This window comes from Boleophthalmus pectinirostris, unplaced genomic scaffold (genome assembly GCF_026225935.1).
Source record: "Boleophthalmus pectinirostris isolate CB_2022bp ecotype Guang Dong unplaced genomic scaffold, ASM2622593v1 HiC_scaffold_20, whole genome shotgun sequence".
NCBI classification, from domain to species: Eukaryota; Metazoa; Chordata; class Actinopteri; order Gobiiformes; family Gobiidae; genus Boleophthalmus; species Boleophthalmus pectinirostris.
In genome coordinates this window covers 21,873,610-21,945,698 of record NW_026571153.1, presented here as the reverse complement: position 1 = coordinate 21,945,698, position 72,089 = coordinate 21,873,610, and positions in this window count along the sequence as shown.

The following is a 72,089-nucleotide window of genomic DNA, read 5'->3' as shown; positions in this document are numbered from 1 at the left end:
TTGATTGAATCAAAAACATACCTGGAGTGGTGCTTTATTTCATTTGCACATTTGAGTTACCCTTTATTATTAGTCTGTCTACATCTCCAAACCTCAGAATGCTCCACTCCACCTTGTGATGTCATGATGCATTAGTTTTCAAGTTAACAGCTGCCTTTTACCTTTAATTCAGTAAATATTGGAAATTCCAGGTCTGAAATAATCCAAATTATTCTAGTGAAGGTGTATGGAGTTTAAAAACACAGTGGAACACGTCCTGTATTGCCACATGACATCACAAGGTGAAACAGAGTGGTTTCAGTTTGAGAGAAGAACTCGGCCTAAATATCAAGGCTGTGTGTTTTAAACATGTGAGACTGAAACAAAACACAGAACTTCACATATGTTTTTGATGATGCAACAACATTATAATGTAACTAAAAGCTCAAATAATACACAATTTTGCGTAATATAAACTTTTTAAATAGTAAAACCCAAACAAGGCAACCAAAGTTATTCCACTGAACAGACAGAGAGCTGTATTAAACCCATCCCCCGATCAGACAGACGGCAAAGCAGCGAAGCAATGATATGCTGATGTAGCACAGTACTACCAGTATACAAGTACATAGTATGTCCTTGAAACATGTGTCAAAGCCAAACGCAATAATTATCTCTGGTGGTACTGATAGCGCACATCTCACTGAGGGAGCTGAGTTGACGACTATGATTTATTTGCATGTCTCCCAGTCCTTTACCCAACATGACTCCTCTGCACGTCGGCCGTCTCTGTCACATCTGTCATGGGAACGCTACTTCAACGCCGTCTCGCAATTTCTCACGTCGTAATACCAGTGGCTGCGATGATGAAGTGCCAGTTTTAATGTGCAGCGTGGTATAAGACAGGAAACAGGACAACAAAGTCAGCGCGTGAATGAATGAAGGCTCGGTTCACTGGCGTACTTGAAGCTTGTAGGTCGAGAACTTGCTGGGTTTGCGCGTAATGATGCATGGAGTATGTATGGGTTTTCTCTGTCAAATATGGGAGAAATGGCGGTGTCCATTACACAGCTGATACTTCACGGCGTCTGTCATAATAGTGGATAGATGACATGTATGCAGTGTTATTGAGATGTCTTCTTTCAAGGTTCTACACTGTATATACTAGTATGTCATTTTCTGTCAAATGTAAAATCAACAAATAAGCAATATATTATGCAAATGGTTATATTGCTGTTATTCAAAAACATACTTGGAGTGGTGTTTTTGTACATTAGCACATGTTTAAGTAATCTTTTATTAGTCTGTCTGCATCTCTAAAGCTCAAAATGTTCTGTTTCCCCATTGTGATGTTATGAAGTTTTAGTTTTCAAGGTAACAACTACCTTTTACTTTTAATACAGATTGACAATTAGTAGGGGTGTAACGGTTCATGCCGAACTGTTTTGGTATGGGATTTTCGGTTTGGTGCAGGGCTGGGCATGAGTGAATTTGCGGAACTTGTTTGTGTTGTTGTTTACATTCCACCACTACATGTGCAGCTACACGAGGGTGACCAAATGTCAGTTTTCCCCCGGACATGTCCATTTCTTGCGTCCTGTCCTGGGCGTCCAGCTTTTTTTTTTTTAAGTGATGGAAATGTCCAGGTTTTCATTACCTTTCATTGGGCCATTAAATTGAGCGGCTCTCGTAGCTCGCTGTGACTCAGAAGGAGCGAGCAGACACAAACAGTTGGTCAGTCTGCAACATGCTGAAGCGCAAATGCACATTTAACAATGACTTGGACAAGAAATTCTCAGTTTTCCGTCCCGGTCGGGACAAGTAGGAGGCCATGTGCACAGGTTGAGAGGTGAAAGTAGCTCAATGTCGAGGCCCCACCCCCGGTAAGGTGTCTGGGTTTTCACAAATGAAAATATGGTCACCCTAAGCTACATGGAAGACTCGGCTCTTTAATATTCACGAGGGAACTGGTCTGTGATTGGGGTGGCAGTGTTTCCCGTAGTGCTTTATAGTTAGGGTGACCACCTTGACAACAATTGCTCCCTGCCTTGACTACGTCCCTCCGAACCATGTGAATCCTTGCAAAATTACGATCATTGTGCACCTGTCCTCACTTTCGCCTTGGGAACAAAATTCACAAAATTTGTTCCCATACTGTACTGAAAATGAACTGAACCATGACCTCAAAACTGAGGTACCAAACCATGATTTTTGTGTACCGTTACACCCCTAACTAATACAGGGCTGAAATTATCTAAATGATTCTAGTAAAGATATTTAAAAAGACATTGGAGCACTTCCTGTATTACCACATGACATCACACAGATCGGAAAATGGTGTAATATGGACCCTTTAAATGTTCACTATATAATAATCCTGGAAGTGGGTCCTCTTACCTCTTGTTGCCCTGAAGATCTTATTGCGTTGTTCCAGAGAATGCCAATTTGTATTTGCAGCTTGCATTTTTTTTAAAGGACCCATATTGCACTATTTTCTCCACTCCACTTTGTGATGTCATGTGGAAATACAGGAAGTGCTCCAGTGTGTTTTTAAACTCCATACACCTTCATTAGAATCATTTGGATCATTTCAGCCCTGGAATTGCCAATCTCTACTGAACTAAATGTAGCTGTTACTTTTGGAGATGGAGACTGACTAATAAAAAAGAGTCACTCAAACAAAATCTATTACTGTATTTTGTGAAGGCGACTGTGGGCTCTACGAAAATACATTGAACTAGATTGACTAATTTTGTCCCCATTCTCTGCATTTGACACATCCTTCAATGACTCTTGTTAGTCTGTAGAGGACACATTTCCCTTCAGGGACAATGTACCATTTGACTCAGCACAAACATTTACAGTTTAACATTTAGTCGCAGCATTGTAACATGGCTTAAAGCTCAAAAGATTCAATAGTGTGTAATAAAGGACCTCAAAGTAATTCATAAATACGCAGATGTTACATTACTGACGTAAATGGGAAGACTGCATACACTGCTATAAAATGAAGTTGAAGATTTTACAATGCAAAATGATGTTAACTTTGAGCCGCTGATTTTTTTTTCTCCCTTGCATCCTTTGATATACATAGTCTGCTTATCTCTGACCTTAAAATGACAAGAAAAAACAGGGAGCCGATTCAAACAAGTCTATAATGAAGCAATAACAAGCTGCTGACAGATGTTTTGTATGCACGTCGCCATGGGAACAGCAATTGGGAACTTGAAGCGGCACACAGCACATTACATTGCATTAACAAGAGGAGACGAAGCAGACAGTAAGATGGTGGGCACCCTGACTGGAGCGGTACACAATGTACTTTAAAGAGGCTGAACAAAGAGTGGCATGACACTGAAGCGCAGGCAGAGTGAGACCTCTGTCTGCTGTCACAATCTGTAATTCCACATAAAGCGTTCAGACAGCGCCGCAAAATGTGCTGACAGTAATTGTCTTTTTATCAACTTTATTGAATCATTTAGGCTCCTGAAGCAGTCTGCAGCTTTGGGTTTAAAAATGTTATTCTGAGATGTATCAAGGGTGCACTGTGTAACATTTCTGGTGGAGGGTCTGCTACTGCTGTTTTCTACATGGAGGTGTTATTGTTTTGCATTGAATTTTCCACAGTATGGCATTAAGCTTATGTATCGCCATGGACACAAGCAGATGGACACATTAAAGGGACCATAATATGCTATTTTCTAAACAATCATAATGTTTCCTCATCAAAAACATGCTTGGATTTGTGTTTCGTTTCATTCACACGTTTAACCCACAAACCCTGCATATTTAGGCTGAGCTCTTCTCTCAAACAGAAACACGGTTCCACCTTGTGATGTCATGAGGTAATACAGGAAGTGCTCTACTGTGCTTTTATACTCCATACACCTTCACTAGAATTATTTGGATCATTTCAACCCTAAAAGTAAAAGGTAGATGTTAACTTGGAAACTACCACTTCATGACATTACAAGGTGGAACAGAGCATTTTGAGCTTTGGAGACATAAACAGATTATTGTAATTTCCAGACTATAAGCCACTACTTTTTTCTCACATTTTGAACCCTGTGTCTGATACAACGATGCGGCTAATATATGGACAGATTCTTTGTTTGGCATGGTCAGTGGTTTGGCAACACAGTGGATGCAGTTATTGTGGGTAAAATGTGGGTTAACATGCAGGTACAGCATTTGCTATCAACGTTATCAGCGCACTCAAACAGTTTATAGCCGTGTGATAAAATAAGTTATGATGCTAAATTAACATTAGTGAGGGGGATACGTCTTACCCGTATGTGTTAAATGCAGGTGAGGGCGCAAATGACAAGAAGAAACATCTCAAGCTTCAGTAGCCAGACATCCACTCAAACGTGATGGACGCAACTAACCTAGCCCCCTTGAGAGCCAAAATCCTACAAGACACTGACATGATGCAGACAGAACAGCGGCTCCTTCTGTAGGAGACATGCGCAGTAGAGCTCGGGATACACGGGGGTGATGCGCGGAGAAAGATGCTCGTTTGATTGTGTTTTGAACTGTTCTTTTGAGCTTCGTACACACACCCTCCTCATGAAAAACACACAACAAAATGTAAATGATGCAGCTTTGAGTTAAAGGCAATTGATGTGGCTGTCCAAGAAGGAAATCGATCTACTGCATGTGAGCTTGGCATCAATGAGTCGATGGTGAGACGTTGGCAATGGCAGCGTGATGAACTGACTCAATGCAAAAAGAGGTGATAAAAGCAGACGGCCCAAACTTGAAAACGTTCTTGAACACGTGGACACCTGTGGCTTATATTCAGGTGCAGCTTTTATATGTACAGTTTTAAAATTTAGTTGATGCATCTTATATTCATGTGCTCTCATTAGTCCGGAAATTATGGTGATAATAAATGATTAATCCAATATGTGAAACAAAACACAACCAGGTATATTTTTGACGAGGTAACAACATTATAACATGTCTTAACGCTCACAAGAGTGAATATGACATACTTTAGGACCTTTAAAATCAGCTGTAATTAAACGCATGCAAGACAGATCATTGTTTAATGCCTTACTGTAGAACATTACTTCCTCATAACCCCTTAAAAACTGTCAAGAGGCCAAAATCGATAAATCTGAAGAGTCCTCAAAACCAAATTTCCTTTTTAGCATCGATAACAGTGAGCTAACTATTCACCACTGATTATTGCTTCTTGTTTATTGTCTTGTGGTTTCTCTTTACACACAAAATGGATGCAGCCAGCACAGCCCTAATTTTGGGCCATCTGCCAACAAGCTCGGATCTCCTCCGCGTTAGCCAATCTACGAAAGACATTTGCTCATTTTTATTCAGATTGTCGAGGTGCAATATTTGTGAGGTTGCAAGGTCTCTCATTAAGAACATTCAAACGTAATAACAACACAATTTGCTGGTCATAGGGCTCATCCCGGTACTGTAGATCTTTCTATAGGTCAGACAGGCTGTATTTCTGAGCAAATCGAATCAGCTCTACCAGCAGATGCGATTTCTATGCAAAATTTGAGACAGAGCAGGCATTATAGAAAGTTAGGAAGGAGTCTTAACTTTCTTGGCTTTTTGCAGTTGCGTGACGCCAGCTTTGGGCTCATTGGTATTCTCCCGTAGACCTCATTTCTTCTTCAGCTGTTAACATTTTACCTGCCTTTTGTTGCATTTCACAGCAAAACCACAATATGAGTACGCTATTTTCCAGAGCGTACATAGGCGCAGCTTCCTTAAGTTGTTTGTCCACTTGTTTTGTTCAGTGTTTTTCAGCATCTACTTCAGACCGTTTCACAAAGCAATGTCAAGTGGAAGTTTCAACATTTTCTTCTCTGGACCGCTGAGCTTGAATTCTATGGGGAGTAGAGGAAATTTAAAACACTTTCCTCAATATATAAAACTTTGTTTATGCATTAAAATACTACCTCAAGTACCTCTATATTCAACTACTATGGTATTGTAGTTTGTACGCTCCTAATTCAACTATTAATTGATTTAGATTATAATGATTATGAGGGACAACAGTGGCATGAGTGAGCTATCTGAAGATTATTATTATTATTTATATTTATAGGTAAATAGGCAGATTAAACTCACGATTAACAAAGTCTTTAGGGAGGTGTTATTGTTTCGCTTGGTATGTTCCAGAGTATTGCATTAAAATCTATTCAGCCTTTGTTTCATTGGAGGTGATTTTATTGTTCGAAAATACCTTTAAGAGCGTTTATTCTTGTAAGCGGGACTACCTTGACCAGCTTGTTTTAATGGCTTACTCTGAAACATTCCAGGCTGAATAGTTAAGTACATCAGCGAGTACGCTCCCCAAGAAAAGTTTGCCTTGTTGTTTGTGCATGAATTTGAGTGCAGTTTGGGTCAGATACATAAAGATCCCTAATAGTTTTGAGAGCTTTTGCCACGTCCCCTTTTGAGTCAATTCATCAACTGGCAGGACATGTTTCTAGTCAGCCAAGAATGAATGTTATTAGTTATTTTTTCGGACCAAGAGTTTTCATACCTAACAGTTTCGACTACTCACTCGCGGTCTTCCTCAGAGTGATCACGTGATGTTGCTGTGACGTGTCCGGTCAGATGATTTAAACAGGTTTTGGCGCAGTTTTCCTACCGGTGGAGGCAGAATTACAGCACCATCTGCAGTCCGACTTCCTCAGGACAGTATCCCAGCTGTGTGAGAGTAAAAAAGCCCCCTCGTCCCGGTTTATAGTCCCGTGGGCATGTTTCTGTACTTCGATTGCCTCTTTAATCCAGCGACAGTGTTTGTTTTTCTCTGTCTCAGTGATGTTTGCTCCGTCCCCAGTCAATAATGTGGTTCTCTCTTTTACAGTGGTCAGAGACGGCCGATTTAAGTTTGTCCTTTTCTGCTTAGTGTTTTGTTCCTCGTGTGCACGCCGTCGCTGTTTCCTTCTTGCATTCTGTCCTATGTTCTTTTTTTCATGTACTGAACGCCCTCCCTGTTTCCCTGTGTATGTTTTATTGCAAGACATGCAGAGTATATCCTATATGACATTACATTTATGCTCCAGTTCTATTTTGTCTTTTGGGTCATGAGTAAATGCTTGATTTTTCTGTTTTCGGTTTCACTAGTGTGTTGATATTTACCTAATAACATAAATTATCAGAAGACCAAATGAACCTCATTGGAAGAATTTATTTAGTCGACTACAGGCAATGAGGAATTTTTGCTAGAAATTGCTGAAAATGGCTAGAAAATAGACGCACAAAGGACCACTTCACTACTGACATATAATCCCAGAGTCTACATCTCACTGCTCTAGAAGGCAGACGCTTTGCTGTGGTGAACTTAAAAGTGAAATCATAGTTAAATCAGCACTTCTCCAACCGTGGACTTTCTCATCTTTTCACTTTTAACTTTAGCTTTGTTACTTTGCAGATGTACTTTATATAGACGCAGCGCTGTGGAGGGCGGGTACTGTACGGAGCAGCCTCGGATGACTTCAGTGGCCTTTTTCTGTTTGTCTCCTCTGTGTCTGCTGAGCTCTCCACTGCCTGTGTCTTTTTATATCTCCTCTCTTCATGTGGAAAATATTACATCCAGAACATTTAATGAGACAACAAAACCAATCTAATGCACAAAAAGGAGCACATTCTTTATTATTCTTTATATATTTGTTTATTTCCACCACTGGCTTTTGTCCATGAGTCATTTGTCCACAGTATGGCATTAATGCACTATTTTAAAGGTGCACTGTGTAACTTTTTGGTTAGGGCCTGGCCTTCAAATTCTTGTTTCTATGAATATGTCATTGCTCTGCCTAGAATGTTCCACAGTGTGACATTAATCAGCTCTACCTTACATTTAGTCAGTTACAGGTGGTTTTACAGCTCAAAAATACCTCAAAAAACAGACCTTCTGACTCTGAGCGGTGTTGCTTCTCCACAGATCTGACCTGTAACTTTGTCTGGCTTGGTCTCCATGAAGATAGAAAGGTTTAATGTCATACTGTGAAACATTTCAGACCCTCCACCAGAAAAGTTACACAATGCATTCTTGCACTTTTGCGCCATTTTATAATGTTGTTACCGCCTCAGAAACCCTTCAGTATTAGTCTGTTTTTACCTTTTTTCAGTATATATTAGTCTGTTTTTACCTTTTTTCAGTATAAATTGGCAACTTCAGAGCTGAAATCATCCAAATTATTCTAGTGAAGATATATGGACTTTAAAAAGCACATTGGAGTACTTCCTGTATTACCACATGACATCACAAGGTGGAACAGAGAAGAACGCAGCCTAAATTTGCAGGGTTTGTGTGTCAAACATGTGCGAATGTAACAAAACACAACTCCAGGTATGTTTGTGAGGAGGAAACAACATTATAACACAGAAAATAGCGCAATATTTTAACAGTAAGTTGCCATACCCCACACCACCGTGAGATTTTCCATTTTGTGAGAATTTGAGACCATTACCTAAGGCCTAATACGTACCACTTTTTAAGATTCAGCCTTGGACAATGATGAGATTTGCGTTGATTCCGGTTTTTGGTTGGATGCTGTTTCCGTGGAGATAGATACATAAATACCTCAAGGAGACCAATTTTTCTGCTCTGGCCCGAGCGTTTTGTTATTCTACAAAACAGCCCCCAAAAAGCACTGCAGTAAAATTTTAAAGAGGACTTCACCAATAGAAGCGCATGTGCATTCTTTTCTGCACGAGGCTCAGAACATACAAAACAATACTTGGAGTTGTGGAAGAGGATTTCTCTAATGCTCTGTGCTTATGAACAAGAACATTGAAAGCACTCTCGCACCAGCCATGGGGTACAAACAATGCATCTGAGCAATAAAGAAGTATGTGAGATTGTGGTAAAAACTCCACAGGGTCCAGTTACAGTGAAGAGCCGAGCGGAGACCTAAGACTCACCCCCAATACACCGAACTACAGGACAAATAATAATAGGCTTCTGTGATGTGTGCAATTGTCTGATTCAGGGCTATTACCACTAATATGCTCTGTGCTTTTTCCCTGAGACCATGGATTCATTTTGTACTGTACACATTCTCAAAAGGGAGGACACTTATTTATATAGGTTATATTGTACTCGGCTTAGGTAACGTAGCATGTTTTTTTTCCATGTGTCCATGTAATCTATGTTATAATGTGTTTTTCTTGACGCAAACATACCTGGAGTTGTGTTTTGTTTCATTTATGTTTAACAGACACATCCTGCAGTACTCTCTGTTCCAACTCCACTGCGTTTTTAATGTTTTAATTTCAGCCCTAGAGTTGCCAATCTCTACTGTACTAAAGGTAAACAGTAGCTTGAAAACTACCACTTCATGACATCACATGGTGGAACAGAGCATTTTGAGCTTTGCTGATGTAGACAGACTTATAATAAAGGATTACTCAAACATGTGTGAATGAATCAAAATACAGCTCTGGGTGTAACAGATCCCTCTGAATGAAGACATTTAAACTGGCAATTTTAAGATTTAATGGCAATACTTCCTCCAATCTGCTGTAAGAGCTAAAAGGAATACAAAATACAGAGTGTAAATACAAATACACAAAACTCAACGCAAGTTTAGCTTATCATTTACATTCATTTTGACAACACAAATCAACCAAGATAACAGCTAGAGACACAGTTATCCAAAACAAATTAAATCAATAAGATATTTTTGTGCCTCATCAGAGGGATAGTTAAACAAAGGCATAGAAAATATATGAAAAAATAAACCAGGGCTAAACCCAGACCTGAACCAAGACTATACAGTAGAGCATAGGATGAAAGGTATGTGCATTGTGGACTAAGCCGGGACTAAACCAGGACTAAACCCAGACCCAAACCAATACCAGTAGAGCATAGGATGAAAGGTGTGTGGCATAAGGCATAGAAAATATATGAAAAAATAAAACCTAAATATTTACTCCGTATAACGTCTTTTGCCGTTCTCGATGTTAAGCTAATTAACCATTTTGCACTAACCGGAAATATGCCCTTCAAAATAAAAGCGCTAAATGTATAAGCGGAAGTTAATAGTCAACAACAAAAAATACAGTGCAATATAAAAAATAAAAATGTCAAAAGAGGTTTTAACAAAGACAAATGATACTGTGGGTTATTTACAGTGAGTATGTTTTGGAGAAGGTAACAATATTCTAACATGACTTAAAGCTCCCAAGAGTCTATTTTTTAAATACATTTTTTTCATTATTTAGTCTTTTTGTATGATACTGACATATGATATATGTGATGTAACAGTGACTGTTTAGAACCTAAGAATCTTCATCTAATCAAATTATTTACTCATATTTGATTTCTTTTTATTTTCTATGGATATGCCATTGCTTTGCCTGGAATGTTCCACATTATGACATTAAACAGTAGGGATGTAATACTAACGAATATATCTTGATATCATATTGTCAGAAGTCTCACAATATTATCGTGGGCTGTCACAATATAACAAAATCATAAGTTCCTTTTCTTAAATACATGGATTTATAGTAGCAACAGTTTCTCGACATCGGGAACTACATATCCCATAATTCATTTCAGTGCAAACAACATGAAGAAATATGTTTTTTACTTGAATTCTTGGGATTATGATGGAAATAATTCACACCAAAATCTTATCAAGGTATTTTAAAAGTAAAAAATTGTCCCATCTACAATTATATTAGGCTCTACAAAATATCACAGTAAATATTGTACCATGACATGCATATGGTGATAATATTGTACCATGAGATTTGGATATTGTTACATCCCTATTAAACAGCTTTACCTTTATTTACATTTACATTTATTCAGTTATGTGTGGTTTCATAGCTCAAAAATACCGAGAAAACAGGGATTCTGACTGGGAGCGGGTTTGCCTCTCCACAGATCTGACCTGTAACTTTGTCTGGTTTGGTCTCCGTGAAGATAGAAACATTCCAGACAAAGCAATATCATCTCCATGGAGAAAAGCATTTGACAGACTCCCCGCCAAAAAGTTACACAGTGTACCTTCAATGTCATTTTTTTTTTTTTTTATCAATCTTTATTTTATTTTCAATACAAAACTTTCAAACGTTCTATCACTTTTTCAATTCTATTCATTTTTTTTTTTTTTTTGTGAGAACCAGCCTCGTATTTGACGCCCGGTGCCTCAGATTCGAAGTGTCACCTTATGTCATCATCCATTCCTTTCAACGCTCTTCAACCTCCAAACACACTGATAAGAGCGGCCAAGATCAGTGCAGTAATCTTGGGGCACATTTCTTTAAAAAAAAACACTTTTTTTTCTCTCTCTCTTTTTTTCTCCAGCCCACTGTGTATACATCTCTCAAACAGATCGCGTGTAATTGGACATTCAACTCTTGTGATAGTTTATGAAAATATTCCAACTGACTTGAGACAGCTCACCATAGGAGCAAAGACGCTACATCAAAACTAAATATTTCCGTGGCGATGGGAAAAAAAAAAAAAAAAAAAAAGAGAGAAATGTCTCACAGGGGAAAACAAGCTATTAGCTCTTTGAGAAATTCATCAAAAGGCTCGCTTCACAACCTACAGCGATGTGATTGTAAAGTTGAAGTAATCTGACAACGCGAGAGCTTTTGTGAACATGATTTGAGTCCTCAAGTGAGATATTACAAGAATTGGATTAATCTTTGTTGGGTAAGCAAGGGTTTCTGATGAAAGACTTTAAGGTCACGGTTTTCAAAAGAGCCAAGTACACCAGGAGTGCCACCTTCAATATATTTAGTTTTCACTGTAATAAACCAAATAAACCAAGGTTCAAATTAGGATTTGATATTGTATACGTGATATGCTATTTCTTATGCATTATTGCTATAAAGCAGGTATGTCCAAACTTTTTATTTTTTTTTTTTCCCAAGGGCTACATATCAAAACACAGATAAAGCAGAGGCTGATTGGGAGTCATAGACTGGTGCTCGATACAGTGAATCATTCAAATGTGCATTTATAACAGGTTAGAATGAGTCACCCGAGCTTTGATCACACCTAAATCCTCACTAGGACACACGAAATATTTGATACTGGCTTTTCAAAATCTTGGAATCAAACCAACCAGACTAAACCAGGACTAAACCAGGACTAAACCAAGAGTAAAACCTAATTAAACCCGAATTAATCTCGTATTAAACCCAGACTAAACCAGGACTAAACCAGGACTAAACCAGGACTAAACCAGGACTAAACCAGGACTAAACCAGGACTAAACCTGGACTAAACCTGGACTAAACCTGGACTAAACCTGGACTAAACCAGGACTAAACCTAGACTTGAACCAAGACTATACAGTAGAACATCGGATGAAAGGTGTGTATTGATATGTGGACCCTAAACCAGGACTAAACCTGGACTAAACCAGTACCAAACCTGGACTAAACCAGGAACTAAACCAAGACCAAACCTGGACTAAACCAGGACTAAACCAGGACCAAACCAAGGACCAAACCTGGACTAAACCAGGACTAAACCAGGACTAAACCAGGACTAAACCAGGACTAAACCAGGACTAAACCAGGACTAAACCTGGACTAAACCAGGACTAAACCAGGACTAAACCAGGACCAAACCAAGACCAAACCAGGACTAAACCAGGACTAAACCTGGACTAAACCAGGACTAAACCAGGACTAAACCTGGACTAAACCAGGACTAAGCCAGGACTAAACCAGGACCAAACCAAGACCAAACCAAGACTAAACCAGGACTAAACCTGGACTAAACCTGGACTAAACCAGGACTAAACCAGGACCAAACCAGGACTAAACCAGGACCAAACCAAGACCAAACCAGGACTAAACCAGGACTAAACCAGGACTAAACCAAGACCAAACCAGGACTAAACCAGGACTAAACCAAAACCTGGACTAAACCAGGACCAAACCAGGACTAAACCAGGACTAAACCAGGACTAAACCAGGACTAAACCAGGACTAAACCAGGACCAAACCAAGACCAAACCAGGACTAAACCAGGACTAAACCAGGACTAAACCAGGACTAAACCAAGACCAAACCAGGACTAAACCAGGACCAAACCAAGACCAAACCTGGACTAAATCTGGACTGGACTAAACCAGGACTAAACTGAGGACCTGGACCAAGACTATACAGTAGAGCATAGGATGAAAGATGTGTGCATTGATGTGTGGACCCTAAACCTGGACCAAACCTGGACTGAACCTGGACTAAACCTGGACTATATCTGGACCAAACCAGGACTAAACCGAAACCTGAACTAAGACTAAACAATAGAGCATATGATGAAAGGTATGTGCATTGATGTGTGGACCCTAAACCTGGCCCAAACCTGGCCCAAACCTGGACTAAACCTGGACTACATCTGGACTAAACCAGGACTAAACCCAGACCCACACCAAGACTATACAGTAGAGCATAGGATGAAAGACTTGCTCATTGATGTGTGGAGTTTTGCACGTTGCCCTCTTCTCTTTGTAGTTGAAGCAGCCTCTACAGACTGAACGCATGAGCTCAAGTGTTCTTAGAGGAGCCCCCCTGAATTGAAAAAAAACCTGATGGACACTGAAGATGCACGATCCAGCACAGAAATGGGCAAAAAGAAGTCGCTTTCAACTTTTATATTACACCTCATGTGCCTCAAAATAGCAGCTCTGGTAATTATTTTATGTGTGGCTTTAAATATGCATTTATTCATTATTCACTCTTCTGTTAATAGGGGCGACTCTCCATAGATCTGAATTGTAATGTAGCATAGTGCTGTAATCTGCTTGTCTCCCTTGTGATAGATAGGTTTAATCTATACTGTGGAACATTCTAGACAAAACAACATTTCCATGGAGACGAGCAGGTGGTGGACCCTCCACTAGAAATATTTTACCTTTTAGTCTACCCAAGGCCAACAGAGGAACACCTTTTCAGTATTTGTAAAACGGGCAAAAACGATCAGACTGTTTTTGTTGGAGCATTGTACCAGAGATCTGTTGAGAAAATAGAAGACATTTGAGCCATTTATCTGCAACAATGTACAATATTGCTCTAAAGTTTTCAATTTGCTCGCCTAATAAGAACTGCATAACAAGATTTTCGATTTCATGAATAGTGTCTGCAAAATTATTTTTGGGCTGCTCCCCAAATTAGTTTAAAAAAAGACTTACAGTGCCTGTGTCTGCTGTAGTTTTAATCTAGGACTCCCGTGGACCATTATGTTATGATGTCAGCATTTTAAATCTCTACATTGTTCACCAAACTTTTTTCTCAGGGGGCCACATTATTGCTCCTGACTGTGATGGGGGGCCGGGGTCAGGTATGCCGAAGAAAGAATACATGCAGTTGAGCAGCCAGTCCGCCTTTCATCCACTGAATCCTGTGTTCTCTTGTTTTCCCTCACAAGCTGCCATGGCTCTTTTTGGTGGGTTTCGTAGTGACGACACAGATTATATTCTTTGAAAACTTTCTTTACATATCAGACAAACTGCACAGTCATTACACTGAACAAAAATATAATCGTTCATCCACTGTTCTTTGAAAACTTGGCACTCTCTGTCAACTTTTCGTACTTCAACATGAGCCATTTTTCTGTCCTTAACTGCACTACAGAACTCTGCATGTGCGTTGATTGTCACTGTTTGATCTCGAACTTGTCAGGTGACAAAAATTCAGGCAAATTTGGCGACAAATGTAAATATGTCATATAATTATTTAAATATAAATACTTCATCTTAATATCATTTTTAATAATAAAAAACATCTCCAAAATACAGGGTGCACACATGTTATTATTTGCCAAAAAGTAATTTGAAAGAATAGGCCATGACAACTTTTGAGGACTGCCTCATAGGGCCAGTTCAAGTGGTGGGGGGCAGAGGGGCTGGGTGGTTGGTCAAAGGGACGTGGTGGGCCTTAGTTTGATGACCCCTGATCTAGAACAATGAAAACTGCAGTGCCCAATGTCGTCATCACAACAAAGAGCCATATCAGCACCTTCTGTGGATCGCTGCAGACCACACTAGTGAGTAGCTGATTTTTTTTTTTATTTTTTTTCAATTACTAGGCAACGCTGCCAAATCCTTCACGTAAAGCCCAGTTTGAGTTTCAAATAAATAGGAGTTCACTCAAATAAGGAGGAGCAAGGTCATTAAGAGCTTCAAAAACAAACAATAAAAAAAAGATAGGGATGAGATTCAAGTGTTCAGTTGTCCAGACTTACATCGCATTCACAAACCATGTCACAATTCACTCAACTGAACTTTTTGCACATTGTTAAATATCAGGTTATCTCTTAAGGGAAATAAAATAAAATGGGGTTTGAGGGACAAAAAAAGTATGGTAATTTCTTTCTAATCTGTACTTTTCAATCCTGTCCAACTCTGACTGAGCGTTTACTCCAGCTCCATAAAAATGTACCATAATAGCTTTGCCCTTGGGGTTCATTTCATGTTTTCCATTGATATTTCTGCTTTCAGACACATTTTCATCAGTGATTGTAAACAAGTAGTAACAGCATTTGAATACCATGGTTTATCCACAGTGTCCTTTTTCATAAACTGTACAAATAAACTTTCTTTGAACTTGGGTAAGGTAACAGATATATAGCAGAATCTTGTTTCCTTGCAAGTGGTGGGCGGTTTTGTCCCAGATGCCCTTACAGCTGAAACTTGTTTTAAAACGATTGGTTATGTAACTTTTCTGAAGGGAAGTCTGCCACCTTTTTATTTGTTTTTGCTTTCCCAAAAATGTTTCATAGTATAGTATGAAATAAATCATAAATCTATCTGGCCTAACTACAAGTTTCACACGGTCATGGAAATCCTGGAAAAGTCATGGAGATTGAAAATGTAATTTTCCAGGCCTGGAAAAGTCATGGAATTTTGTAAATTTAATGAAAGTTTTAGAAAAGTCATGGTATTTTAGTATATCTTTCACTCGGCTACAGAGTTCTGTTAACTTATCTGGGGCCATACGGGCTTGTCAAAGCCTGATCCCGTCAGATCTCAGAAGCTAAGCAGGGCCGGGCCTGGTTAATACTTGGATGGGAGACTTCTGAAAAAATCAGGTGTCACAGTGGGGCACCAGTCACACACACACACACACACACACGCACACAAAACAAAAAACAAAACTGCCATTGTGTCTTAGGCAAGACACTTCACCTACATTGCCTAGTATAAAAGTGGTGTGTGTGTGAGAGAGATGGTAGTGGTCAGGGGGAATGATGGCACCAATTGGCAGCCACGCTTCCGTCACTCTGGCCCAGGGCAGCTGTGGCTACAATAGTAGCTTACCACAACCAGGTATGGAGTGACTGAATAATGCTCTGTAAAGCACCTTTGTAAAGCGACATATGTTTGTGAAAAGTGCTACATAAATAAAAACTTACTTATCATGAGGCTATTATGATTATTTCCGAACGTATGCGCCATGTTTAAAAGAGACAACTATAAATGCACTTCCAGTATTTTGAATGTTAAAAACTATAATACCAAACCATAAAGGGTTAACATGTCATATTTAGCCCTAAATGTATGCTCAATTCTACACATGTAGGGCGCTGTAAAGTCATGTAAAATTCATTTTGGGTCATGAAAAAGTTATGAAAAACTTGACATTTTGTCAGTGAAAAAGAGTGAGAACCCTGTAACTAAATTGGTCAACTTTATCAAATTTAATTACGGAACTAACAAGTGATGGACCCAATACTAGAAAAGTTACAGCGTCAATATTTAAAGGTCTTATATTATGCAAAATTGACTCTGATTGAGATTTAAATCATGTTGTAATGCTGTTACCTCATCAAAAGTTGACAGGAGTTGTGTTTTGTTTCATTCACATATGTCTGAGTAATTCCTTATTATTAGTTTGTCTAAATATCCAAAGTTCAAAATGCTCCATGTTTCACCTTGTGTTACAGAGCATGTGGATACCTTTTACCTTTTACCAACTCCAGGTCTGTTTGTGATGAGGAAACTACATTATAAAGATCAGATCAGAAAATTGTGTATTGTGCGTACTTTAAGAGGAAGATCTTTACTTATAGGATTTCCACTGCCTTTGCCCAGTTCTGTTTGCATCGTGTCCATACAGCATAAGCTCCACATTCATAATTACATTCATAATTATGAGCCCTGCCCTCAAAACTTTCAAACAATTAAGCTTAGAGGCCATCTCCCTCCCACATCTTCGCATGAGAGGATTCGGAAATCGCCCAAAATTGTGTGCCAAACAGAACTATCTCCCTCTTGTTCCTATCAATTCATTCATTTGGAGATAATTAAAAAGTTGCCAAAAAGCAGTGCGTAAATGGTCCGCGGCCTGGGCTATTAAAATGCTGTGTGTCTCTCCGTAGGCCGGCTGCAGCTGCCAGTCGAGGTGGAGCTCCAAAATGGCCAGTTGTTATCAGCGTTCTCCACACCAGTTGGTCTCAATGCTTTGGAGAATTTGTTTAATAAGATTTTTACCCCCTTAAAATCCGTCATTTCATTCCCCTTAAACCCCTGCCAAATTTACAGCCACGCGGGAGAGCATGCGGACGAGGAAAAACCCAGGAATTTAAGAGCTTTGAAAACACCCCAAAATGTGAATTCTGATGAGCTGTCCGTGCCGTGTAGTACCGACGTTTAGGAGTAGTTGTGATGGAGCTGTGGTGAGACATTGAGCCTATCTTGCAAAGTGAAGAAATTAAGTTGTGGGGGAGGTTGTTGGTGGAGTAATGTGTGTTTGGTTCTGAAAATAAAATCATTCCTAAATTAAATTGAGGAAAACCTTTTAAAGAACATGCAAAAATCCACTGTTTTGAGCTTTTCCCCATGTTATGATATTCCTCGACTTCCAGAATTTATATTTTTGCTTCATTATGTTTTATTAAAGATCTTATATTGCAGAAACTTGACTATATTATTAGTCTACAGAGTTTAAAAACACAGTGGAGCTCTTCTGTATTACCACATGATATCACAAGGTGGAATAGATGTTGTTTAAGAATATGCAGGATTTATGTGTTAAATATGAAACAAAATACAACTTCAGGTATGTTTGTGGATATTAACTGCTAACACAGCATGTTCAGGTCTCCATGGTCACTTTTATTGTTTTGAAAATGCTATATACGCCGAAAACAATGCATGTTTTATAAGTTTCACTTCCATCTTTAGTGGTCTGAGTCCCCCCTCTCCCCCTTCAGAGCACAACACAATCAAGGTGCTTCCCACCAATGAAACTACTGCACTTCTCATCAGGTTTGTCAAGTCGCTGTGTACAGTTTTGTCTCACGCGTTTGTATATTTATAAAGAATTGTCATGTGGGAGCAGGGATGAAAACTATCGCTTCATGACATCACAAGGTGGTACAGAACATTTTGAGTTTTGGAGATGTAGACAAAGTAATAATAAAGGGTTACTCAAACATGTGTGAATGAAGCAAAACACAACTTCAGGTGAAGACTATCTTACTGGTCGAAACATCATCCCTCCATGTAATAAAGGACTTTTAATATATTCAGTGGGTGTGCCTCGGGTTTGCCTCGGGTTTGTACCTTTCCCACTTTTACATTTTTCAGTGAGGGCTACATTCTGTTAAAGGTTGTATGGAGGATTTTTTTTGTTTCAAATTGTCAATGATAGCATTATAGAGGTGCAGTAGCCTTGTAATTATGATGACCAAAAAAAAGAGAATAAAAATTCATCAACTCTGAACGTGGTGGGGCTAAACATTTGCCAATAGATAACGAGACTGCCTCGTTATCTGTTAGCTGACAGGCTGTCAATCAATCTCCCTACGTTTCTAGCGTAACTGACTTGCCTGCGCCGCCGTACGTGGTTTACGTACGCCTGTCACGCAGTCCACAGACGCAAGACGCACAGACGCTGTTTACTCCACCAACGCAACAGTTCTTAGCGGCTTTTTTTGACCTATATCTTCCTCGCAGTTCGCACAAAGTTTGTTGCAATGGCGACAAGAATCCAGGAGCAGTTAGCCGCAAAAGAAAGTCCGTTTTTGAGATTGCTGAAAGAAGAAGACAAGGGGAAAAGCAGCGAAGCCAAACTAAGGTGATTCTTGAAGATTCATTCCAGCGATGGCGCGACTGAAGCAGACGCAGGGTCTAAAGACTGACGCACTGGTCGCCAAATTACTCCTGGACAGGAAACTTCTGCTTATTATGAAAACGTACTTTATTTCCAAGAGCTAGACAAACGTTTTTCAGGACACGAAAGCGATATCCTATGTCTGAAAACGTCATTTTCAAGGCAAAGAAAGAGTCCGCTTGCTGCTGCGTGTTGTAGCAAGTGTTGTAGCTAGTAGGGGGGTGGTTTCACGCATGCGCAACATTTGAAAAAGGACAAACAGTCGTTGGATTTCTCGTTCCTTGGAAAATCCTCTATACAACCTTTAAGATTTCAAGTTCAGCCCTCGTAGAGCACTTGCACTGCTACTTTTGACTCTTTTACAGGGACAGACTGGGACCAAAAAACAGCCCTGGACTTTACCCCACAAATCGAATTACAGTGTGGGGTACTGCCCTCTGCTGTTAGTACGGCCGACAGTTGGTATACCAGAGGGCTGTTCTTGACTTTACCAGAACGCACAGATTGCCAGTCCGTCCCTGTTCTTTTATGGCCAGTGTTGGGAGTATGAAATTATTATTATTATGAAATTAACAAATTACTGTAATGCATTGCTTTTTGCTGTAACACAGTAATGTAAGGCATTAAAGGAAAAAACATGGTAATAATTTACTCGGTACAAATGTCAGTAGTGCATGTTACAATGCTTTTTTAATCTGGATTGTAGTGGTGGGTTTTTCTTCATACAAATTCGCTAAAATCACAGAGATATCAACAGCAGTGAAACGCCATAGTTACGGTTCCGAATGCCGGGATGGGCCTGAAGGTGAGCATGTAGATCATCAGGTAACCGTGGGCAAAAGAACCGACGCAGAGCCGCATAGTCCACGGGGCGAAGCGCAGCCGACACCCGATCGCGCTTTACAGACACCCTTCTCCACGGGCTCGGGGACAGTCCTAGAGTCCAAGTCCTCGTCAAAGATTAGTCTTGGTTTGGTCCTAGTTTAGACCTGGTTTAGACCTGGTTTAGTCTTGGTTCAGTTCTGGTTCAGTCCTGGTTCATCCATATACAGAGCAAAAGTTCGGAGTTTTCCCTCCCTTCCCCCTTTATTTTTGATGAGAGTAACGAAAAGTGCTGCAATAGTCGTGTAATGTCTTACATTGTAAATGCTGCAATACATTAATGTAGTAAATTACTTTATAAATTACAGTAACAAGTAATAAATAACACATTACAGTTTTGAAGTAACTTGCCCAACAGTGTTTATGATCCAGTGAAGTGCTCTACCTCTTCACTTCATACAACTTCAGGTATGCTTTTGATGAGGTAACTGCATTATAACATGGCTTTGTGTAATATAGGACCTTTAATATCATACAGTGAAACATTTTGAGCAAAGTAATAACACCACCATGGAGACAAGCAATTGGCGGAACCCCCACCTGAAATGTTACGCAGTGCTCCTTTAAATATAACTATATAGCTGCTTTGTTTGAACACATAAAGGTCATTTCATCACTTCCCACTAAGTAACAATTACGAGCCGGCACACCGCATTTCCAGTAGAACTCTGTGTACAACATGCTACCAGGCCTGCCAACTCAGTGATTCACCATTGTTTCCGATAAACATTTGAAGTTCTGTTTTGACATCTTTGTCCCTGAGAAGAAGGGGGCTGAATTTACAAAATGTGGCTCGCCAAGATAACAAGAATGACACAAAGCTCGAGAAAAAAAAAAAAAAAAGAAAAAAAAAAATCTTTAAAGATACAAGTTGAGAGCATTGGCTGTAAACAGTGGCACCATCTTTCTTCACCCACTGAGCTGTGACAGGGTCCAGTTGTTCTTTATTGAATGCCACTTAAAAGAATAATTCCTTCTGACATGTTTTTCGCAGAGAAGAGATGTGAAGATACGGGCGAGCAGCTGTTTATTGTACTTTCAGCAAATCCTAATCAAAAAACCTATATCAAAGGATTTCACTTCCAGCGAGTACAATTCAAAAAATGCTAAACCACAATTCGTATAGCTTCAGTGATTTAAGGGCCCATCTTGCGTTATTTTCTGATCTGTTAGAATGCTGTTTCCAAATCACAAACAGACCCACAGTTGTGTTTTGTTTCATTCACACATGTTTAACACACAAATCCTGCATATTTCGGCATTCTTTTCTTCTCTCAAACTCCAAACACTCTGTTCCATCTTGTTATTTCATGTGGTAATACAAGAAGTGCTCCACTGTGTTTTTAAACTCCATACGCCTTCATTAGTTATTATTATTTCAGCCCTACAATTGCACATCTCTCCTTAACTGAATGTAAAAAATAGCTGCTAACTTTGAAATCTACAGCTTCATGACATCACAAGGTGGAACAGAGCGTTTTGAGATTTATTGAATTGTCTTTAAAAAGAAGCCAAGAAGTTAATGTTCTGAGCTGTTGCGATGTAGACAGACTAATAATAAAAGACTGCCGTATTTTCTGCATTATAGGGCGCACTCTTAATTCTCCAACCCCATCAAAAAATGACTGCGTGCCACACAATCCTGAGCGCCCCATACACGAATCCACTCGGGTGTCCCAGCACGACTTCAGTAAACTACAAAGCCTGCAGCGCAAGCAAACACGCACAGAGCAGACAGCGACCGCACAGCGAAAAACACTCACAACCACACTCATTACTCCATGCGGACGAGGAATGGAACGGAGGAACAAACCGAAAAAGTGAGTGCAATGTGCCACTTCTAGCCACAACTGAACAACTGAGTCAGCGGTCCCAGACAGCACCCTCCCTACACGCCACAACTGAACAAAGCCCAGAGTCACCGTGAACGCGCCAAACAAAGTCCGGCTGACCCATCTAACTGTTGTGTTTCGTTTAAAGTCTGCTGCGATTTATTTGTGAAAAAAGTTCGAAAATAGACCATTCTATGACAGTGTGCCTTATAATCCAGAGTGCCCTATAGTGCGGAAAATACGGTACTCTGTAAAAAAAAGTTTGTAGAAATTATAGTAAAAAACTGTCAAATTGCAATAGTTGAAGGTTGTAAAATCTGAAATAGTATATCGCTGGAGTAAACACAGTAAATAACTGTAAACAAAGAAACATTACATAACTTTAATATTTACTGTTGTAGTATGTAGAAAACACAGAATGTTTCTGTGAAAAATTTAAAAAGAGTAAAATTAATGGGCAGATACCGTTAAAAGTAAAAAAAAAATAATAATAAATTATAAAAAAAAGTACTTATCCTAAAATTAGCATAAAATGCTTTTCAATTTACGTTCTACAAAATTATATCTTCATTTCAGGAACATACTCAAACATGTATGAATGAAACCAAACCCAACTCCAGGCATGTTTGTGAAGAGATAACAACATTTTAACATGATTTAAAGGTGCACTGTGACACTTTTCTGGTGGAGGGTCTGTCAGCAGCTTCTCACCATGGAGAAGTGGTCTTGAGTGTTCCACAGTATGATTTTACACTTATTTATCTCTTTGGAGACAGCAGGTGATACCACAAAGCCAAGTTGCATGTCAGATCGGTGGAGAGACAAGCACATTCACAATAAAAATGCAAGTTTATAGGTCAATAAAACCCATTAATCTGACATGTAGTACTAGAGGTTTTACTTTTTGAGTGCTTCAGCTTTTTCAACTTTGTATTTAAGACTGGTCCCTACACAATTTTGCTCAATCTCTGCACATCCAAGTTACACTCCTGTCCGCAAGTTTTTCAGAATAAAATCCATGATATTGAGTAAATACAAGATGTAAATGTTTAATGCCACACCGGGACATTCCACACAAAACAATAACATCACCCTGGAGACAAGCGAGTGAAGAATCCTCCACCACAGAAGTTACACAGTGTACCTTTAAATCTCACAAGAGTCAATTTTGTGTAATATAGGAACTTTAACAGATGCAAATGAGTGTATTAATGAGCAAACTCCATTTCCAATTTGTGAACTCATATGTCTCAAAATCTACTGCTAACTGGAATTAATTGTCTCTGTAACATGGCTTGCAGTCAAATGAGATGCAGAGTTTTAGTAATTGGTATGAGGGAAATGTGTGTATAGAAGTCAGGGGTGGAATAAGCGTGTGGTTTAAATGCATGAGACCCCAGGATATAGAGAGCTGTTTTCTTTATTGCTTTCCATCTGCATGTTAATGTTATTGTCACTGTAATGCTTATTTTTGGGATGGTTGCTTATTTAAGTTGAATGAAACTTTAACTAAGCAGAATTGTGCAAGAGTTTAGGTAATTGGAGGTAGAAACACACACGCTCCCATTTTAAGTCCAGTTGTGTGTGGTGAAAGATGGTCCTAAGAGATGGTCCCTAGAACCAGTCGTGTAGTCCATCCTTCTGTTTTCTTCTGCTTATCCAGGCCCGGGTCATGGAGGCATCGGTCTAAACAGGGACCCAACTCTTAAGGCATTCCCAGGCCAGCTGAGAGACAGAGTCCCTCCAGCGTGCCCTGGGTGTTCCCAGTGGGATATGAACACCTTCCCTAGGGATGCGTCCAGGTGGCCAATACAGCTGCTCCTCTCCACTTGGAAGAGCAGCAGCTCTTCTCCGAGTTCCTCCCATGTAAAGGGCGAAGTATAGTTCTGCCTCATCTCAACGCACACTGCCACTGCCGCAACCTTGTCACCGTTGTTTTTGATTCATGGATCTGTGCCGAGGTCTATGCACTGTGAAGTAATTCACTGCCACAACACTAGGAGGCTAGGATTTATACCTGGCCCTAAAACACAGCATATATATATATATATATATATATATATATATATATATATATATATATATATATATATATATATATTATATATATATTTTTTTTTTTACCTGTATGCTCTGTATAAAAGTCTATATTGTGTTGCTTTTATGAAATCCTTGAAATGCTACAGAGAATATATGTCCATTCATATGTACGGTTTGTGCGTATGACCTGCAGATATATAATCTCTGAAAAGTCTAACATGAACCATCTCCAACTCGATAAAAGCACAGAACAGACTCAGCATCAGCAGTACATCCTCTGTCACAGAAAGAACACTCATATTCCACTGAGTCATGTCCTTTAATCTATTAGAAACTGACTGCATCAGCAGCAAAAGGAGAAAGCAGTTGTTGTTTTTTTTGTTTTTTTGTTTTTCAGTGCTTACAGTTTATGCAAATTAACCATGTGCTTTTAAGTTTCATTTCTGTAAAATGTAAACAAATGTGCACAAAGCTGCATTAAACACATTATTACTCAATGTATATTGAAAGAAAGGAAAGCAGAGTACAGGACATGTATGTAGAGTGCTGGTAGAGCGGACCAATCATAGCCCTTATTGTGTGTCTCTTCCCCCTGCGGTCTGCAACGTTTTGACTCGTAGTTAGAACATTTCGGGGGTGCACGCTTAACTGAGCTCCTCACCCTATCTCTAAAGGCCACTCTGAGGAGGGGACTCATTTCGATCACTTTGTTTCACTCATTCCCCAAAGCTTATGACTAGATGAGGGTAGGAACATAGATTAAGCGGTAAATCGCGAGCATTGCCTTTCGACTCAGCTCCTTCTTCAACACAACAGGCCAATACAGGAACCGCATCACTCATCCGCCTGTCAATCACACGCTACATCCTCTCCTCTCTCGTGAACAAGGCTACGAGATACTTGACCTCTTCCACTTGAGGCCAGTCATTCTGATATAGTGTATTTTGCAGTAAGGATTTCTTATTTACACTCTATGCATCAGATGGTCACCAGTAACCATCTAGTTGAATAAATGTGAGATTGATAGATTTAATGCCATACTGTGGAAAATTTCAGACCAAGCATTAACATCTACATGGAGACAAGCTGCTGCTAGACCCCTACAAAGAGAGATATCTGACTCACACAAGCAGTGCACTACAAAAGCACCCAAAACAGCAGCTTGAAATGACTGGAATCTTACTGTATAATCTATGAATCTATACTGCGCTCTTCCGGTATAGATTTTTATTTTTTTTCTTTACAGTATGGCCTGAGCACAATGGTTGGAGCCAAAGGGGCGTGTAGTTATGAGCCAGTGCCTCTGATAGAACCATTCAGGTGTTCTCCCCCAGGCCCCCCCGGCATCATCAGTCATTATCCTCATCATTCATCAAACAGCGCAGGTGCACGTGACCCTCCACCCATACCCCCACCCACACACACACACACACGCACACGCACACACACACATATAGACATACATACATAGAGCACAGTTCTCCGGGCTGATCTCCTATGCTCCTCTCCTATGGGGCCTCTCCAAACACATAGTCCCAGGAGGAGATGCAAATGAGCCCCATCGCAGCAGTACAGTATGCGCATATAGAGCATAAAGAAATGAACAAAACAATGAGATGTACTGCACTACTCTGCCTCACTGCCTGGAAGCTCTAAAACACAAGTAAACAACAATATTAAAGTAACTGAAATGAAGGCAAATTAGGTTTAGCTCACATTCTGCAGTGGATAGTCTATTCAGGCTTAAGGCTTAAAATTGCCACGCTTTTAAAGAACACTTATTAAACCTTCTATATTACGCAGAATAGACTCTTGTGAGCTTTAAGCCATGTTAGGATGTTGTTATCTCGTCACATTGAGTTGCGTTTTGTTTCATTCACAGGTTTGAGTAGTCCTTTATTATGACAGCTCCAAAACTCAAAATGCTCTCCTCCACCTTGTGATGTTATGTTGTAGTAGTTTTCAAGTTAACAGCTACTTTTACCTTTTTGTTCAGAAGAGATTGGCAATTCAAGGACCAAAATGATCCAAATTATTCTAGTGAAGGGGTGCAAAGTGGAAGAGAGTGTTTTTGTCAGTTGAGAGAGGAACTTAACCTAAATGTGCAGGTGTGAATGAAATAAAATAACTCCAGGTGTATGTATGATGAGGAATCATTATGACATAAATCAGATCATAGTATAATATAGGCCGCTTTAAGTAAAAGTTATTTTTCTTTTAACCATGCTAAAACATTGTCTCCTCATCAAATACATACCTGGAATTATATTTAGCATTATTCACATTGGTCTCAATAATCCCATCTCAGAAAATATGGAGTTTATCTCATGATTGTTGCGTCACAGGTAAAGTTTTTAATTCCATAAAGCATTGTCAGACTTGTTTAAAGCATTTTTGTCATCAGTAATAATAATAATAATAATTACAAAATAGAAATAAATAAATAACAATGCATCAGTTTAATATAGCACTTTTCTGGACACTCAAAGACATTTTTCAGATCATTATTCATTCACTCCATACCTGGTAGCGATAAACTACTATTGTAGCCAGAGCTGCTCTGAGCACCCCAACATTCACGCACACACCACTTTCATACAAGGCAATGTGGGTAAAGTGCTTTGCCTAAGGACACAACAACAGTTTTGTTTTGTTTTTTTTTGCAACTGGCGTCCCAGTGTGGCACCTGACATTCCCAGCGGTCTTCCATCCAAGTACCAAGTAGTTGCTTATCTTCTGAGCTCTGATGGGATCAGGCTTTGTCATCTGGTTTCAAATCATTATATAATATAATCATTAAATATAATTCTCTCTTCTGACAGTAGATGGCATTTTATACCAAATACCACAGCAAAAATATGTTTTTAAGGTTGTTATAAATACAAATTATGCATCCAATTCTTTTTGGCTCTTTTACATTTCAGCAGCAAAAAACTAAATAAAGTCTTTGTTTATGGAAGTGGTATGGACGACTTTTTCCCCACATGGGATTTCTGTAAAGGATGAAAACTGTTTTAACCAGCCATATTATGACTGCAAGCTATGAGGAAGTTACTTGCTCAATGACACATCTACACCATGGGACTGAAGTGAGCTGGAAATGGACCACCACCTCTAATTTTATCCTCACTCCCAAATAATTGTTCTTTTTAACAAAAACAATCAAATATTCCATAGCCCTATTTTGTAAGACTTCATTGATTTTGCAGTTTTCAGTATTATCTGGGCAGGGCTGAGTTTTCCCTCATTGAACTGCAGAAGGATTGGCCGTGCACATTTATTTGGAGTGTTATGACTCCTAATTGACAACTCATTAATTCTCTGCAGTTTACAGTGCGGAAACAAATGCTTAATGTATCCCTGTTTACCATTTCATCGCCCAATTACCAGCGTGTTGACAGAAGGACATAAACCAAAGCAACCAAAGTCGAACAAAAATTCTATTATTATGATGGGATTTTCGTTTATCCTTTTGGTCCGGTTGGCATCCAGTGAACCATTTTTCTTTATCGCATAATTTTAATAGAGTGCCCCAGCGTAATTGTTTTCACGTGATTTATTAGCTCCAACCTTTTCCTGCTCGATCTTTCCTTGGCTACACCTCTGCTCCAGTTGTGTGCATTGGCTGATTGACATGTTTGATTAGTGTCTGCTTGGACTACGCCAAGTCGTGCTCATACCAGGTCCAAACTTGTTGGCGGATTTTGGCTGTCCGTTCGATTGCCACTGCAGTTTTGTGGTATGATTTTTGGCAGTTTTACTATGCGATACTGCTATGTTATTTTATAATGCATGTTTATCGTTGTACTTACTTATTTACTCTTGTATGTTTTCGCCAAATTGTGAGAGTGCAATCCCATTCACTGACAATGGCAATAAAGCTTTTCTGACTAAAGTTAATTTGCCTTGAGTAACACAAATACAACACTATGTAACAATTTAAAGGTCCTATATAACACAAAATTTACTCTTGTTATAATGTTACTTCCTCAAAAACATACTTGTAGATGTTTTTTGTTTCATTCACACATTCACACACGAGTTATCCTTTCTTATTAGTCTGTCTACATTTCCAAAGCTCAAAATGCTCTGTTCCAACGAGTGATGTTATGAAGCAGTAGTTTTCAAGCTAACATCTACCCTTTACCTTTTAGAGATTGGCAATTCCAGGGATGAAATTATCCAAATAATTCTCGTGCAGGCGTGTGGAGTTTTAAAAGCCAGCGGAGCCCTTCCTGTATTACAACCAAAATGTATTACTGGCATATTATACTTATCTCAGTGGGGTTAATGACAAGTTTAATCCCATGGAGACTCTGCACCAGAAAAGTTACATAGTGCACCTTTAATGTAGTAGTAATAGTATTAGTGGTAGTAGTAGTGGTAGTGGTAGTAGTAGTAGTTGTTGTAGGTAGATAGGCAGGTAAGTAGAAGTATACTGTATATTGTATACTAGTATATTAGTAAGTAGGTAGTAGTAGTAAGTAGGTAGTAAGTAGTAGTAGTAATAATAGCAGCAGTAGTAGTTCCAGTAGCTGTAGTTGTTGAGGTGGTAGTAGTAGTAGTGGTAGTGGTAGTAGTAGTGGTAGTAGTAGTAGTAGTGGTAGTAGTAGTAGTGGTAGTAGTGGTAGTAGTGAAGGTAGCAGTGGTGGTATAAGTAGTAGTAGTAGTAGTACTAAGTAGTTGTAGTAGTAGTAGTGGTAGTAGTGGTGGTATTAGTAGTAAGTAGTAGTAATAATAGCAGCAGTAGTGGTAGTGGTAGTAGTGAAGGTAGCAGTAGTGGTAGTAGTAGTAGTAGGTAGTTGTAGTAGTAGTAGTAGTAGTAGTAGTAGTAGTAGTAGTGGTAGTAGTAGTAGTAGTAGTAGTTGTTGTTGTAGTAGTAGTAGTTGTAGTAGTAGTGGTAGTAGTGAAGGTAGCAGTGATGGTATTAGTATTACTAGTAATAGTAGTAGTAGTAGTAGTAGTGATGGTATTAGTAGTAGTGGTAGCAGTAGTAGTAGTGATGGTAGTGGTAGTAGTAGTGGTAGTAGTTGTAGTAGTGATGGCATTGTAGTAGCAGTAGTAGCAGTAGTTGTAATTGTAGGAGTAGTAGTAGCAGTAGTAGTGATGGTATTAGTAATAATAGGAGTAGTTGTAGTAGTGGTGGTAATAGTGGTGGTATTTGTAGCAAGTAGTAGTAGTAAGTAGTAATAGTAGCAGTAGTAGCAGTAGTAGCAGTAGTAGCAGTAGTAGTATGTGAGTTTTTCTATTTCTGGAAGCACAGGTAAAGAGGGAAGCGAGTTCTTCTGGAGCCAACCATAACAATGTAACATGTGAACAGAGATTAGAATCATGGTCGATTCTATCACCCCACAATGAGCCCAGCTGTTCTCACTAACTTTACGCTTTTACTTTGAAGAGGCTTTTTAATGGGCCACTTCAGTCTAGTGGTCTTTAAAAGTTTAATTTGACATCTGCGTCATGATTGAAAACCAAATTTATTTTTACACATGGAGCAATCACATATGTCACGGGCAATACATGAACACAGCCCCATCCTTCCCTTTTTTTTTTTTTTTTTTTTTTTTTTGCCCAGATGGTGACCAGCGCGATTGTTCTCTCCAAAACAAATTAAGGACAAGAGCAAACGTACAGATGGAGGTTGTAAATTAATTTCTTGCAAATGACATTTCATATGTAGATTACCGTGGCGATGAGCGCTTGGTTAATGCCTCGGCAAACGGGAATAAAAGAAGGGAGCGCAAATGAGAGCACCATACACAGGAAATGAAACGCACTCAAGTCAACAAGGAACTGAGCTGTGTGCCTGTTTATTTAGTGTGCGTGTCTTAGGCTATTGTTTTACTCTGCATTTTAGCTCTTGATCCTTTTAAACTAAACACACATAGATTTATTTATTTGCTACTTAACATTAATTTTAGGGCAAGTCAGATAAATCTGCAGCTTTCTGGTCAAAAACTGATTGTGTGCTGTATCTAGAGATGTTATGAACAAACCCACAGCAGGTTTCCAGTGAAGCACCTCCAACCCCCACTTTCTCTTTCTATTTAAAGTGAAAATAACCATGCTTCACGACAATAATTTAGATCATTTCAGCCTTGGAATTTCTAATCTCTGCAGGACTAATGGTAAAAGATAGCTGTTAACTTGAAAACTATCAGTTCATAATATCACATTGTGGAACAGAGCATTTTTTCAACTTTGAAGATGTAGACAATTGGGGTGTAACGTTACATGTATTTGTGCCGAACCGTTTTGGTACGGGCTGTTTGGTTCAGTGCAGGGCTGTGCGTGAGTTTGTGCAATTTGTGTGTGTTCTGCCCCTACATGTGCAGCTACACGGAAGGCTCGGCTCTTTAATATTTACAAGGGAACTTGTCCATGATTGGGGGGGCAGTGTTTCCCGCAGCGCTTTATAGTTAGGGTGGCCGCCTTGACAGCAATTGCCCCCTGCGCTGACTATGTCCCTCCGAAACACGTGAATCCTTGTAAAACTACGGTTGTCGCATCCTAGTCGTCATTTTCACCTTTTGGATTCTCCGCTCCCCCCCCACCCCCCATACGCACGACTTCTGTCCTAAGCGGAAAGGTATTTTCAACCACTGGAGACATTGTAACTGCCAGGAGATCTCCTCTTACTGCAGACAATGTGGAAAAGTTGTTTTTTTCTGACCAAAAATCTGAAGATTGAGTAAAAATTCATGTTGTAAATGTTAGGGCTGCGCTTTACTTTTTGAAATGTTTTGTTTTTTGATAATATTTCACACATTTGTTGCTGAGGTGAGAATATTTTATTTAACTTATTAGTATTACAAGCAGCACTTTGCATTTATTTTATTTTCACAATTGTGTAATGTTAAAAATAATAATAATAATAACAATTTTGGTTTAATAAACACACAAAACAACAACAAGGAAATGGTTTTGCATTTTGTTTCCATACTGTAGAGAAAATGAACCTGACCCTGACCTCAAAACCAAGGTATGTACTGAATAGTGATTTTTGTGTACCGTTACACCCCTCGTACACAAACTAATAATAAAAAATTACCCAAACATGTGTGAATGAAACAAAACACAACCCCAGATATATTTCTGATGAGGAAACAACATTATAACATAGATCAGAAGACATTTAATTAGGTAAAAATGTTACTTGGTCCTGCTTTAGTCTGGATCTTGCAATATTCCCTGTACCTGCAATCCTGCTTGACATGACCACAACACTGACTAAATATTTTCCCAACCAATACCTCCTGAATCAATGGCTTGTGTAAAGTCGCAGTATGGTTTAAGCTCGTGGTGCAGGGGAAGACAGCAGCGTGTGTGTGTGTGTCTATATAAAAGTGTGTATTAGGAGCTGCTGACGGGGCTGCAGTAGCACAGGGAGCTCTTCCATACTGACAGTGCACCTGGCCCTCCTCCTGTGCCTCTCTCCCACATAAACACAAGTCAAGAGCATTTACCACTCCACCTTTCAGACACATACCCCCGCAATGTGGACACTAATTACCATTTTCTGTCTAAGTAGTACTGCATAAAATGTTCTGTAAATGGGTTATGCTGTCTGTTGTTAAAATATGTCTACAACAACTTGGTCACTTGAAATCTTGCTGTTTTATTCTGCAGTTCTTCAGTTTAGAGAAGCCAGAGTTGACTACAATATACATAAGAATAAAAATGCAAACCCATGTTCGCAGACGCAGTACCTAAGTTTTTGTTCTTATTCTTGTTCTTGTGCTTCTTCTTCATCTTTGTCTTCTAAAATCAAAGTACAGATATATTGTAAAAGTAGCTCTTAAGCTCATGTCATAATGAGGCCACTGTGCACTGAATTTTAAAGTGCACAGTGGTTTTAAACACCTAAACTCCATCCATAACCACATTTCAAATAAAGCGGTTAAACGGAGCAATACCTGAAGGACTAAAGAAGAGAAGAAGAGAGAGGTGAAAGAAGGGACGGCATCTGGAGGTATAAGGAATGCACAGGGCAGTCTTTTGTGACGTCACCAACTAATTGAAATTGTAGATGCAAATGAAGGCAAAAAACTCTTCGATTTAGTAATTTTTTTTTTTACCATAGAGATACAAATATTCCTATTTTGCACAAAAGTTGCCAAAAATACAATATTTTTCAGACTATAAATCGCTCTGGAGTATAAGTCGCACCAACCCAAAAAAATGCGTAATGAAGAAGAAAAAAAAAAAACATATTGAAGTCGCACTTTTTGGGGGAATTTTATTTTATAAAATCAGAGACCAGGAACCGACATTTCATCTTGAAAGGCAAGTTATAGTGATAACACTAGAACAGAGAACAACAGGCTGTTAACATCACATGTGAACAGTTCTTCAGATAAACTATAGCATAAACAACAGAACAGAACAAGTTTATCACACTTTCGATCTCACTCCAAATCACTAAATCCATTGAATTCTTCATCCTCCTTTTGAGCAACTCTTCGACCTCCAGAGGTAAACAAAGTGCCGCTTCCTCTTCTGTGTAGCTGTCGTCAGATTCAGCATCAGTTCCATTTAAAATTATTCTGGCCTTTCTGAATCTCGACAGGATGGTTTCAGTTGTCACTCAAGTCCAGGCTTTGTCGATCCATCCAATGACTTCCAGGAAAGTTGCATGGTGCATGCGTATTTCGCTACTTGCAGCTTGTAATCTGCAAAATATTATTTTATTTTGGGGGGCAATTGTTTTCAGTCTTCTCAGTTGTCTTTATAAGTTTGTTTAATGCTCAGTAGAGCGAAGTGACAGTAGTACAGGAGTAATAGTAGCAAATAATGACACACAAGCCTAGAGCGCCTTCTCGCTGCTGTCAGTGTGAAAATTTTCACACCGGAGTGTAAAAGTGCAAATTACAGTCTAAAATATACAGTAACTAAGAAACAGTAGAAAATGCTATTCAAACACCATATACAGTTTAGCTACAGTTTACTAGCAAAAAATGCTTGGATTTAGTGTTTAGTTCCACTTTAAAGCCATTTAACCTGTCTGCTGCAAACTGTTTCAAATGAAGCACCAAAGCACTGTTTTTCACACGGGAACAGCTCTGGTTTTAACAGAAGCTAAAAAACAGTTTTCTGAGTAAAATTTTCCATCAACTCAAAAACTCAGAAACATGCACCATAGATCCTAACTTCTTCTAACTAAAGTAGTCCTGACCAAGCCCTAGAAATAAGATGACGGAGATGGGTCCCCTGCTCCTGGTGAGGTGCCCCGGCAGTATTGAAGGATGTGGACAATAAAATGTACCTTAATCTTAAAAGTGCACTGCGTAACTTCTCAGCAGGGTCCACCAGCTGCTTGTTTCTATGAACATTGCCCTGAATGTTCCACAGTGTGGCATTAATCTCCCAGGAGAAAGCATGTGGTGACGCTAGGCCAATATACTGGTCAGATCTGTGGAGAGGCAAACTCACTCAACGTTTTTCAAGGTATTTTTGAGCTGTAATAGCACACCTAATGAAATAAATACAAGGATACATTTAATGCCATACTGTGGGGCATTCCAAGCAAAACAACAACATCTCCATATGAGCAAGAATGTCGCGGACCCCCACCGGAAAATTACACAATGCACCTTTAACCTTAACAAAGAAAGCTTGAATTTGCATTGTTTGGAGAATTCACAGAAAGAGTGCACTTTAAGAAGCATGGCTGAATCAAAATTCTGACCCTGAAACACAAAATAATTAACAGCAAAAAAAAAAAACAAAAAACGATTTATATAAGATTATTTACGTCGAACATGGCAACAAAACAAACCCTCCAAAAAGTGTGTTTTCTTTGTGCGTCTCCTCGGCTCTTAGGGCTGGAGCCGTGCAAATCCTGGAACACATATCGTCTAAGAGCTAGAGTGCTATGTAATTATCAAGGCCTCTAATGGTGTCCGCTCTCATGTACGGCCTCAAAAGCAGCACTATTTTCTGTTCTGCGTCATGGGAAGGAGGAGGCGGAGGAGGAGAAAAAACAAGATGGATCCTGACCACTTGAGATGAGAGCAGAAGTACACGCGCAAATGGAGATAAAATCAGTGGGGGGGAAGAGCTATGTTTCTACCAGAGTTTCAGAAATGTTATCAACAAAGTAGTGGCTATTACAGTGCATTTAGGCTATGTTTAGAAAGCCCAAATCATTACAATGGACAAGAGTTTGATGGATGGGTGAACAGTGCAAATACAATGTCCCTAGCTCTTACAAATTCAAATAAATGTGCACTCTGTAATCCTTTTTTGTGTCTCTGTGGATCCATGTCTGTACTCGGAATGTTACAGAAGGGCATTAAACATTTATATCTCCATGGAGGAAATCGAGTGACTTCACCGGGCCAAGTTACCAGTCAGATCTGTGGAAAGTGGAGAGGCATTGTCATTACTAAACATATTTCTCATTGGTTTTCTATGATTTCTTAGTCCACAGTTTGAAAAGTGTCACCTGGTGAATATTCATGCAGTTCTCTCAGATATAGTTTGTTTACTGAATAACTTTAGGCTTTAATAAAATCATGGCCACAGCTTTGTTGAATCTAAGCTTTATTCGGAGTCAACATGTCAATCTCCTCCCACCTGTGGTCCTTGGGTTCAGAACCACCTCCACTGCCCCCTAGCACTCACCTGAAAACACTGCAGCCTGAACTGTGAGCTCGGAGCCTCAGCCTTCAGCCTTTGACATGAGTGGTCATAAACATGTAGATGAATATACAGGTGTTTAGGAAAGAATGAGATGTTCTTTGTGAACACCACTAGTACTGGCACCTGTAAGAAAAAGCGATTATACTAACATATCCATAAACTGAAGACTTTGTGAAAGCCCAAATTAGTCCAGATTAAGCACGAACAAAACGGTTATTAGTAACTTAAAGGGACAACCTGGAATTTTGGACATAGGACTGCATTTCCTAGTGAGCCACAGTGTTGGAGACGTGTGGAGACACTTTTTTAAATATTCCATCCAGCCCTTGTTTTTGCAGAGGTCGCTGGTGCTAGGCTAGTGCATGTCAATGGCCATAGTTAGCCTGCCACTAAAAACAGTCTTACCCACTCCACAAAACACCCGAAGCAAATCTATTATTACGCCAGACTGTCCATGTAAATGTCTGTGTTGATAGAATAATTTAAGTAAAACCAACCTTGCATTTGAAGGACTTATGTCTGAGCAGCAGCAGCGAGTTCTACTTCCTGATGGAAAGCTTGGCGGCAGGGGACTGATATCACCTAGCACCTATCTTAATGGCAAAGTAAAATTCTGCTGCTGCTGAGAAAATAGTCCCTTAACATGCAACGACTCATGTGATGCAAGGTTAGTTTTATTTCAGACATTATTCTATCAACACAGACATTTACATCGACAGTCTGGTGCAATAATAGATTTACTTCGGGTGTTTTGTGGAGTGGGTAAGACTGTTTTTAGTGTCAGACTAACTATGGTCATTGACATGCACTAGTCTAGCACCAGCGACCTCTGCACTACAAGGACTGGATGGAATATTTAAAAAAAAGTGTCTCCACACGTCTCCAACACTCTGGCTCACTAGGAAAAGAGGTCCTATGTCCAAAATTCTAGACTTCCCTTTAACCCTTACTCCTAACAAACCTCTTCATTAAAGGTACAGAGGTGGCATCTATATACTGCTATACTGGGATATTATAGCTAAAGGAAATACATTTTTATACATTTTCATGGACACAAAAAGGAGGAGGCCCTCTTCCAGGCCAGATAAGAGTCAGGTCTGTGGAGCAAATACAAATATTTTCATTGCATTATACATCCCCCCCAAAAACATGCTTTTATGTTGGTCTACTTTTGGCTAAAAAGTGTTAAAAGTTGTGGCTTTAAGTAGTTACTAATCCTGAATCTTTATTATCAACTGTCTGTTCATTATGAATGAATGAACAAATGGTCAAATTAAGGCCAATTAAAGTGTAGTTATACTATATCACACTATATCATGCTACCATTTTGTCTGATAAATAGTTCCCACTCTTGATTGTATTTGTTACATTTTGTTGACTTTGTGAAATAACATCTTCTGACTCATATATGATTACCACCCCCATGGTCCAGCACTGGGCTTTCCTTGACTGCTCGGGTCAAGACCTTTCCAAACCTCAACTCAAACTCATGCCGCTTTTGTTTACACTTATGGGGCTTTCTCTCCAAGGTTTCTTCTTCTAGTTTACAGTATATGTGAATGTACAAGCCGATGACCTAGTCCTAGCTTGGATCATTGATGTTTTTTTCTTTTTTCAACCTCCAACTGTCTGCTATCACTTCAAAGGTGGATGAGAAGGAGACAGCTGAGAAGTGGGCTGCCTCTCCTCAAAGAACCTTGACCTTGTTATGTGAAGTGCAGTGGAATAGAGTCGGTGAGGATGGTGGAGATGTCACAGAGTGGTGGTGGCCATGTCAAATAGATGATCTTTGAAAGTGTCAGTTTAGCCTCCACACCTGACCCTTTGTGCAGAGATGAGAGGAAGACAAGAGCTAAGTGCCCCCAAGTGAGTCATGCTATATTACATTCAATCTGAGCCAGAACATACAGTGAATCATGTGTATTCAGAAGACTATGGGGCAAAATGGTGACATATTGTGAGAATTCAGTACTGCAGGTCTTTCAGAATCTATTGCGTAATTTTGCTTCGGACGCTCAAATTTACTAAAAAGGACAATCTTTTCATGTTTTCATTGAAGTAAACTAATGAAAGGAAGACACTATAAAGCCTGAACTCTTACTGCTTTTAAACAGGTACTACAATCGTAACTCAATCTGGATTTTCAGTGCTTTAAAGGGACAGTTTGGAATTTTGGACATAGGACCTCATTTCCTAGTTAGCCTGCCACTAAAAACACACACATTTTAGAAGTCAAAGCTTCCTGATAGAAAGCTTGGCAGCGGAGGACTGATATCACCTAGCACCTGTCTTACCGGCAAATTAAAATTTCGCTGCTGCTGAGAAAATAGTCCCTCAACATGCGGCGATTCATGCAATGCAAGGTTAGTTTTATTTCAAACATTATTCTATCAACACAGACATTTACATCGACAGTCTGGTGTAATAATAGTTTTGCTTCGGGTGCTTTGTGGAGTGGGTAAGTCTGTTTTTAGTGACAGGTTAACTATGACCATTGACATGCCTCTGTAAATACAAGAACTGGAGGGAATATTTAAAAAAAGTGTCTCCACACGTCTCCAACACTCTGGCTCACTAGACTAACATTTAAGTTTTTCACATTCTCAGTTTATGGACATGCCATGCCTCATGTAAAAGCTCCGAATCTCCAGAATTCCCTCACTGAGCTGCAGAGGCTGCACTAGCTCTAGGTTAATGATTGGCTGGAGGTGCTGGGGTTTAGGGAGGACTCGTATTAAAGAGTATCCTTTAGGTTCAAACCAAGTGGATTTATGCACTGACATTGGCAACCCAAATGAGAGACTCATGTTTGACTCATTCTGGTTGCTGATTGGATTAAGAACCAAAACACCAAATGATAACATAAACAAGTATGCCATCATGCCCAATATTTTTTGTACTTCAGACTAAATCAACATTAGAATTGCTATAAGTAAGAACTACATTTGATTTGAACAGTTCTACCTCGTATCTGTGGACAAATTATATTGTGGTTCCTTTAAAAGAGCAATGTGTAACTTTTCTGGTGGAGGATCTGCCATCTGCTCGTCTCTGTGGAGATATTTATTGACTTAAACTTGCATTCTTACACAGTGGATGCGCCTCTTCGCTAGGACTGGATATCATTAAGAAGTTTGCTGATACGATACATACCTCGATACATCGGCCATGATACGATACAGTGAGCTTTCCATTCCTTACGATATATTTAAATCAATTCGATATGGTTCAACAAAAATAAAGGCTAAATCATGGCTGTGATACTAAAAGTAAACCATTTCTTGTGCAAAGTTCCCATGAAACACACCCATTTTAATCCTCAAAACAGTGAAAATGTCAAATGTGTTGCATAAACGAGTTTCCTTCCTGTAAACAAGCAACAAAACTGTAGCACTGTAACAAAATAATTGAGTAAAATATACCAAAAAATACTCTTGGTGTTATATTGATACAGCAGCCAATGATATCTATACAGTGGAACATTCCAGGCAACATCTCCATGGAGAGAAGTTGCAGATGGTCCCCCTACAAGAAAAGTTACTCAGTGCACCTTTAAGTTTTAAACATAATATGAATTGTACAGCTCCATATACTGTAGTAAGGTATATAGAGAATCAAAGGAAATCAAATCAATGGGTGCAGCCTGTATAAAGTCTTTCAACTGAACTCAAGTGAACTCCAGCAGCAATAAAAACCCAGTATTACAAAATCCATACTCACTATAATAAAACAAATGCATGGCCATACAATGAACCCTCCTCTATATTTATCAAGCAATCCTTCAATAATTTCCATGATAACAGTGCATTTGCAGATGGGACCTTTTATGTGATGTTTTGTCATGGCAACAGCTTAAACCAAAATGATGGTTAATTGTAGTAATTATCACAAAACACAAATTTACCAAGAAAGCAATCCACACAGAAAGAAAACATAATGGACAGCAGCTGTAATTACTCAATGTTCCAAATGAGGATCTAAAAAGTACCAGCCTTTTGGCCATCGTTGTAATTATAGAAGAGGGGGGGAAAATGCTTTGACAATTGAGGTTAAATAAGAACAAATCTAAAAACATACCAAAAACAGATTGTGAGAATTACACAAATTGTTGTTGCCATGTAATTAGTCAACTGTGCAATTCACTACCAAACTGGAAGAGAGATTTCAAAGTGTTGGGACAATTTTAGGTCATGTACTTTTTGGTAATGGCAACACAGCTCAAAAGCTTGGGACTAGAATAATAAAATGCAATGTTTTTATTTTCATACTACACTTCTTTGCAGTGACATAGCATTGGGAGTGTTTTACATGTACTCTGTGGTGGAATGTTTAAGAGTTTCCATGGTGACACATAGCCTGTTTCATCAGCCGGTTTCACTTCATGGAAATCGTCTGACCTCGCAGCATTAGGATTTGTTCGCTCGACAATAGGCGGGTACTTTTTTTTTATTTAACCAGCTGCTATTTGGTCGTGACATATGTAATGCGCCTCTAACGGGGGTAACTGGTATATTAAGCTTTTCCCAGATCCCGTAGAAAGAAGGGCAATAACGTCTTTCCCCTTGATAAAATTCGCCAAACGTTCTCTTTGATCTGGCTTTAAATCCTCGATCTTGGGAATCGTTGCCAACAGGGAATATATGGCTCTTCGCTGATTGGCTGGTGCCCGGACTCGCACGTTCAGGGTTTTTGCAAACTGTCTAGTGTATTCCTATTTCTGACCTAGTTGCAGGAGAGAAATGAAATTGAGTAGAGGCGCTAGGTGACACAATTTGCAAACTGTCAAAAAAAACTAAAAAATTAACTAACTGAAAAACTGTTGTAGAAGAAATACAAAAAACTTTAAAATAGCCCAAATGGATTTAAAAAAAAAAAAAAAAAAAAAAAGGTACACAGTAACTTGGTAAAGTTATAAAGGTGCACTATACAACTTTTAGGTTGGGGGTTTGTCACCTGCTTGTTTCTATGTTTCTATGTCACTGCTGTGTCTGGAATGTTCCATAGTATGACATTAAACAACTTTACCTTACATTTACCCAATTACAGGTGGTTTTACAGCTCAAAAATATCTATAAAAACAGGCATTCTGGTGTGAGCGGGGTCACCTCTCCACAGATCTGACCTGTAACTTGGTCTGGTTTGGTCTCCCTGAAGATAAAAAAGGTTTAAACCATCCTGTGAAACATTCCAGACAAAGCAGGAACATCTCCATCTCCAAAAGCATTTGACGGAATCTTTTGATACCAATAAAGTAACCTGAGCAAAGACTTATTAAAGGCTACATCGGTTTAACTATAGAAAACCTTTCATTTAGTCACTGTGAGCCTGAGAGCTGCTTATTTTTCACTCTTGACATGTCAGGCAATAAATTGTATACGGACCCTCTTTAAGAAGCTCCCTCCATAATTCAAAATGTACACTATAATGTGCTCAGGCATGAAATGTGGTAAGGTCTGTAAATACTGAAGGAGACCTGCTTATTCAATCCAGCGTATGTCAGATATTTACTCTGTGTGTGCTGGGGCCCTATGGGAAATTCATCTCCACTGGACTGACCACTGTCTCCTGTGTAAATACATCGAGAGAAGGACAGAGCACATGAGGTCAGCACGGTTTATTACTGTCATGGTAGAAGAGCATGGAGCACAGAGAAGTCATAGAAGGTTTGAAGACTGTAGCTAATGTGCTGAAACATCATTTTGTTCCTTAAAGGTGCACTGCGTAACTTTTCTGGTGGAGGGTCTGTCAAATGCTTTTCTCCATAGAGATTTTATTGCTTTGTCTAAAATGTTTCACTGTATGGTATTAAAACTTTTTGTCTTCATGGAGACCAAATCTGTGGAGAGGCAATACCGCTCACAGTCAGGTTGCTTGTTTTTCTAGGTATTTTTGAGCTAAAAAAAAAAAAAAAAAGTAAGGTGGAGCTGTTTAATGTCACACTGTGGAACATTCCAGGCAGAGCAATGACATATCCATAGAAACAAGCAGGCGAACGGACCCCCAACCATAAAGTTACAGTGCACCTTTAAAGGGCCTATCTCACACTAAATTAATTCTTGTGAGCTTTTAGCCATGTTATAATGTTGTTACTGCATTATTGTTTCATACACACATTTGAGTAATCCTGTATTTTTAGTCTGTCTACACCTCAAAAGCTCAAACTGCTCTGTTCCACCTTGTGATGTCATGTAGTAGTTTTCAATTTAATAGCTCCTTTTATCTTTAGTTCAGTAGAGGTTCCAGGGCTGCCCAATTCCAGGGCTGAAATCATCCAAATGATTCTAGTGAAAGTGTGTGGAGTTTAAAAACATAGTGGAGCACTTCTGTATAAGCACATGACATCACAAGGAGGAACAGAGGAACTTTTAAAAGAAGTCAGTCTAAGTGTGGTTTAAACATGTGTATGAAACACAACTCCAGGTATGTTTCTGATGAAGAAACAACATTAGAACAAACAATATTCATAATTTAATATAGTAATTAAATAGCATTAAGGTGTTATAGGCGTGAGGGCAAATAAATGTATGTAAATGTAATGTAATGTAAACCTCAAGAATAAAAATAAAGTGAAGAGTGAGTGACTGTTTAATGGCAGCATTGTTGTCTGAAAACACAGTTACACAGTGAAATGTGTAACAGACAGACGGCTCAATCAAATAATGCTATATTTTGCGGAAACTATATCTCCTCTTCTTGGAAATATGAAATATGGCATTGTTTTATTATTTGTATCCCAAAATGTTGTTACTTCCATTGTGTGGGTCAAAGCCTGCTCCAGTATGGTGAAAAATGCATGTGTATTGGCAAAGTGTCAGTGAGCGTAACTATGTATTCTGTGTAAAATATTCCATTCTGTCTTTTGGCCAGTGCCTTACCTCTGGCTCCTAACAATGCTATTAAGAGCTCCCATCTCCTGCACAACACCTGCCACTTTATGTGATGACGTGCTCCATACCTTCCCCGCTCCCATCTGGCAGCTGCCAACATTATAACTGTTGGCTAACATGGGGGTTAATGAAACCCCTGTGTTAGCTAGCGCACCTCGCCGTTCAGGGCTCAAGCTGCTTAGAGATCCACGTGCGGCCCTGAAGGATTGCCTCCATTATGGATGCCAGCACGCGGCTACACTCACTTCCTGAATAAAATAATGCTCACACCTGCTACCTGCTATCTGCAATGTGGCTCCGCTTCACTAAGATGATGTATTCTGAGGGGTACAAGCACACGCTGAGTGCTCCACAACAACAATTACAATGCCATTAGTGGAGATACAACTTCTCTTAACATGTTTTGTGACTCTCAGATGTGTTTTTGAATGGGGTCAGAAGGTCACGGATTATAGTTTTCAGTCCCGAGCCCTCATGAATGAATGAGTTTTAGAAAGACATACAGTAGAGTTATAGGGCACATCCTTTAGAAACCTGAAAAATAAACCTCTCTTTCACTTAAAGGTCAACTATGGAACTTTTCTGATGAAAGTTGCTGCTTAGGTGCTTTGCCTAGAATATTCCACACTATGGCATTTAACTTATCTCTATAGAGACGAGAAGATGAAGCCACCAGTCCAGTAAATTACTGGTCAGTTCTGAGACCCCGCTCAAAGAAAGAATGCATGTTTTGACAGGTGTTGTTCAGTAATCTGAAAATGCAAGAAATATAAGTGTGATGTCATTCTGTGAAACCTGCAAGCCAAAACAATAAGACCTCAGGTTACAAAGTGCCTCAGTCTGTACAGTGCGATGTTGAAAACCAGACTCAGAACATCAAAAAATGATAGTGAAACATATAAAACATGTTAATATGAGGAACTATTTTCATCTAATATAGCATTTAAGCACAATAAAAGATAACATTATGATCTAAATATGTTATGTGTTAGCAGTTGCTCCCCCATAGAAATGAAATACCCTTTAATAGGATTTTTACAGATCATAATGATGATTTTGTTTATATTAAATTCGAAGTTTGATTTGTAAAACCTGATAAACCTGAAATTTAGGCAGAATTTCTTATGTCAAATTCGAGTTAGAATGTTTCCGTGGCAATCGGTTCATTTATTTTTTAGATGGTGTGTAGCCAGCGCCCTAACTACCCTCTCTGCTGTCGATATCATGACCTCATCTAGCACACCTTTTTTATTCTTTGTACACTTGGTTGATGCCACATAAAAGATCCAGACCTTTCCTCTTTGACTTTTTAAAATGCTTTGAGGATGCAACCCTGGCATTTATCACAAGCAGTGTCTTTGTACATGAAAAGGGCCACATTCCCAATACGCTGGTAGGATCATTTATGGATACTCAAAAGGCTGGTAAGAGTAGGCTTTCAGGGCCACACCAATGCATCAAATGGAACTTTAACTACCACTGTGTCACACGCTCTATGGTTCATGACAATGACCACATGTTTGCGATGGGATTTTAGAGTTGCTTTTAGAGAAATGGCTCAAAGTTTTTCATTTGGTTTTTCAGAAGGTTTATTTATTTTATTTTGGTGCAATGAAATATCCATTTATTTTGAGTTACAGAAATATTTCATTCTTTCAGTCTTGTTGTATATACCACTCTGACCTATTTGTATGACATTCAAACAATGTAGGAAGTCAAAGAAACTAGTGCTGTCATGCGATTAAAAAAATTGAGAGATTAATTAATTATGATCTGTAATTAATTAATCTAATTAATCTCATTTTAATCTCACCTAAAAATTGCTGAGAAAAGCCTTCAATTTGAGGTATTTTCATTTAAATTCATTATTACATTATTGTGGCAGATCAAAAGACTGATATAGAACAAAAAAAGTGACTTTATAAAGTCATTTATTGTTTAACAAATCTCTCCAAATTGGTTGTTGAGCCCAAGTCTCCATGAATAAGAAACTGTTTGTTGTAAAGTAGCAAAGACGAGGAAATCTGAACATAATAACTTTTGTCTACTTAAAGACAATAAAAAGTCCAGTCTTTCCTTAACCATATTAAAAATATTATTGATAGAGAAATGCTTTATATATGAGATCACTGGTTTTAGTCCTTGTTTTAGTCCTGGTTTAGACCTGCTTTAGTCCTAGTTTAGTCCTAGTTTAGTCCTGGAATGGATTAATCCTGGTTTTAGTCCTGGTGTTAGTTCTGGTTTAGTCCTGGTTTAGTTTAGTCCTGGTTTAGTCCTGGTTTAGACCTGGTTTAGACCTGGTTTAGACCTGGTTTAGACCTGGTTTAGTCCTGGTTTAGTAGTCCTGGTTTTAGTCCTGGTTTTAGTCTTGGTGTTAGTTCTGGTTTAGAGGCGCACAGGAGGAAGCGCGGTTTACGCCGCGTACGCGAGAAAAACACGATCCACACGCGGCGCACGGGAGAGCACGTCGGTGTCCGCGCAGTGTCTACGGAAGGAAACGTGGTCCGCGCGTTCTCAGGTTAATGACGATGATGAAGGTGTGTGTTTGTTTGTGTGTGTTTGTGTGTGTTTGTGTGTGTTTGTGTGTTTGTGTGTGTTTGTGTGCGTGTCCCCTCATGTGGCAGGTCACTATAGGACAGTAGTGCAGACATCATGAGCCTATGCAGGTTGTTTTCAGGCAATATTATATTTGTTATTTTCTTTTATATTTCACGTCGGGAGAATAATTTCCAAGACACGAATGTGTTTTTACCTGTGCACTGCTGCCTCTGTTCTACTGGCTCTTCCACCTCGTCCATTGTGCGACTGATGCCGCCAACGTTAACATGACGTTTACATCGCTGTTACTGCGCGTGTTTTGTGTGGGTTTCCGGCAATGAGTGGAATTACCGAAATAAAAAAATTTATAAATGTGTTTTGTGTGTGTGTGTGTGTGTGTGTTGTTGTCCCAACAACACATAAAAACAGGTTTTATAATAAAGAATTTCACATACAGAAACACTAAAGTTAGAGATTAAAAATTAGATTAACGCGATTAAAAAACATAACGCGCTAAATATGACTGTAATTAATTAATCGCAATTAACGCGATAATTTGACACCCCTAAAAGAAACCATAAACAATATTTAGGTTGGTGATTTTCTTTCACTTTAACTTATCTAAAATTTGGAACATTATAAGATATATGTCTGCAGAACTTAAACATTAGTGTAACAAAATATCTATGTAAATCTATATGTAAAGAATGACCATCAGTGAAACACCCTCTTTAATGTGTGTGTGTGTGAAAATGTGAAAATATATATTGGTAATGTTAAAAGTGACCTGCCATTGTTGACAAAATAAAATTGAAAAGAAATTATATAGTAATTATTTGCCTATATTTCAAAATAGTATGGGATAACGGGATTTCATATTTGTCATTTCATTACATGCTCGGATGAATTTGCAACTGGACAAACGCTTTATTATTGTGTTTGTTTTTTAAGAGTGAATATGTTTTGCCATGCATTCAGTTCAGATCAAAACTTAAAAGTCCTATATTATGAGAAATTGGCTTGTGAGTAGGGTTGTGCAAAAATATTGACATATCGATATATCGTATTGTTTAATGTGATGATACAGACTGTGATGATTTTACTAAAATTATTTTGTTACACGCTACAGTTTTGTTGCTTGTTTAGAGGAAGGAAACTCCTTTACGCAACACATTTAACATTTTCACTGTTTTGATGAGTAAAATGTTTGAACTTTGCACAAGACATGGTTTAACAAAGACTTATAGTATCACAGCCATGATTTAGCGTTTATTTTTATTGAACCATATCGAATCGATTTGAAATATATTGTATTGAACCAAAAGTATGTGTATCATATTGTGGCCTATGTATCGAGGTATGTATTGTATCAGCAGTTTAATGATACCCAGGTTATTCCAAGTCCCAAATTTTAGCTCCCAACTCTTTATAGTTTTGTCATAAAAAAAATATTTTGTCAACTCCCCCCTGACCTGTTTTCAGCAGAGTTTTCCAAGGAGCCACTTTCAGATTGCTGTGTCTAAAAAACTATTTAAGGTCGGTCTTTCAAATTTTCAAGGGTTAAAATCTAGCAAATATACTTGTAAAATATGGACTTCTACACATGTGCTTTTGGTTTATCAAATAATTCTGGAGGCTTGAATTTGCTTGAAAATTCTACTCTTCAGACATGAGGGCATCTTTGAAGGACTGTGGAAAGTGCAATTTCAGTTTGATATTGAACATACTCCTTCCCACACATGCTGTGTACTTTGTGTTTTAAAGTACAAGATTCTAGAAAATGTTTGAGTAATATCACAGTTTATAAAGTTTCAGAAACAATTTTAAATGAAATGATTGAGCTTGTGGTCATTATGTACCATGTAGATGATTATCCTAGAACAAGCTTTTTAAGAGAGAAAAAGACATCAAAGAAAGAGAATAACAATATTTGGGGGGAGGGTAAATGTTTATTTATTTTTTGAATGCTTTTGAATAAAGGCGTTGTGTCCTTTTTTTTTTGACTCTTAAACGTCTCAAGGTACTTCAGAAGTGTCCAGTGACCTTTGACCCCTCTCTGCCAAAGAAGTGCCTCTTAAAAGACACAAGGGACACTGTCTACCAGGCCCTCTTATTGGGCTTGTCCCACTTTGGAAACAGCCGAGCCAGAAGAGTTCTTGGCCGGTTCCTGAAGGCACTGAGACGGATGTTCAAGTGTTTCACAGCGTCCTTCTGGAAATCTGTGGGATCTGGTCCCAAAGCCATCAACAGGAGTTTAGACGCAGAACCATATTCATGGATCAGATCTCTGGCTGCAGCTTTGCCCAGCTTGTTGATGTTCTTGTGTTTGATTTGAGCTTCAGCTGGGACTTTGAACTGGTCCTGGACTCTGGCCGTCTCCAGAGTCTGCACTACTGCATCATGGTGGTTCTTCATTTTGGACGGCAGCTTTTGGAGCAGTTTCTTGACCAGCGCATGGATCACAAGGCTCTCGACAGAGTTCAAGGTCTGTGAGGCCTGCGGAGCTGCCTCCATGAAGATCCACGGCATTCTAATGCAACATTCTAATGCAACATTCTAGAACGCAGCATTGGAATAGAAAACATTTTACTGTAAATCAAAACAAATATTTAATTTGAAAATATATTAAATATATTACATTTATAAATGAAATATACAGTAATTACAATTAAAAAACAAAACAATTTGTCAGCATAATGTTCTCTTTTGGTGAGTGAATTTACATATATCAGCTGTACCACCTGATCTTGTCTGATGTCTGAAGCCAAACAGGGATGAGCCTGGCTCATCATTGTTCATTGTTCATTGCTGCTATATTCTCATTATTTTTTCTTTCTAAAACAAATAACAATGTCTTTCATTTTCACTTTCCTGAACATAATGAATACAGACTTTCAATCATTGCTATCTAATACACACATATGCCTCATGTTTTCCTTTGAACTCTGCTCCAAACCAATGTTTCTTTTAGTCTTTAAGTCTTTTCCTGACAGAGGATTGGCTGCAGACCTCTGCTGTTTTACTCTGTTGTTTTGTGTTTTCATGACACTGTCTGGTTTCCAGTGGGTCCTGTGTAAACGGCTGTAGTTCTGTCTCATCACATCATTTCGAGAAGTCTTCCAAAACGTTGACTTTACAGGTCTCTGGGCTGCGCTAAAGATGTGTACTTTGAGTCTGTATATTTCGATCGCCATGAGGGAGGTTTTGTTATTAGAGCTCATATATATGACTCCATTTTCTGATCTGTTCTAATGTGGTTTCCTCATCACAAACAGACCTGGGCTTGAGTTTTCTTTCATTTTACACATGTTTAACACACAAACCCTGCAGATTTAGGCTGAGTTCACTCAGTAGAAAAGACTCTGTTTCACCTTGTGATGTCATGTGGTAATATAAGAAGTGCTCCACTGTGTTTTTAATCTCCACACACCTTCACTAGAATCATTTGGATCATTTCAGTCCTAAAATTGCCAATCTTGACTGAAGTAAAAGTAATGGTACATATTAACTTGAAAACTACCACTTCATGACATCACAAGATGGAACAGAGCGTTTCGAGCTTTGCAGATGTAGACAGACTAATAATAAAGAGTTACTCAAACATGTGTGAATGAAACAAAACACAACTCCAGGTCTGTTTGAGAGGAAGTGACAACATTATAACATGGCTAAAAGCTCACAAGAGTCAAATTTTTGTGTGTAACTTTTCCACCACTTTCTTGTCTCCATGGAGATAATGGGCCTCATCCATTAATCTTTTCATTAAAAAGTTTGTAAGAGATTAGACTCAGATTCACAAAGTGTTCTTATGTATCCAAATTCCTTCTTAAATGACAGTTGTGCCGGATTTCACCAACATCCAGCTACGAACATCTCCACACTTATTTACGTTTTATTTACATAGAAAATGAATCTGTATTTGGTTAGAAACGCCCTCTGAACTTCCAAATATGGTGAAAATGGGTTTTAGTATTGTGAAGTGCGAGGGAGAGAGGGAGAACGAAGTCAGGTGGAGCGTCTACAGACTGCGGCTGTTTTACAGCTTCAGCTGCGATTTCAAATGTCCAGAACTCAGGGAGGAAGATGTAAGTCATAAACTTATGAAATAAACAGGCGCTTTTGCGAAAAGTTCAAATATTAACAGTTCCAAGGCATTGTGGATTCTTGTTTAAAGTCCAATAAGCCCATTTAAAACTGACCCTCTGTGATGAACGGTCTAGAAGATATTAAGTTTTAAAAATGGAAAAAAATTAATTTGGTGCCATCTTTACCATGTTATACGAAAAAAAAAAAAAAAAAAAAAAACGACAGCACCCACTAACACAAAATGGGCCATGCTAGAATGTTGTTACCTCCTCAAAACATACCTAAATCTGTGTTTTGTTTCATCCATACATGTTTGAGTAACTTTGTATTATTAGACTGTCATATCTGCGAAGCTCAAAATGCTTTGTCCCACCTTGTGATGTTATGGTATTTTTTTTTACATTTACCTTTTGTTCAGTCGAGATTGGCAATTCCATGACTGAAATTATCCAACTTTTTTTTCAGCTGGAAGAATTTTGTATTTTTGTTTTTGCAAAAGAGTCTCTCTGGACAATTATAGAAAGCTTACACAAAAATCTGTGTAACTGGTTTCAAACATGTATAAATGGTCAAAAAAAGGCCCCAAAGTAAAATCACTACACTTTTCATACCTGCCAAATCCTACCCAGTTCATTAGTGTAACTTTTTTAAATATTAGGCCCTTGTCACTCATTAGCTCCCACCCCTCTCCTTTGGCAATGACGAAGTGTTTGATTTGCTAATTTGCCTTTGAATTGCAAATGGGGGTCTCCTTGGAGCTTTCCCTGTGCCACTGCTCAATTTAGTTTCTTTTTGTGTGACTTTTTGGGGAGGTCAGTACCAACAATGCCCCCATCCCTCTGCGGAATCGTCTTTTCCGATAACACGCGAAACATAAAACCCCCAAAGAAAACTATCTAGAGCGGGCATGCGTGCTGAAAGAGTGCATAAAAACGCTGCTATGAAAGGATAAGCTGGGAAGGGAGCTGTGGGGCTGGTTCGAAGTCCCTTAGATGAAGCTGGCGTGATTCGTTTGCATATGTGACAATCAGGAAATATTGTACAGTACAATGGGGGGAATTAAGTCGGGCCAAGTGGACTTTTGAGGCTAGTCTACTGTAGTCTCTGTAGGGGGAGTTTCAATTGGACTAAGTGTGACGAATTATAATATTTGGCAAGCGTTATTTTTTACTATTAGCAAATCATAAAGCATTTTAGGGCGCGGTTTTGGCTCCCATACTACTCAGCTTTTCACTGTGAAATTTGGTCTGTGCATTGTGTAACTTTTCGGTTGGGGGTCCGTCACCTTCTTGTTTCTATGGATATGTCATTGCTCTGTTTTGAATGTTCCACAATATGACATTAAATAGATCTACCATACATTTATTCAATAGATGCATCAAGAATTTCGGACAGTCATTGCGCAGTGCATACTGGGAAGGATTTTCCGAAAAAATGAGCATCAAACCACCATGTTTGTTTTCCCAGTGCGATGCGTCTATTGACAAAGCCAGTCTTTTCTAGTGTTTTGAACCAATCACTTTTGTTTCTGGTTCTGATATTGTCATATTTTAGTTTTGTGATTCAGATGTGTATGACTGCAACCCTCTGTTCAAACTGTTTCCCTTCCCAACAGAATTGAAAAATAGTGAAAGGCAAAGGCGATGGGCAGTGTTGATCCACAAGAGGCACCATCAAAGCAAAATCCTGATCTCTCGCTCCTCCTTGGTTACGAATTTAAAAAATCAATGCCAAAGCGAAAGTCACCAGCTGTTTGCCAAGAAACACCTTCTACTGCAAAGCGACCAAGACATGATGTTGCTGTAAAACTACAAGAACAAGAAAGTGCGAGCTCAGCCTGTTTGTCTTCTGCACTGCTCTCTCAAACAAAACGCTCCACATACAAAATGTTCACTGCAAACTCAGGATGATTTAGGCAGCCAAAGGTTACCTTATTTGTCCTTCCTGTGGATCAATACTGCCCATCGCCTTCACCTTTCACTATTTTTCAATTCCATTGGAAAGGGAAACAGTTTGAACAGAGGTTTGCAGTCACACACATCTGATTCCCTTTTGCAGTTATGGAGTTCACAAACAAATTTCTCGAGCCGTTTTCCACTATTAAGGACATCCAACAACCACACAATTACAATGTCTGAATTCCAAAACTAAAATATGACAATATCAGAACCAGAAACAAAAGTGATATGTTTCAAAAGACTAGAAAAGATCAGCTTTGTCAATAGACGCATCCCACTGGGAAAATAGACATGGCGGTTTGATGCTCACTTTTTTGGAAAATCCTTCCCAGTATGCATTGACATGAAGACTGGAAGTCTAAAATTCTTGATGCATCTATTACTGCTCGGTTACCTTGTTGAGCTTCATTTCATTGGAGCCGAATTCTGTGGGTGATGTCACACTCCCTTAGTAAACTTCTTTATACAGTCTATGCTCTAAACCAGGGATCTCCAACATTTTACCACCAGTGAATTACTTTTACAAAATGAAAATGCCAGAGAGCTGCAAGTTTTAGTGGTCACAAGAAATTTTGCATATATAAGAGCCACTGCAAGCCTTAAATGTGGTACAGTTAGACGCTTATAAAACATAAACCATTTGTGAGTTATACATCAAAGTGATACATGTACAATGGTAAAAGGCATTCAATTAATCCAATTTTACTTATTCAGCACAATACATGTAAATCCAAAATCCCTTGGCGGGCCACTGTATTTTCCGCACTATAGGGGGCTCTGAATTATAAGGCGAACTGTCATTAAATGGTCTATTTTCAAACTTTTTTCACATATAAACTGCACCGGACGATACAGTGCATTAAATGAAACACAACAGTTAGATGGCTCAGTCGGACTTTGTTCGGAGCGTTCACGGTGACTCTCGACTTTGTTCAATTGTGGCATGTAGGGAGGGTGCTGTCTGGGACCACTGGAATGTCGGCGTGTTCACAGTGACTCAGTTGTTCAGTTGTGGGTACAAGTGGCACATTGCACTCGCTTTTTCGGTTCATTCCTCCGTTCCATTCCTCGTCCGCGTGGAGTGATGATTGTGCGCGGTTGCTGTCTGTTCCGTGAGTGCTTGCGTGCGCTGTGGGTGGTGCGGCTTTGTAGTTTACTGAAATCCTGCTGGGATTCATGGATTCATGTATAGGGCACTCTGGATTGTGGGGCGTGCAGTCGTTTTTTGGTTGGGGTTGGAGGCTTATGAGTGTGCCTTATAGTATGGCAAATACGGTACTTGGAAGAGGGTGGAGAGCTACCGGTAGCTCCTGTGCTACAGGTTGAAGACCCCTGACCTAAACATATAAGAACTGACTGCAGCATACGCTCAGTTTTAGAAAGACTTCAAAGATAATTTACTCAATTTGTCATATTTTTACACAACATTTTAACAGGCTCCTACAGCTCTGCTCAAACAGTGAGAGATACAGGACTGCATCCATACTCCATATAACTGTACAACAACTCACCCTTATGTAACAGATAATACTCTGTCATTATTTCATCTTTGCACTGTTTTTCTCCAAATGCCCTTTTGCACATATCTGAGAGACATTTGTACTACTATATGTTCTCATTTTTACTTGTACACATACATTTATATATAATTATACCTTATTTGACAGCACTCTCCATCTCCGTCATTTTTGCTACTTATTTTTGAATGGATTTTTCACCATTTACATATTTGCTCTTTTTTAATTTGATTATATATGTGACGTGTGAGCTAATGCATCCAAATCATTTCTCTTGTGGATTAATACAATTTATCTAAGTCTAAATATTAATTAATTCCACTTTTTATTCACAATCTCTCTTGCAGCTCCTCAGTGCCCTCTCCACGTAACGTCACATAAACAAACATAACACCAGAGCCCTCATTACCTCCACTGTTTAGCTCAACCCGTGGACAGCATAGCGTCTATTGTCTTTCCCCGTACATCAAAAATCAATTTCATCAAGGTGCCGATGACCATTACCTGGCTCTGAATGCGGTGATTACAGCATCAATTACCGCCAGTGTTTACCGTGCCCTTGGTCATATTGACAGTCTTAAATTGAGCCGTGTAGCGGGGAGAGGACTTTGAATGTATTCCGAGCCTGTATAAGCGAGCTGGACAAAAAAGTACAGCTCTGGCAGTGCGTTCAGCTGGGATGTGAGACTCATAATGGGCCATCATTACTTCAGTAGCCTCATTACAAGGTCCTCTACCGCTGGAGCTCGGCGGCCATGTTAATTATTTCAAACGGGGGAAGACGGAAATGTGCTCTTTCTTTCTCTGGTCACAATAAAGAGTATATAGCAAGCAGTGTTATTGGTTTGTTTATTGGTGCGTGGTGCTGGCAGTGAATACATCCTTTTTTTTTTTTTTTTTTTCTGCATGTATTATTTATATTTTTGTATTAAACAGACAATAAGGAAGACAATGGACATAACAATAACATAACACTAATTTAGGAGAGAGAAAAAAAGAAGAAGTAGTGAATACATCCTAGTTTGGATCTTGCCCTGGGTGGCTTTTTAAATTGTTCATCCGATATGCCTCTTCTGAGTTATTGTGTGTGTCTATTGTCTTGTGCAGTGATGGAATATAGTAGTGTAAAAGTAGTAAAGTACTGTATTTATAAGCGGATTGTGTAACTTTTCGTTAAATGCTTTTCTCCGTGGAGATGTTATTATTGTTGTTATTGTTTCACCATATGGTATTAAACCTTTCTATTATCATGGAGACCAAACCAGACCAAGTTACAGGTCAGATCTGTGGAGAGGCAACCCTGCTTACAGTAAGAATGGTAAAATGTTAAATAGTCACATTTTTATATTGCGTTTTTTCACCTTCAAGGCACTCAAAGCACTTTACAGTGAGTAACAAGTTTATGCAGACACTGGGGGTTGTGTACACTGGTTAAGTGTCTTGCCCAAGGATGCAACAACAACATTCATCTGCAGGTCAGTCGATTTGACCTCTCAGCCAATGATGTTAAAGGGATAGTTCAGGATTTTTGACATGAATCTGTATGGCATCCCCGTCATCAGTGTTGTGCATCAACACTGACTTACCCCCGAAAGCGTCCGGTGAGCCGAGATACTGGCCCGTTTTGGTGCTGAGGAAAGTAGTTCGGCAAGTTGTGTGGGGACTGTATACTAAAGCGTTTTTCTTCTCAAAGCAATATGTGTTCAAAAGAGTGATACATTTGCATCACAAAACCATCGTCGCCAAAAAAGTCAGATCTCATAATCGCTTGGCGCTATTTTCTCTCCGTACGTACCACTGCGCGCGGCCGCCAGGTGACAGCCGCGCACCGATCCATCACTTTCTTCAGTTGTTCGGCAGTGTTTACATGCGCAGACCGCCGCCACGCGAGAGAGCTAACGAGAGAGCTAGAGCCATAAGTATATGAGCTTGTATAAGATACATCAGAATATATCTAAAAAATGGTGTGAACTCTTGATTATCCAGGCTGTAACAACAAAAATCTGGCTGAATCTCCACGCACATTTCACTGTTTTCCTGTCACGGACTTTGCGCTGAGGAAACTTTGGCTTCTTGCCTTTGGCTTCAATGTGGAAACCAAACCAGGTAAGAACGAAGAAGTGCCGCTACGTTTACAAGAGAACAGACTCAAGAATCAGCTGTAACTCTGTGTGCAGTAAATCACTCAGTGTCATATCACCAGTGAAGCTTCTACAAAACGTAACTTTATAAGTCGACTGTTATTACTATTGTAAATGTCGGCGTACACTATTGTCAGCAGCTACGTGGACGTGTGAATAATTCTATGTTTCTATTAGTCGTCCATACTTCAGTCACAGTGTAGGCTCTATGTTCGCTGTATACGAGTTTATAAATGACGTGATGGTGATTGTCGCTCACTCGGTCTCTCACGGCTCCAGCTTCAACTTGTACCACTTCTCTGTCTTTTCTCTCTCTCTCTGCTCGTTCTAACTCCATCTGGTGAAATTCGGCATCAGTATATTCGGGTTCACAAAGATCTCCCCTTGGGTTTTTGGCAAAGGCAAAGTCTTTATTGTCGGTGTCATAATCAGACATGTTGTCGCTAACATTCCGAGCAGTAAACAAAGTGAACCAGAGCAATGACATAAACAAACAGGTGACAGAACCCCAACCAAAAGGTTACATAGTGCACCTTTTAAGTGTAGCAAGACATTTTCATATATAAGAACAAAACCTCCTGGTCCATTGGTAGGTAGTTAATTTTACTTGTCAAGTGAAATTTATTGAAATCATGATAAAACTTTCTTAATTCAAGTAATCTTAAAGGTGCACTATGTAACTTTTAGTTGGGGTTCTGTCACCTGTTTGTTTATGTCATTGCGCTGCCTGAAATGTTCCACAGTATGACATTAAACAGCTTTACCTTACATTTATTCAATTACAGGTGGTTTTCTAGCTCAAAGAAGCAAAAAAAAATGTAAGAATATGTAATTTACATTTTGTAAGTGGATACGTTTTACTTATACTTCATTTCATTTGAGAGCAATTATCTGTACTTTCTACTCTACTACATTTATGAACAGGACTGAAAAGTAAAAGTATCTCTCTATCTATTGTCTGAGACCTGCTGAAAAGGCTTGGGGGTGACACGTTTAACACATAACTGAGAATGTTGAGCTTTGCAGATGGAGACAGAATAATAATGCAGCATTACTTAAACATGTGTGAATGAAACAAACCACAAGGAGGTGGCAATGACATTATAAAATGACTTAAAGGTAACAAGAGTCAGTTTTACGTAATATAAAACTTTTAATACAGCCCAGTCTAATAAACAGGAGATGCATAAAAATATGACAGATAGAAAAAAACTGTATTGCTCAAAGCCACAATCAATATGTACAAGGTGATCAGAGCTGGAACTGAACCACAAAATTACAACTTCACCATAAATAAGAGACATAATGTTTTGTTCATAAAATTAAAAATGCAACAAACATTTGGATATTCTGTGCAGTATAAACTTCGAAACCCAAACAAATCACTGTGGCAACCAGAAGTCACTGGGTTTTCTCCTCATAACTTCTCTCTCTTTATTTTGACAAGCATCTGCTCAGCCGTATACAGTGTTTCTCGCAGTGGAAATGATTAAATATATCAAGTATGACTTCAACTCGTCTTTAACAAGTTTCAGTGGAACCAAATGCCTGCTTGAGTCCTACGTTATTGAATCTTCCATTTTATGTCAACACAGCATCACGTCTCACTGAATATAAATAAAACTGAAGTGTCAGACCGGGGGATTGTGGAGGAGTTGAGATACTTGTCATGTGAGCACAACAGCAAAACAAGACCGAAAAGATTTGTGTTTTAATTGTCCAAATATTTACGCAGCGTAACGTTTGAGTGTTTTGACAAGAGCTTTTTAGATAAAGTAATGTCCAATGACAGACTTCAAATACTTAGTGAGGAGAGGCTGTTTACATATAGCACTGTCTCTCAGAATGTCAGCATACCTTGACGAGGGTTTAAAGGGCCAATTGTTGTTGTTGTTTGCACGTACTTTGGATGATGCTATAGTTAGTCATTGGAAAACTTTTACAGATTAAGATTGATGAGGAAATTAAATGCTGTATTTATTTATATAAAACTTTTACATTTTCTCATGGATTTCATACATTTCCAACTGACAGAAATTTGGAGGCCGGGGCTAGACACCTTAAATGGGCCCCCTGTAGTATAAATGCATAGGAAGACAGTCAAATTCTGTTCCCAGAAGCCAATGATGTTCATTTTGTCTTCTTATATACTTTAACTTCTTAGGTTCTTTTTAAAGACAATGCAGTAAAGTGTATTTACCTTGTTGACATGTTTGCAGCTAGCAGCCGAAACATGTCAACAAGGTAAATACACTTTACTGCATTGTCTTTAAAAAGAACCTAAGAAGTTGATGGGCCCATAAGACCGTGGCGCCCGTGATAACAGGCCCCGCTGCCCCCTCGTCGACTCCCCTGACCAATTAAGGCGACCTGAGTTTCTGGCAGTTTGATTGTAAAAGTATTTTCTGACCATTACTAAATTAGGAATACGCTGATCCAGCTTTTTGAATTTCAACACCAATATTGATACTATGATATTTATTACTTATTACTAGTGATGGGCAAATGAAACGGAGCTCCGGAGCACGTCTCGTTCTTTCTGAAACAAATTGCTCCGAAGCACTGCCTCGGAGCTTCGTCTCGCAGCAGCCGCTCACGTGACCAAAGTGTGGAAGTGTCGGTCCCTCCCCCTACTGCTTCGCTCTGTGTGTCAATCGCTTCAGTGTTTCGAAGCGTTTCATTGGCTCAGCGAACGTTCCGCTCTGCGATTGGTTCAGAGTGCTTCAGAGTGTTCAGCGCACGTCCGTGGTTTGACAAGCGCTAAACTGCTACAGTATAAAAGATGCACCGATATTTCTTACACATGTTGGGTAGTGAGGAGTATTGTGTGACGTTAGTGGTAATTTTGGTAACATTTGGCATTTGTTTCATTATCAATGGCATCTACAAGTGGAAAAAAGTGATCCATGGTTTGGGATCACTTTGATCTAATTCCACCTAACAAGGTCACCTCTTTTCTTATTTACAGCTGCTATTTATGTTGCTCTTTACATATTATTTTAAATTATCATTATTATTGTTGTTGTTAGGTACGGTGTTGCACTGCACACAAGTATTGTCTTACACTAACAATACTTCATCGATGCTGAGACACCTGTGTGCCAGTGGTTAAATTTGTCCACTAGAGGTCAGTGTTTCTCCAAGTCCTCAGACACGTCGAACCATTTGAGACAATATTGCGACTGAGGTGTCAATGCTTCACGAGGCTCCATTCGCCCATCACTACTTATTACACATTTTTAGTTATAGTTTAGTTTATTCTGTCATTTTACAACACAACAAAACAAAACATAGACTACAATCCCATACATCATGACCGAAAGGGTTTAAGCTGAAGTAAAAGGTACTTATAATGCCTAATCCTATTGAACAATGACAGAATTCCAAGAAAGAAACAGCATATGAACAGCAAATCTGCATTTACAATTTCACTTACGACTTACTGTATATATAAGAGACACAACACAAATTAAAACTAACAGAATTTAAGGCATAATTCTTTCATTTTAGAGCTCTATAGCTTTGAAAACATAACATTTTATAAGCTTTTTTTAAAGGCTTCTACAGTATTAGAATTTTAAAAAAAATCATCACTCAGGTTATTTATACACTAACCCCTCTAACAGAAATACAATATATTTTTATTCTCAGTTCTTATCTTCATTTTTTTTTTTAAGATACCTGTTCCTCTAAGGTTATACTGACTCTCTCTGCTCAGATAACTCCTGTAAACAAGGAGGAAGCAGATGATTATAGGCCTTGTAGAGCACTACACTACAGCTATACTCAAGTCAACAAGATCAAAAAATGTAAGTACTTTAAGCTTAACAAAAAGGATTTGTTGGTGCATAGTAATTTGCATGATTAATAATCCTAATAACCTTCTTTTGGAGTAGAAAAATGTTAAGTACTCCCCCATATTTCCACACAGTATTTTAGGTATGGAAGGAATAAACTGTTATACACTAAATAAAGGGAATTTTGATTTAGAAGTCTTTTCATTTTACTGATTATAGCAACAATTTTAGATAGTTCTGTCTGAATTACACTTATACTACTGAACAGATTTGTATGAATAAAAGTTATGAGATGTTTTAAGCCAAAATCAGCCCATGAATAGTCTTATTACATTTTTTTCTGACTTTGCAGGAATATTTGATTCTTTTAGCAAAATTTAACTTTATCAATCCGGATGAAAATTCTTGGGTTAGAGAATCCGTTAAGAGTCATAAATACATGATCATCAAAGAAAACGCTCCACTGTGAATGGAGTCTAAAGTGAATACTGGGTTGTAGAAATTCTAATTATATCTCAGTTTTTTTACACATATATCTAATAATAATCTATAAATGCCAATTAGGGTTTGAATGAAGCTACTGGTGAGTGAAGCGCTAAACAAAACCGTCTGTCAAGTATAAAAAATGTCCTCATTAGTAGCAAGAGATAAGATGAGATGTGAAAAGAGTTTATTTATAAAGGAATTAAATGGGCAGTATGTATGATTTTGGTGTCTAAGGCTACGTCAGACTGCAGCCTGAAGTGACCCAAATCCGATTTTTTGGCCCTTATGTGATATGTATCTGATCTTTTAATGACAGTCTGAACGACACAGATCCGATTTTTTCAAATGCGACCCAGGCCACTTGGATATGTGGTAATGAAACCAATACATATCCGATCTTTTGACATGCGACTTCAGTCTGAACGGCCAAAGCGCATTCATCTGACCTACAGGTTATCAACAAGCCACAAACGTCACTATTCTGCGCTGAAGTAGGCGAAAATTGTTAATGAAGCGAAGCACATCACCACTCACCACTCACCACTCTTGGCTACGTCTGCGCACCCACACGTTCCTTTCAATGGACGTTGCTGCCGCTGTCCCACAAAATGCCACGGCCAAAAACCTCGTCCTTCTCCTTCTCAATCTCCTCCTTACAACAAGTAAGTTGTTCATGTTCTGACTCCGGTACAAGAGAAACTTTAAAATCGCCAGGTGCTCAATGCTCGCGTCCATGTTTGGATAACCATTGTGTCCTCCATTGCGCATGTGAGACACTTTCGGGCCATTTAATGTTCACACTGGAGATCACATACAAGTTGCATTTAATTGGAAATGTGAACGACCTCGCCAAAAAATCGGATTTCACAAAAAAATTGGAATTGAGCACTAAGCCCTGCAGTCTGAACTTAGTTTAATTTCAAGACCACTTTTTATCCACTAATACCAAAACATAAAACAAACAAAAGTAAAACAATCATGAGGAAAGAATCTCAGAATGTAATGAGAATGTAAAAGCTCCAAAGACAGAATATATGACCTCTGATAAACACACTGCATCTTTTTATATATTCAAAGCCCTACAGTGATTTATTAGTAGTTGCTGTTGTAGGTGTACATGTGGTGTCCTCTGTCCAGTGGGCGGGGCTTCAGCGCTCTGTACATGTCACGTTATGTAAATGGTACTTCTTATTAATGGCGGGGCAGTGCTCAGCTCCAATAGGCTTCTCGGGGTGGACAGGCGCCGGACCTGTCTGCTGACACTGGTGATTAGTGGTTGCGGGATAGGGTCGTGACAGGGACCGCTGCTAAAAGAGGCCACGCTGCCATCACTGCCAATGCTGTACTCTCCTCTGCTGACCCTGAGCACTGCATAAAAAGACGCGCAGGGATATATCCGAGAGACTTATCCACACTGCGTCGAAAGCATTTGGAAAAAAAAAAAAAAACATTTAAAGGTCCTATATAAAATACCGATCAAAAGTTTTAGAACACCACACTTTTTCCATTTTTTGACTGTTTACTGTTTACTATTGACTAGGGATGTAATGATATTCAAGTCTCACGATACGATATTGTCACGGTATGAACCTCATTGTACGATATTTACTGCAATATTGTTCGGAGGCTCACGATTAGAGATGTAACAATATCCAAATCTCTCTGTACAATATTTTCATGATATACATCTCACAGTACGATATTTATTGCGATATTTTGTGGAGGCTAATATGCTACTTTTTCCTCTTAAAATACCTTGACAAGAATTAATCCAAAGAACTAAGACTTAAAAGTGCTTAGAACTGTTATTTCTTCTTGTAGTCTGCATTGAAATTGAGCAAAGGATCATGGTCTATGTAGTTCCCTCTGTCTATTGCTGCACCATAACTCTTAATTTAAGCAAAGAGACTTATATTGTGATGGTCCTCGATATTATTGTGAGAACTTTGATGATACGATATCACGATATTTTGGTTATTGTTACATCTCTAATGATGACCAAAACGTTTTCTAAACTTTTAATTCATGAAAGTGTCCACCTTTAGCAGATATAACAGAACACACTTGGGACATTTTTTTTTTTACAATATAAATCAAATATTTTTTCAGAAAGTTCTTCCCAAGTCTGTTGCAGAAGTTCCCATAAATGTGTGACACTTGTAGGTTGTTTGGTTTTCATTCTTCTGTCCAGTTCATCCCAAACCAGCTCGATGGGGTTTAAGTCTGGAGACTGTGCTGGACACTCCATGTTTTCAAGCTTTACCATCTTGTTCTTTTTTCCTGAGGTAGTTTTGGCAGAGCTTGAACTTGTGTTTTGTTCTTATATCTTTTTTTTAACTTCTGTCTGTTCAGTTCTTACCTTTGTACTATTTCAAGCTCTTCACTGGACTTGCACAACTTGAATTGTAATAAATAACTGGAAACATTAGGGTGTTCTAAAACAGTAGTGTACAAAAATGATTCTTAGCTTTCAGCCATGTTATAATGATGTTACTTAATAAAAAAACATACCCGGAGTTTTGTTTCATTCACACACGCTTGAGTAATCCTAGTTTACTACTTTGTCTGCATGTCCAAAGCTTTTAATGCTTGGTTTCACCTTGTGATGTCATGAAGTTGTAGTTTTCAAGTTAACATCTATGTTTTATCCTTAGTTCTGTAGAGACCGGTAATTCCAGGGAAGAAATGATCCAAACGATTCTAGTGAAGGTGTGTGGAATTTAAAAACACAGGTAGAGCACTTTATGTATTACCACATGACATCACAAGTTGAGTGTTTTCCATTTGAGAGAAGAACTCATCCTAAAATGCAGGGTGTGTGTGCTAAACATGTGCGAACGATACAAAACAAAACTTCAGGAAACAACATTATAACATAGATTAGAAAAAAAAATAGCGTAATACAGGCCCTTTAAAAATACTGATAGCCTTCGCCAGATTTTGTATTTCGTGTCTCAGATTGCATGGAAAGTGAAGGCCAATTCATCTGTATCCATCCCTCGCAATGTAACAGCCTGCTAGTTATAACATTTGACAGTGAGCATTGGCTGTGTGACATTGTCATTTTGGAGGCTATAGTAACACCTGGGGCCTCCCTGTTGCTTCGTTTGCTCTCAGCCCATAGACCGCTCTGATTGGACGGATCCACATTTGAAACATTTGCATATATTGCCTCTGCTAAGATGGCTATTTGCGAAGGGCATCAGGTGGGTTTGGTTTAGATGCAGAAAAGCATGTGAAATCAGTTGTGTTGTCACACAGCGTTTATTATTAGTATTTAGGTTTGAGGTCCTATATTATACTAAACTGACTCATGTGAGCTTTAAGCCATGTTATAATGCTGTTACCTCATCAAAAACAGACCTGGAGTTGTGTTTTGTTTCATTCACAAATGTCTGAGTAATTCTGCATTATTAGTCTGTTTACATCTCCACAGTCAAAAATGCTCATTGCACCTTGTGATATCATGTCGTGGTAGTTTTCAAGTCAACAGCAACCTTCTGCTATTTCTTTGTGTAATTTAAATTTTTACCATACCTTTGAAGTAAGTAAGTGAGTACGTTTTTTATTTATATAGCACTCTTCACAGACATACAGTATGTCACAAAAACACTTTACACAGCATTATTCATTCACTCTATACCCGGTGATGGTAAAGTACTATTATAGCCACAGCGGCCCTGGGGCAGGCTGATGGAAGCGTGACTGCCAATCTGCAGCATCAGCCTCTCCGACCACCACCATCACTCATGCACACACCACTTTTATAGTAGGCACTGTGAGTGCCTTAGCCTGATTCATCAGCCGGTTTCACTTCACAGAAACCATCTGACCTCGCAGCGTTACAGTTTGTTTGCTTGACTGTAGGCTGGTGCTTTTTTTTTAATTTAACCGATCACTGCTATTTGGACGTGGCGTATGTATTGCACCGTTAACGGGCCTAACTGGTATATTAGGCTTTTCCCAAACATTCTCTTTGTTCCATCTTTAAATGCTCAATCTCGGGAATCGTTGCCAACACAGAATGTATGGCTCTTCTCTGATTGGCTGGTGCCCGGACTTGCACTTCCAGGGTTTTTGCAAACAGTCTAGTGTATTCTGATTCCTGATTTAGTCGCTGGAGAGAAATGAAATTGAGCGGAGGCACTAGGTGGCGCCAGCCTGGTTAGAAGTGCCTAGTCTCCCATGCAAGTACTAACCAGTAGGGATGTAATGACATCCAAATCTCTCGATACGATATTCTCACTATATCCATCTTAAGGTACAATATTTTTTTGCAATATTTTGTGGAGGCAAAACATAATAATACAAAATTGTGACTATGCTACTTTTCTCTCATCATCCAAAAATCCCCCCAAAATTATGATTTTAAAGTGCTTCATAAAAGTTATTTCAGCATGTAGATTGAACTGAAACAAAGTAAAGGATCATGTTCTGTGTAGTTCTCACTGTTTTTTAGCTGTTGTTGCACCAAAACAATGAATTTAAGCAAAGAGACTTGAGATTTGATATATAGTGATGGCCCACAATATTATTACTTCTGACGATACTATGTCGCAATATTTTGATTATTGTTACATCCCTACTAACCAGGCCCGGCCTTGCTTTGCTTCTGAGATCTGACTGGATCAGGCTTTGATGAGCTGGTATGGCCACAAGTACTTGTACTTGACCTAAAGGCAAGGCAAGGCAAGTTTATTTGTATAGCACAATTCGTACACAAAGTAATTCAAAGTGCTTTACAGAATAAGAAATACATTAAAATCATAAAAAAACAAATCAAAACATAAATAATCATGAAGATTAAAATTAAAAAAGAGAGACATAAATTGGAGAGAAGAGTGCGGAATGAAACCTTTCAGTTATATGCACAGTTAAACAGAAATGTTTGAGTCTGGATTTAAACAGCATCACAGAAGAGTCTGTCTCACATGTTCAGGAAGACTGTTCCAGGTGCTGCATAAACCTGAAACGCTGACTCCCCTTGTTTAGTTCTGACTCTGGGCACCAGCAGGAGGCCGGTTGTCCTCAGAGTGCGAGATGGTTCATATGACACTAACATGTCACAGATGTACTTTGGTGCTCGGCCGTGGAGAGACTTGTACACAAGCAGAGCTGCTTTAAAGTCTATTCTCTGCACAGGAAGCCAGTGCAGAGACCTGAGCACAGGACTTATGTGCTCGTACTTCCTAGTTCGAAAGGACCCGAGCTGCAGCGTTCTGGATGTTCTGAGCGTCTCACAGCTCGTTTGGAAGACCAGTGAGCAGACCATTACAGTAGTCAACCTACTGGAGACAAATGCATGGATAAGTTTCTCCAAGTCTGCTTTAGACAGTAAACCTTTGATTTTTGCTATGTTTTTTAGATGGTAAAAGGCTGCAGATGTTATTGATTTTATGTGACTGTTAAAGTTCAAGTCTGAGTCCATTATTACCTAGTTTCTTGCCTGATGAAGGTTTTAGAGAGAGAGACTGGAGGTGACTGCTGACACTGTCCCTTTGTTTCTGTGGACAAACACTATGACTTCAGTCTTGTCAGAGTTTACTGGAGAAAGTTGTTTTGCATCCACACACTGATCTGTTGGATGCAGTGACATACTCCACTGGTCCATAGTCTCCTGCTGCCAGAGAGACGTAGATCTGAGTGTCATCTGCATAATTGTGGTACACACGTTATTGCTGCTTATAACTGGCCTAATGGCAGCATGTAGAGATTGAAAAACAGGGGGCCAGGATTGACCCCTGAGGCACCCCACAGGTCAGGGCCATGTCATCTGAGACACAGTTTCCAATTTCAACAAAATACTTCCTGTCTTCTAGATAGGACTTGAACCAGTTTAGTACAGTACAGAGATGCCCACCCAGACCTAAAGGGCCCTGTGCATAGGCTTAAAGGGCCTGTGTTACTATTCTATGATCTGTGTGTTCATGTTGTTTCCTCATCACAAACATGCCCAGAGTTTTGTTTTGTTTCATTCACAAATGTTTAACACACAAACCCTGCATATGTTTAGTTCTTCTCTGAAACAGAAAACACTGTTCCACCTTGTGATGTCATACACATGGTAATACATAACTGGTACATACATACATACATACATACATACATGGTCATATACGTGGTAATACAGGAAGTGCTCCACTGTGTTTTTAAACTATATACAAGTCTCTCTCTCTCTCTGCATACAGTTAGCATCACGCCACCAAGTAATGTTGATGACGTCAACCGCAAAGTATCAGTACACCATAATAATGCGTAGTTCTGTGAAAACTCCATCCAGTATGCTATAACGTCTATAATTCTATATTTTGCCTGAACTTGCGCCCTCTTCACGCACACTGTACAACACAAAACCCTCTCTGCCCTGGACCACTATATGTCCCCAACTGTATCATTACACATTTCCGCAGCTCCATTGAAATTCTGTAGTTGTCAGTCCAGTTTCCCAACCCTCTTACTCACTGCATTTCTAAAGATTGTGCCCAAACTTTGTTGAGGGGAAGGAAATTGCTTTTAAGGAGCGCTTCGGGGCTGAACATAAACATAGTGATGACTCTGATTTGGGAACCTAGCGGCTATTTTGCCTGTTCAACATTTTCCTTTCGCGGAAGTGCATGCAACAGTTCTTATCAATACGCCATCTATTTACCGCACATATAAGCTTGTAAAATGCTGATGTTTAAGCTGTCTTTACAATTTCAATGAATCTTGTCAGTGTAATAAGGATTAGAAGGTGGAGGGGCTAAGTCTGGATACAAAAAAGGTTGCTGACCGAATGTGTCCAGGTGGGGCAGGTATGTACTAGAAGCATAGGACAGGACTTAACAAGGTGCACATCATAACATTGGAGTGTCCAGTAGCTATGGGGGCGCACTGTATACAAGTCTATGGTGACAACTAGGCCAGAGTATACAGTCACAAGTTTGTATTAGTCAGAGCACTCACTTCAGTCCGTGCGCAGCTTTCAGAAATAATGACAATGCAAAAACAATGACTAACACCGGAGCTGGGTTGGGGGTACAGAGAATAGTTATTTCTGTTTTGGAAGAAAAAGTTGTTTTATTTAAAGGTGCATTGTGTAACTTTTCTGTTGGAGGGTCCGTCAAAATATTTTCTCCTTGGAGATGTTATTGTTTTGTCTGGATGGAAACCGAACCGGATGAAGTTGCAGGGCAGATCTGTGGAGTTTTTCTATGTGTTTTTGAAGCTTTTCCCACCTTTAATTGAATAAATGTAAGGTAGAGCTGTTTAATGTCACACTGTGGAACATTCCAAGCACAGCAACCAAAAAATTACATGGTGCACCTTTACAGAGAGGGTATTATACTCTCTGTGCTAAGTCATTCCCCCTTCAAAGCACTATCACAACACAATCAGCGTGCATCCTTCTAATTAAACTACTACACATTGAGTTTGTCAAGTTTGTCAAGTTGTTGTGTGCAGTTTTGTATTATGTATTTGTATATTTATTAATTGTCATCAGGGAGCATGGATGACATAGACTTGAGGACTGAAGAGATTTCAAACAGGGCCCAGGAAACATGCTACCAGCGGCCCAACGGAGAAAACAAAAACAAAACAAACAAAAAAACAAAAAACAGTGAAGCATCTTAGTTTTCATTTTATCATTGTTAGCAACGGTTTAATAATGTTTGTTGTAAATATTGTTGGTTACATTATTAGGCACCCACATTGTTTCTTTAATTAAAAAAACAAAAAGAAATCTTGATTTATGTCAGGTAAAATACACAAAAATCACAACAATTACAAAAAAACTCCTGTATTCTGGTATGGTGAACTGAAAAAGCCACCCACATTTGTTGTAATAATTTAAATGAAAGTGTTGGTTTCAAGGTGCACAGTGCAACTTTTCTGATGCAGGATCCACCACCAACTTGTTTCCATTGAGATGTTATTGCTTTAGAATGTTCCATGATATGACATTAAACATATCCATCTAGCATTTATACATTACAGTATTGCTCAAAAATACATGTCTTTCTGTGAATAGGGGCGACTCCCCACAGATCTGAACTGTAATGTAGTGTAGTGCTGTAAATCCATGTATCATTCATTGATTTGTTTTTCAAAACAAAACCAAAAGTAAGAAAACAAAAAACAACTATTTTTTTTTTTTTTTTTTTCAGTTTTCTATTTTGTGTTTAAATGAATAATGGGAAAAAAAAAGATAACGGCCTTTTCCTGTTTCATCCAGTTTTGACCCTTAAGGACTAAACCAGGACTGAACCAGGACTAAACCAGGACTGAACCAGGACTAAACCAGGACTGAACCAGGACTGAACCAGGAGGACTAATCTTGGACTTGAGAGAGAGAGAAGGGACCCCGAGCTTGCGGAACCGGGCGTCCACAAAGTGCGACCGGGCAACGATTGCACTTACCCTCGTGGTGCGTGGAGCTCTGCGCCAGTCCTTTCGCCTGAGGTCACCCAACAGTCTATGCGGGTGCACCTCAAGGCCCGTCCCGACACTCAGTCCCAGTTCAGTTTTGATTTAGTCCTGGGATCAGTCCTGGTCTAGTCCTGGTTCAGTCTGTAAGGGTCAAAATTGGATGAAACGGGAAACAGCCATTATCAGTTTTTTTTATTTATTATTCATTTAAACACAAAATCGAAAACTGAAAAAAAATAAAATAAAAAAAGAATCATTATCTGTTTTTTCATTTTGTTTTTTGAGACAAATAATGAAAATATTTGTTTTTTCCATTTTCTTATTTTTGGTTTTATTTTGAAAAACAAATGAACGAATGATATATGGATTGCTGTAATATATAACCTGCTTGTTCCCCTTGTGATAGATATGTTTAATCTATACGGTGGAACATTCTAGTCTAACCCCAAGTCTGTATTTCCATGGACACAAGCAGGTGATGGACCCTCCATTAGAAATCTTATGCAGTGCACCTTTAACATTCTTAAGCATCAGCAGTAGAATTGGTTGATACTGTTTTTTGTCCTGGATGAAAAAAGTATATGTGACAGCTCCAACATTCCCTTAAAAGAATCGCCATTATAATCTTAGCGTGACTGCCACAGCCATCTCCACCTGTTGGAAAGCAGCTGGGACAGTCCACAACCTGATCTCCAGCGCTCCTCGTGGGCCTTCCCCAGAGGAAAAGGTGATTGTTGAAAGCTACACCCTCCTCCATACCTTGATCCTGTCTCTGTTCCAACACCTCCTCCCAGCAGACAAGAACACCCACTTCCATATGGCATCCTGCTCGGTACACTTCCCAAGAGGGGCTTAGAGGGGCCCAGGTCCTCGCTATTTCCCGACAGAGATCTTACATTTATGTGCATGTGTGTGGTGGCGCTTTCTAACTGAAATCCATTTATCAAAGAAGAACACAGAATAGAGAGATTCTACAGTGGAGAATGTGAGCCTTTTTTCTCTTTTTCTCTCTCTGTTAGGAGGCACTGAGCATCTTATATCACCACAATACGTCTGTACATACAAATAATGATTAGTTATTATTTCATAACCATAGACGGTATATATAAATGGACATAGCTAACCCACTAGCTCACAGGTGTCAAACATACGGCCCGGGGGCCAGATCCGGCCCTCCAAGACCTTTAATGTGGCCCTCGGCTGATTTTCTACTAAAATATTTTAATTATATTTTCTATTAAAATATTGTTAATTTTCTGTGGTGTTTATCACAGCAGCGTCTCCAGCGTCTCTGTACGTGGCCCCTCCACCAGAGCAGCACAAATGAAGACTTGTCTCTTTCCAAACGCTCTTAAAGGTTGTATGGAGGATTTTTTTTTTGTTTTTTTTGTTTCAAGTTGTCAATGATAGCATTATAGAGTTGCAGTAGCCTTGTAATTATGATGACCAAAAAAAAGAGAATAAAAATTCATCAACTCTGGACGTGGTGGGGCCAGCTAAACATTGCCAATAGATAACGACATTGCCTCGTTATCTGTAGCTGAAGGCAATCAAACTCCCTACGTCTAGCGTAACTGACTTGCCTGCGCGCCGCCGGTAGTGGTTTACGTACGCCTGTCACGCAGTCCACAGACGCAAGACGCACAGACGCTGTTTACTCCACCAACGCAACAGTTCTTAGCGGCTTTTTTTGACCTATATCTTCCTCGCAGTTAGCACAAAGTTTGTTGCAATGGCAGACAAGAATCCAGGAGCAGTTCGCCGCAAAAGAAAGTCCGTTTTTGAGGTCGCTGAAAGAAGAAGACAAGGGGAAAAGCAGCGAAGCCAAACTAAGGTGATTCTTGTAGATTCATTCCAGCGATGGCGCGACTGAAGCAGACGCAGGGTCTAAAAGACTGACGCATTGTCGCCAAATTACTCCTGGACAGAACTTCTGCTTATTATGAAAACGTACTTTATTTCCAAGAGCTAGTCAAACGTTTTTCAGGACACGAAAGCGATATCCTATGTCTGAAAACGTAATTTTCAAGGCAAAGAAAGAGTCCGCTTGCTGCTGCGTGTTGTAGCTAGTTCATTCGCACTGAATCTCCGCGCAACCTTCTCTGCTCCCCTTTCCTACTTCTGTCCCGCTGCCCGATCCGCTCTTCCCCCTGCTCCTCACTTCTACGGGCACGGAATCTCCGCGCACCGCTCCCCTCTCTCTCCTCTCTCCTCTCCCTGCTCCGCTCTTCTCCCTGCTCCTCACTTCTCGTCCGCGAACGAAATGTCCGCACACCCGCTCCCCCCGCTCCTCATTCTCCGCTTGCCTAACCAACACTGTAGTTATTGTTTACAAGTCATGTGCAGCTCACGGCTGTAAACAAACCTGTTTCTGGCGTAAGGAGGCGGAGAAGGCGTTTCTACGTAGGGAGCTTAGGGGAGGGGGGTGGTTTCACGCATGCGCAACATTTGAAAAAGGACAAACAGTCGCTGGATTTCTCGTTCCTTGGAAATCCTCTATACAACCTTTAAAGGACGATCGTTTTGACTGTTGACCGTGACACCCTCATCAGAAAAATGTCCAACATGAGAAAAAGTGGAGTCGAGGCAGATTTTACAACAAAAATTCACTTATTCCTATTTACAGACAAGTTCATGTTAAAACATTGTGTGAAATTACATTTTCAAGTTTTAGGTTGTTCATAATATTATAATATTTTGTAAAAGAAATAATTCATCAATTAATGTAATAGATTTGTGTTTCTCTGCACAAATATTTGAACTTATTGTTAATTTTGGGGTTTATATGTCATGAGTTTTTCGATTCGGCCCCTTTGGGATCAAAGTAGGTTGGATACGGCCCCCGGACCAAAATGAGTTTGACACCCCTGCACTAGCTGCTGCATTCAAAATAGGAAATGTTCATAAAGACACTTCAGGCTCCATTGACTCCACTGACTGACTTGGGAAACTGTCACCTCTCTCTGTAACTGCTGCAATGAGCCTCATTTTGGTCTTCAAATGTTTGAATTAACCCGCTCTACATGATCCTGCTCTTTTTAATTCACTATTTTGTACATAGATAAATTCCCATTCCTGGCTCCAAATTCGCACCTATAACCTCAAGCCTTGATGAGCTTCATTTGACTGAAGCTGAAACTTCTGGGTGACGTCAAACTCCTTTAATTAAGTTTTTTATAGAGTCTGTGTTCATGTTTATGTCAGTGTTTTTTTTTTTTTTTTCAGTGTTTCAGTGTCAGTGTTTTGTTTTGTTTTTTTGTTTAATTTCAGTGCATCAAATGATTAATGGTTACGCTGACTATCTTAACCAACTATAAGCAAAAGCAGAATTCGTATTGTTTTCACTATATTCAATGGTCAACTATAACATTGCTGAAAGTTACTCTGCAAACATTTTAAAACCATACTTTTTACAAAATTTGTGACATGCATATATACCATTTTTATGTTGATGTGAATACAAATGATTTTCTGAAAATGAGATATCTCATACTTGTGTTTTTGAAACACATTTGTACACCTTCACTATAATCATTCCACTGTGTTTTGAAACTAATTCACTATAATCACACACTGGAATTTTGAATCACTACAAAACAAAATGTAAACGGTAGACATGACAAGGTGGAAAAGAGCATTTTGAGCTTTGCAAATATTGACAAACTAATAAAATATTTAAACGTGTGAATGAAACCAAACACAACTCCAGGTATGTTTTTGATGAGGTAACAGAATTCTAACATGGTTCAAAGTACATGACATTTTATAATGAAATAAATAGATAGCCTTCTAATCCTGACTAATACTTATATATCACCATTATGTATAAAAATAAAGCTATTTTATATCTGAGCACAGTAACAAGCAGAAGCCTACACTGGGGAGCACATGTTTTCTTGCTTGTTTTAGGCTCTTGAATCCATCCCACATGTATCAGAAGATGAGAGCGGCCTGCTGTGTTGGACTGACCTTCACATCTCAGAACATGCACATACACACAATCTGAATTGGATTTATTTATTAAAGCTCCGTGTTGTGTTACAAGGCCCCGTCGATGTGAGGAGGAGAGGCCTGCTGATGCTCACAGCGATCAATCCACTGTAATTACAAGACAAGGGACCGTCTGAAGATGGTTTGTCCCAGGCCTCTCAACATGGAGGCTCTATCACTGATGCTTAAACGAGTTCATGCACATTACACATTCATTTTGAGAAGGAAACAAAGTTATAAACAACATTTATGTATCAGCGTAAAAAAAAAAAGGTAAATAGTCACATTTTTACACAGCACTTTTCCACCTTCAAGGCACTTTTACATCAAAGACCTATCCACACACACATTCATACATCAGTGTACGCAGACACTGGAGGCAAGATGTGCCCGGGGACACATCAACAGCGTTTGTCTGTGGGAGGTGGAATTGCATAGCCTGATTCATCAGCCGGTTTTACTTCATGGAAACTGACCTCACAGCGTTAGAATTTGTTCGCTCAACGGCAGGCAGGTACTTCTTGTCATTTAACCAATCACTGCTATTTGGTCATGACATATGTAATGCGCCACTAACGAGGCTAACTGGTATATTAAGCTTTTCCCAAATCCCATAGGAAGAAGGGCAATAACTTCTTTCACCTTGATAAAACTCACCAAACATTCTCTTTGCTGTATTCCAGCTTTAAATCTTCAATCTCTGGAATCGTTGCCAACACAGAATGTATGGATCTTCGCTGAACTTGCACTTCCTGGGTTTTTGCGAACCGTCTAATGTATTCCAATTCCTGACCTTGTAGCTGGAAATAAATAAATCTGAGCGGAGGCACTCAATAATAAAGCAACCTAACCTAACACTAAGAACTGTGTTGGAATTATCTCAAAAGTGGGATTCGAGCCACCAACCTTCAGATCAGTCAACAAACACTCTACCAACTGAGCTACTGTTGTCCCAGGTTCTTACTACTCCTTACTAAAGTGTAATGTACTTGTCTAAACAGCTTCTTCAGTTCTGACAGAGTTTTGGTACATTACTGCCTTAGGCCCCATCCACACTAGTACATATTCGAGTCGTTTTCATTGTGGATGCTGTGTTCGTTCACACCAATCCGATGGAAAACAGCTCCAGAGACGGAACGATTTGGTGCCGCCACCTCCCACAAATTCTTCTGAGTACGGATCTGATCCAGCACTGTGTGGACGCCTGAAAACATTGATACACTGACATAGGAGCTCTAGTTGCCGTCCTTACTGGACCACGTCACTGTGACTTGTGCCTTTCTGATTTGCTGGGTTCATGACATTGGTCATGTAACGCTATTGCGGAAAACCTATTCCACACTCCAGTCCACACACTGAACCTCCATGCTTGTCTTAAAATCCAGTGTTCAGTAATAACTGAACCTCATTGTCAGTACATGAAAAGACTGTTTTCATGCTTACCATCTTCCTCGACTCGAAATTGGCTGCTGCAACTTCAGACATGGTGCTCCACTACCTTGTTTTTACCGGCCACGTGACATCGTGACGACGCCAGCCTAGTCATGTGACTAGCATTTCAGGAGGTTTTGGCATTACTGTGTGGATTGATTGCGGACACAGAAACGATATGTCTAGATGCAAATCATTTCCAACACGGTGATACAGTGATTTGTTTCAGTGTAAATGTAACTTTAAATCTGTCTGAGATACACTAAAACTAACACGCCACAGTTGTTTACAGGAGGGTGTTACAAGGGTGTGTTAGTATCAGCGTAGTCAGATAGATATAAGGTAGTGACTTACCAGAACCCTGTCAGAACTGAAGAAACTATTTAGATAAGTGACAA